Source organism: Budorcas taxicolor, chromosome 12 (assembly GCF_023091745.1).
Source record: "Budorcas taxicolor isolate Tak-1 chromosome 12, Takin1.1, whole genome shotgun sequence".
NCBI classification, from domain to species: domain Eukaryota; kingdom Metazoa; phylum Chordata; class Mammalia; order Artiodactyla; family Bovidae; genus Budorcas; species Budorcas taxicolor.
In genome coordinates this window covers 79,462,907-79,534,995 of record NC_068921.1, presented here as the reverse complement: position 1 = coordinate 79,534,995, position 72,089 = coordinate 79,462,907, and the positions used below count along the sequence as shown (strand labels likewise).

General features: G+C 43.1%; 1 protein-coding gene across 1 annotated transcript; it reads left to right on the top strand.

Annotated features, from left to right (window-relative positions):
• Nucleotides 1-42,347: 42,347 nt before the first annotated feature.
• Nucleotides 42,348-62,443, top strand: SLC10A2 (solute carrier family 10 member 2). Its single transcript, XM_052650312.1, has 6 exons — nucleotides 42,348-42,724; nucleotides 50,540-50,658; nucleotides 55,369-55,457; nucleotides 57,177-57,352; nucleotides 59,708-59,865; nucleotides 62,349-62,443. Exons 1-6 carry the CDS (start codon nucleotides 42,348-42,350, stop codon nucleotides 62,441-62,443), a joined length of 1,014 nt encoding a protein of 337 aa, XP_052506272.1.
• The last annotated feature ends 9,646 nt before the right edge of the window (nucleotides 62,444-72,089 follow it).

Genomic DNA, 72,089 nt, shown 5'->3' with positions numbered 1-72,089 from the left:
GAAAACCCATCTTCAGTTCAGTCACTGTCATGTCCGACTCTGTGACCCCATGGACTGCAGTACTCCAGGCTTCCCTGTCCATCACCAGCTCCCAGAATTTGCTCAAACTCATCTCCATCGAGTTGGTGATGCCATCCAACCATCTCATCCTCTGTCATCCCCTTCTCCTCCTGCCTTTACCTCTTGCTTTGAGAACCCCATGAAAACCCATCTTAGTAAGATTTAAAATTCAACTGAGTCAAAAATATCCTCTTTAAATTCTCTGGCACAGCTATTAAAAATCGTCTCTCTCATTTCTGTGTTTTAACTTCATATATAACCAGAAGAAAGTTTCTGGTTCTTTTTTTTTTTTTTTTTTTTCTGTGTCCAAGAAAGAAAATAAAAGTGAAAGAAATGGAGAAACGAAGGAGGGAGAAAACAAAAATTGGAATATAAGATGAATTAGCCAGCTAGATCAAGATCAAATAAGAAACCACTGCTCTCCAGGAATTCGAGAGTTGGCAGTATCACTTATTCCAATGCTCCCTTTTAACAAGTGAAAATATTAAGTAATTTATTAAAGACCAAACAGCTAAACTCTGGCCTGAGCCAGCCACCATGCATTTTAAAACAAGCAGCAAGATAACTGACCAGGGTGAAAGTGAAAAGAAAGTGGAGTCGCTCAGTCATGTCTGACTCTTTATGACCCCATGGAATGTAGCCCACCAGGCTCCTCCATCCGTGGGATTTTCCAGGCAAGAATACTGGAGTGGGTTGCCATTTCTTTCTCCAGGAGATCTTCCTGACTTAGGGATTGAACCTGAGTCTCCTGCATTGTAGGCAGATGCTTTACCATCTGAGCCACGAGGGAAGTCCAAAGTGAAGACCAGGGTGAGAGGGTCATAAATCGTTACACAAAAACATCACCTGCTGGGTCTCCAACAGATTCCTTCTAGAACATACTTAACTCTGGGTTCTCTTTCAAAGATGTTATGGGGGCAAAAAGTGTATAGCGATAACTGGACTGACATTGGACAAATTCAAGTGAAGATTCTTTTTTTAACTTTTATTTGGTGATATTTGGTTTCATCATTTTTCTTTCTGCCTGTCACTGTGCCCAGGGAATTGAGAGAATTGGATTCAAGAAACATGTTTGCCTTTCCTTAAAGTTGATTCTGTTGTTTCATGCCCCTCTCTGGCACCTGTACGCATATTGCTATTTAAAAATATATTGTTCAATGGACATGTAGACACAGGGAAGGAAAGGGAGGGTGAGACAAACTGGGAAAATAGAACTGACATATATGCACTCACATGTCTAAAATAAACAGCTAGTGGGAAACTGCTGTCTAACACAGGGAACTCAGCTCAGTGCTCTGTGATGACCCAGAGGGGTGGATTGGAGAGGGGTAGGAGGTCTGGGTCTAGGTCTAGGTCTAACTGAAAAGCATTAAAAATAAAATTTTAATTAAAAATTTTTTTAAATAAAACTGTGTATTCAAGAGCACTCAACGACCTGAGCAGAGCATGAGGGGTGTCAGGGCCATGGTTTGAGGCTCTTCAGGTCCTACACCCTACATACTCAATGTCTCCACGTTAGTCTTTGCCAAGGTCACCAGGAATGTCGGCCAGCCAAGTGTCCAAACCCCCTGCCCTCTTCTCCTTCCTGCCTTTGGTCCCTGTCTCCAGGATGCCCTTCCTCCTCTGCCCATCTGGTGAGCATCTGCTTGTGCCCTCTTTCTCCCTGACCCCACCATTGGAAGAATGGCCCCCTCTTTCCCACAACCCCACTCTAAGGCTGTTGAAGGTAAGAGCCACATCTTAACTCATCTCAGAAGGCCCAGCAGTTGGCAGGTCTGGTCTGTAGAAGGAAGTCCCTGACTGTGCAATTGTTGAACTTAAGTTTAATGGATCTAGAATTTATTCATCTGACAAACATATTTTTGTCTTCTACTCTGTACTCTGTCTGAGCTCTGAGGAAGAGATACAAGGCTGAATAAGAAAAGATACATGCACTCCCATGTTCACTGCAACATTGTTTACGATAGCCAAGACATGCTGCTGCTGCTGCTGCTGCGAAGTCGCTTCAGTCGTGTCTGACTCTGTACGACCCCATGGACGGCAGCCCACCAAGCTCCCCCATCCCTGGGATTCTCCAGGCAAGAACACTGGAGTGGGTTGCCATTTCCCTCTCCAATGCATGAAAGTGAAAAGTGAAAGTGAAGTCGCTCAGTTATGTCCAACTCTTAGCGACCCCATGGACTGTAGCCCACCAGGCACCTCCATCCATGGGATTTTTCCAGGCAAGAGTACTGGATGCAACCTAAATGTCCAACAATAGATGACTGGAAAAAGATGTGGTGTATATATATATATATATATATGCAATGGAATATTACTCAACCATAAAAAAGGACAAAATACAGCCATTTGTAGCCACATGGATGGACCTAGAGTTTATCATATTAACTAAAGTCAGAAAAGAAAGACAAATATCACATAATATCGCTAATATGTGAGATCTAATTTTTTAAAGTAATACAAATGAACTTATTTCCAAAACAGAAATAGACTCACAGATTTTGAAAACAAAATTATGGTTACCAAAGGGGAAACACAGCTGGAGGAGTAAATTAGAAGGTTGAGACTAACAAACAACGCTAGAATACATGAGATAGATAGCCAACAAGGACCTACTGCACAGCACAGAGAACTCTACTCAATATTCTGTGACAACCTATTTGGGTAAAGAATCAGAAAAGAATGAATCTATGTATATGTATAACTGAGTCACTTTTCTGTATACCTGAAACTAATGCAGCATTGTAGATCAAATATACTCTAGTACAATTTTTCTAAAGAAGCTGAATAAGCCACTATTTCTGTTACAAAGACCTTTTAGTCTAATGAAAATGAATGCAAATCTGGCAATACTATGGGAGAAAAAAACTTTCTAAGTTTATTCCCTCTGATAATAGTTCTGAGACCTCGTGTTCACGGATGAATATTCTACCATCTACTTCTGAGGAACTCACTTCACTGTATATCACATCCATGCCTAATGAAGGTTTAATAGTTTGATATTTTTAAAGTTAAATTCAAGTTAACAAAGGCCTGGAGGTATTAAGGTGGGGTTGGGGAAATACAAGAGAAAAAGGAAGAAAATTAACCATGAGAACAAGAAAAATAAAAAAGATAATCAAATGTTACAGTCGGAGATTTCATTCAATTTCTTTGTCTCAAACTAAAGGCTTAGGGAGACTGTTCCTTTATTCTTTAGAAAATCTACAGCCAGCCCAGGAGGCCAGGCACGTACTCCGTTCCTACCTCAAGACTTCAGTTATAGCATTCTCCTATTTTAAAAAATGGATTTCTGTGAAATGTTTCATAATGTGGATTGGTTTCTTTCGAGTCTGCTTCTGCACTGTAGCTGCATAAAAAGACATTAATAACTTCTCCGTTAATGGGTTTTTCAGAGTCTCCGAAGACTCACCTTGTACATCATCACTTCCTCCCACTTAGCCCCCCGGCTAAATCTCCATTGCCCTTGTAAGACATCTTCAGGACACATTGCTTAAGTTAAAGATGGTCCTTAGGAGAAATAACTTCTCATACCGCGCACAACACAGGTCCACTCACTGGCAGAGCTGAAGGGCCACTGTTTCGTGTGTTATTTTGCATGTGTCCCGTGAAAGGTTCCTCTCTGAGAGGGCTGACCCTGTCTTGTAAATGAAGAAGGCCAGTGACAGAGGCAGCCAAGGCTCTATCCCAGACCTGAGAGGGGACTTTGAACCGGTCCCTTCACCCTTATGTCCTTTGCCTGGCACTCATGCCAACTCCCAAGGAACAGTTTCGTAATGAGGGCTGTGGAGTTTCAAGGACATTTTTGCAGTTTTGAAACCAACAGAAAAGGTAAAGAAGAGACTCCATAAAACTGAAGTTCCCTAAGTATATATTTGTGTGAGTGTGTATATACATCGGTTCAGTTCAGTTCAGTCACTAAGTCGTGTCCAACTCTTTGTGACCATGTGGACTGTAGCCCAACATGTTCCTCTGCCCATGGGATTTTCCAGGCAAGAATACTGGAGTGGGTTGCCATTTCCTCCTCCAGGAGATCCTCCAAAACCAGGGATTAAACCTGTATCTCCTGTATTAACAGGCAGATTCTTTACCACTGAGCAACCAGGGACACCCATATAATGTCATGGCCTGTACGGAGGAAAATTTGAAATCCATTTCAAGACTTTTACTGTCTTTATAACCTACGTAGCAATATACTGTATACATAAAAATGCCATGTATCGACTTATATATCATATATCTAGTACGTACATATATATTCATATATCATATATCTAGTACATACATATACATATGTACTCATATAAAAGTAGATACATGGCATTTTTATGTATACAGTATATCGCTACATAGGTTATAAAGATAGTAGAAGTCTTGAAATGGATCTCTAATTTTCCTCTGTACAGGCCACGACATCACAGGTTGTAACCCATCCAAGGGTGGGAACCGTGCTGGCTCATGCCTGTCATTGCATCCAGCCTTAAAATGTTAGCTTTTACTGGTCCAGTGGAAATAGAGCCTGCCTCCCCTCTAAATGTTGGTTGTTAGAACGAGTAACGGCTGCCAGCCTGCTCTAGTTTGCAAATAAAACCTGAATTCAGATGTGACGAGCAAAGAATCCATGGCCGTCCTTACTAAAGCAGAAATGTTTTACCTTCCATGAGTTGTAGACAGCTTTAAGAATCAAAGAAAGAAAGGTACATCAGGGTATCCCCACAAAAGCTTGCACGTGATTTTTGGAAGATCTTGGGTCCTAGCTAACTAAAGCGCTAATTCTGCTCTTGAAATATTTTTAGAAGCTCCTTGTCTCACGTCCTCACATCTTTCCCTTTTACCTCCAGATTGGCAGTTCTTTGTTTCATTGCTGAACGCAGAACACTTGTTTCAAACAGGCAACCACTGAAACTAACAGGTAATTACAGGAGCTTCCCTGGTGGCTCAGACAGTAAAGAATCTGCCTGCAAGGCAGCAGACCCAGATTCAATCCCTGGGTCGGGAAGACCCCCTAGAGAAAGGAATGGCAACCCACTCCAATATTCTTGCCTGGAGAATTCCATGGACAAGGAATCTGGCAGGCTACAGTTCATGGGGTCACAAAGAGTCGGACAGAACTGAGCAACTCACACACACACACACACACACACACACACACACACACACACATACACACACACCACACACACGTGTGTGTGTCACCATTCTGCCCTTAAAAAAATGACAGTCTGATTTCCAAAGCAGCACCAGTTTTAGACAGATGACAAAGCGTTTGCGGCTCTGAGACCAGTTTTAAAACAAATGGCTGTCTCACGCTACTCACCGCTCCGTCTCGGGACTGTCAGAGTCTGCCTGTTCGTCATTCGCATCTGAGGAAGCTTGGCCAACTGGCACTCAGAGGAGATGACATATATCAACAGCGTCAGTCTCTGCAGGCCTGCAAGTGCTACACCAAGTGTGCAGACACAAAGCTTGATGCGACGGATATCCGGGGGCGGCAGCTGCAAATTAATAGCAGACAATGAGAAGATGCTACCAAACCTGGGACTTGAGGTTATGACTCAATGCACTGCCAGGGCTCAAGGCACTGACCCTGGGCTCCATCTGACTTCCTCGTGCCATTGGTACTCCACCGGTTACTGAACCACTCTGATCACTAGTGTCTCTCTTATAGAAGATGAGGGTAGGGTGGGGTGGGGAGCTCTCCATTTTCCAGGGTTAAGAGAGAGAAGAGACAGAGAACTCCCTAGTGTCTCCTCTTAGAGGGCACTAACCCTATCAGGTCAGGACCCCATCCTTATGCCCCTTTTAACCTTAATTATCCCCCCAAAGGCCCTATGTCCACATGCAGTCACATTGTGGGTGAGGGGATCCAACATGTGAATTTTAGGGGGCAAAAGACTTTCTGTGTTCTGAGTAATTTGAAATAGTGAGATCAAAATTATGGTGTTATCTCTGATTTACAAACGTCATAAACATGCAACTGAGAAAAATAAAACTTCCAAATTGAGAAAAAAAATTTCCATATAAAATCTCTTTCTCCTTCTCTGAGTGTAGAAGGAGCTGTGTTACACATGGCAATCCTTCAACTCTGACCCACCATGTGAGGTTATTTGTACAAGTAGAAGTTTGAGTAAGAAAGACAAAAATACAACACAACATACACTCAGCAACCACAGCAGGGAGCCGGGCAGAAAGAGGAGGCTGACTGCACTTTCTGCTCCTGCTGTACCAGGCGTCGTAAGGACAGGGGCATGGGAACCACAGCAAATATTGTAAGGTTGACATCACACAGAGAGAGAGGAGGAAGGCAAACTGAGGCAAGGAGGCAAATTCTCATGCACCGAATTGAGAAAAGCTTGTCGTGTCCTCTACTAAAGCATCCTGGCCTTCTAACTAAATAACTCTGGTTTTTCCAGTAGTCGTGTACGGATGTAAGAGTTGGACCATAAAGAAGGCTGAGCACTGAAAAATTGATGCTTTTAAACTGCAGTGTTGGAGAAGACTCTTGAGGGTTCTTTGGACAGAAAGGACTTCAAACCAGTCAATCCTAAAGGAAATCAACACTGAACATTCACTGGAAGGACTGATGTTAAGTTGAAGCTCCAATATTTTAACCACCTGATGGGAAGAGCTGACTCATTGGAAAAGACCCTGATGCCGGGAAAGATTGAGGACAGGAGGAGAAGGGGACGACAGAGGATGAGATGGTTGGATGTCATCATTGACTCAATGGACATGGTTTGAGCAAACTCTGAGAGATAGCGAAGGACGGGGAAGTCTGGCATGCTGCAGTCTGTGGGGTCTCAAAGAATCGGATACAACTTAGCGACTGAACAAAAACAACTTTGGGAAAACTAAAATATGACCCAAAAAAATCCCTCTGCATTTCCACCTGTGCTTATTCCTTCAGTCTGAACAGTATTCCTTTCTTTCCTGGTGGGCAAAATAGTCCCTCAAGACCAAGAGCACTTAAGGGCTTCCCTGGTGGTCCAGGGGTTGAGACTTTTTCCATGCAGGAGGTGCAGGGTAGACCACTGGTTGGGGAATTAAGATCCCACTTGCCTCCCAATTATAAAACAAAATAAACATAAAAGAGAATCAACATTGTAAAAAATTCTATAAAGACTTGTAAGAAATCGTCCACATCAAAAAAAATCTTAAAGACCAAGGGTACTTACCACTTACTTCCTCTCAAATTTCTCCTCTTAAGTATTAATACCTTTAATACACTTGATCATCCTCTGTCCCAATATACTCCCCCCATCACACACACACATGCACACTTTCTACTGTGTGACCTTTTAGCAAGCTCTTCATCTCTCCCTGCCTCAACTTCCTTACCTACAGAATGGGTACAGCGTTGAAATTCATCTCGTAGATCTGCGATCGCTACTGAAATCTGGTCTTCTGTGCTTCAGTTTGAAGACTTCGTGTTGCTGTCTTCAAGCTCGTTGACCTTTATGTCTGCAGTGTCTCATCATCTGGCAAGCCTATCCAGTTACTTTTTTATTTCAGATACTGTATTTTTCAGCTTTGTAACTACCCTTGGTTCTTCTTATATCTTTAATTGTCATCTTCATTATGTTTATGTTTACTTTTTAAATCTTTGAGCATATTTACAACAGCACTCTTAAACTCTTTGTCTGTTAATTTATCTATTGTCATTCAGGGGCCTATTGCTAGTTGACTTATTTCTTCTCTAACCATGGGTCACGTTTTTATCCCCTTTGTTTGTTTGGTTTTTTAAAAGGTCTTTTTGATATGGACCATTTTTAAAGGTTTTATTGAGTTTGCTACAATATTGCTTCTGTTTTAGTTTTGGTTTTTTGGCCCCGAGGCATGTGGGATTTTAGCTCCTCTACCAAGGATCAGACCCCCACATCCTACAATGAAAGGACAAGGCTTAACCTCTGGAACACCAAGGAAGTCCCTCTCCTTCTTTTCAAGTCCAATAATTTTTTCATTGGATGGTGGATTTTGTGCCTATATGCAGGCCAGGAAGCAACAGTTAGAATGGGACATGGAACAACAGACTGGTTCCAAATAGGAAAAGGAGTACGTCAAGGCTGTATATTGTCACCCTGCTTATTTAACTTCTATGCAGAGTACATCATGAGAAACGCTGGGCTGGAAGAAGCACAAGCTGGAATCAAGATTGCCAGGAGAAATATCAGTCACCTCAGATATGCAGATGACACCACCCTTATGGCAGAAAGTGAAGAGGAACTAAAAAGCCTCTTGATGAAAGTGAAAGTGGAGAGTGAAAAAGTTGGCTTAAAGCTCAACATTCAGAAAACGAAGATCATGGCATCTGGTCCCATCACTTCATGGGAAATAGATGGGGAAACAGTGGAAGCAGTGTCAGACTTTATTTTTTTGGGCTCCAAAATCACTGCAGATGGTGACTGCAGCCAGGAAATTAAAAGACGCTTACTCCTTGGAAGAAAATTTATGACCAAGCTAGATAGCATATTCAAAAGCAGAGACTTTACTTTGCCAACAAAGGTCCATCTAGTCAAGGCTATGGTTTTTCCCGTGGTCATATATGGATGTGAGAGTTGGACTGTGAAGAAAGCTGAGGGACAAAGAATTGATGCTTTTGCAGTGTGGTGTTGGAGAAGACTCTTGAGAGTCCCTTGGTCTGCAAGGAGATCCAACCAGTTCATTCTAAAGGAGATCAGCCCTGGGTGTTCTTTGGAAGGAATGATGCTAAAGCTGAAACTCCAGTACTTTGGCCACCTCATGCAAAGAGTTGACTCATTGGAAAAGACTCTGATGCTGGGAGGGATTAGGGGCAGGAGGAGAAGGGGACAACAGCGGATGAGATGGCTGGATGGCATCACGGACTCGATGGACATGAGTCTGAGTGAACTCCGGGAATTGGTGATGGACAGGGAGGCCTGGCGTGCTGCGATTCATGGGGTCGCAAACAGTTGGACACGACTTAGCAATTGAGCATCAACAGTGCCAGCTCTGGGGCTTATTGCTTTACAGTCCCATGGTTATTATCCTTTTCCCAGCCTCACTCCAGCCTCTACCCTGCAAGCTCCAGCTCCCTCCTCCACTGTCTTAGCTCGGTGCAAACATGCTCTGCTTTCATTTCTTCTCCCTGCACCAAGGACCAAAAGGTGCTTTCAGGCGGGCACCTGGGACAACTCTAGGACTGTCAATGTCCCTTGTTCAAACCTCACATGACTGTGCTGTCTACTCTAATATCTGAAAACAGTATTTTCTCTGTATTGATCAGCATTTTAGTTGATTACAGGAGGAGATAAGACCCATTATCAGTTATCCTTTCATGGCTAGAAGTCCCCACAAACTTCAACACACATTTATTGTTCGACTCCTCATTGAATTCTAGCCATTTTAAAAACTGATCATCAGCACCCCCACCTGACAACGCTGAGGTCAAGGACTTTGTCTTTCCTGTTTGTAGAATCTGAATCTTGCAAAATTCTCATCACTCATGTTTGTAGAAACTGAATCTAGCAACATGTCCAGTATGTAATGAACGCTGACATGAGACGTTTGTTGAACTGATATGTGTGATTTCCCCCTCCTTCCTGACTCCAGCCTCCAGTTTTCCAGATGTGACTGGCAGGCCAACTTAATTTTCTTTTTTATCGCCTTGTTTCCTCATTATTGCCTTTGCTCCCTTCAGACAGAACGCTGTGCAGTTTAAAGCCAATCTGGTAAATCTACCCTGATTTCTATGTATTTCTTTACTCAATTTTTAATTTGGGGATTTTGAACTAAACTTTATCCCAAGTCCAACCAATTTAGTTAGAGAGCAGGAGAGATGTGAACTTTCCCCTTGGGTGGTGTGTACAAATCGCATAACATGTAAAAGAACATGAAACAGCCCCTGGCACATGGATGGTAGCAAATAAATATGCTATTTTTTTCTATATTCTCAACTAATCAGCCATCGAAGAGACAGAAATAACGGTAAGAATCTACCATGTTTGCGTCCCCAACTCCAAGTTAAGAGAAACACTCACTGGTTAATTTGCCTTTTAATATGCAAAATTCTCCATCTGACTTTGACCTACATTCAATGTAAGTGTTTTTGTTCACTCACTTTTTAGTTTCAAGGGGTTTTTAAAAATTTTGTTTCTTTATTTTTGACTGTACTGGGTCTTCATTGCCACATGCAGGCTTTCTCTAGTTGCAGCCCTGCAGGGGATTACTCTCTAGTTTTAGGGTTTTGGTGGGCAGGCTTCCCGTTGTGGGGGCTTCTCATTCCAGAGCACAGGCCCTAGGGCACACAGGCTTCAGGAGGTGGGGTGACAGGCTTAGTTGCCCCAAGGCATGTGGGATCTTCCCAGACCAGGGACTGAACCCTTCTTCTCTGGTTTGCCCGGAGCCACGAGGCAAGTCCTGCGTTCATGTTGCATGTTGTCATTTGTCTCTTCTCCATAAGCACAAGCCCCTAGTGGAAGTCACACTAGCTCAGAGCTCATGTTTATCCAGCACTTACTCTGTGTCAGACTGTCACAAGTATTGTGTATCTATGAACTCAAACTCCTACTACTTTATCTCTATTGTAAAGAAGAGAAAACGGAGACCCATAAGGGTTATACCACATGCCTAGGGTCACATACTGGGATTCCAACTCCAGAGCCTGAACTTCTGCTTGCTATCAGTTCAGTTCAGTTCAGTAGCTCAGTCACGTCCAATTCTTTGAGACCCCAAGGACCACAGCACACCAGGCCTCCCTGACCATCACCAACTCCCAGAGTTTAAACAAACTCATGTCCAATGAGTCGGTGATGCCATCCAACCATCTCATCCTCTGTTGTCCCCTTCTCCTCCTGCCTTCAATCTTTCCCATCATCAGGGTCTTTTCAAATGATTTGGCTCTTCGCATCAGGTGGCCAAAGTATTGAAGTTTCAGCTTCAACATCAGTCTTCCCAATGAATATTCAGGACTGATTTCCTTTGGGATGGACTAGTTGGATCTCCTTGCAGCCCAAGGGACTCTCAAGCGTCTTCTCCAACACCACAGTTCAAAAGCATCAATTCTTCAGTGCTCAGCTGTCTTTATAGTCCAACTCTCACATCTATACATAACTACTGGAAAAACCATAGCCTTGACTAGATGGACACTTTGTTGGCAAAGTAATGTCTCTGCTTTTTAATATGATATCTAGGTTAGTCTAAGTTTCCTTCCAAGGAGTAAGCATCTTTTAATTTCATGGCTGCTCACTCTAAGATGCTATTTTTGCAAGGATGAGCTTATGTTCCTTCACAGTGTACTAGTCTTCATACGCAAATACGATGTGCCTTGAACTGGATACCAGGGCAGTTTATGCATCATCCCAGATATTCTCAGCCCTGTCTGCCCCCAGGGTCTCAGCCACTTGCTCTGCGTCCTCTCCTGGCCAGAATGGCTCCACTAAAGACACACTTTTCTGCAGCCATTGCTTCTCATCTCCTGACACTATCAATTTTCTTCACCTCTCTAGAGGGTAAGAGTCAGGCTTCATGACTGCAAGAACTATAACAGTCCCAGGACCCAGATTCAACATGAGGAGACCCATGCAAGGGCTTTTGACTGGTTGTCCAGGGTGACAAAACATCCTGCCAAGGAGTGCGGAAAGTTCATGCTTCACGGCAAGCACTTTGACCTAAGACAGACAGGAAGAAACCGCCGAGTAAATTCCTTTCCCTTCCTCCCCACTTGACTCCTCCAAGACAGAGTGCTTCTATACCACCTCTCTAAAGACATCTCCTGCAATTGAGTAGTCAACTGCATTGTCCTAAGAAACTATAGCCAGCTTTGTTGGGCTCTGCTTTGAATTTTCCCCTGTCACCCTTGCTTCAATTTCCTTCCCCCCGCCCTCGTTTCCCTCAGATTGTATTCTCCAACAAACGTGTGCAATTTTGACTTTAGACTCTGTCTTCTTGAGCAAAAACAACTTGTTTTCTTCTGGTAACACAGATTAATTTGTACTGACACATATATCTTCTCTCTTTGCATATTAATTAGTTACTGTTGTTTGTGTAACAAATTATCCAATGCTCACTGGCTTAAAGCAATAAGCTTTTTTGGTTTTTTTAATCTCGTGTTTCTATGGGGAGGAAATTCAGAAGCGGTTTAGGTGGGTGGTCTGTTTCATGGTCTCTAAGGAGGTTACAGTCAGGAGATGAGCCAACATTGCAGAAGGGCCCCTTTTTCTTCACCCTCTCCAGCATTTATTATTTGTAGATTTTTTTTGATGGTGACCATTCTGTGATAATACTTCACTGTAGTTTTGATACGCATTCCTCTAAAAATTAGCCGTGTTGATGCTCTACCTTTTGAAGGGAAGAATCAAGGAATTTGTGGGCAGGAATTAAAGTCATCAGGCGGCTTCTCTGGTGGCTGAAAATACTTATTTACAAGACAGATCACTAGGAAGAGAGTCTATAACTGAAACAGAGCAATGCTAATTACACTATAAGAGAATTAAACTAATGACCATCAACAAATAGCTGTTTTACTGTATTGCACTATCAAAAACAATTCACACATGTTTTTAGATTTAAATCTGATGTCAAGGAATGTATCCTGAAGTCATTCCAGTCCATCCTTTTTTTCGTTCTTTGTTTCCTTAGATCTATATCTGCATATTATAATCAATAACCAACATTTGATCAATATTGACTACATCTACCATCAATATTGACCAGATTTACTAACGAATGTTTCAAAAAATGTTCTCATTTGTCAGTAATCACAAGGTTATTAGAAGAATGAAATAACTTGGTAGGTGAAAAATCATCATTGTGTAGTGCCTGGCACAGTAGATGTTCACAAATGGTCCCCTCTAAATCAAAATGAACAAAGAATCTAAACTAACCACTAATGAACCGATATATTTTGGCTTATTGCTTCTTATGTCACTGCAGCTATAATCTTGTAGGCACGAGATGTAATCGCATAACCTGATTTTTTCCCTCTGGTCCTAAATGGTGAAAAGTTACTTGTCTCTTTTGCTTGATATTTTATTGGTACAAAACATATAAAAAATAATCACATGTCAAGTTGAGCATTCTGCTTAACTGCCTTCTTTCTATACTTTGTCTATCCCTTTGCCTTTGACCTTGGGGAAACATGAACAGAATTTCCTCTACACTAATTCAGATGAGGTGTGTACCCTGCATCAGAGAAGGCAATGGCACCCCCACTCCAGTATTCTTGCCTGGAAAATCCCATGGATGGAGGAGCCTGGTGGCCTACAGTCCATGGGGTCACTAAGAGTCAGACACGACTGAGCGACTTCACTTTCACTTTTCACTCTCATGCATTGGAGAAGGAAATGGCAACCCACCCCAGTGTTCTTGCCTTGAGAATCCCAGGGACGGGGGAGCCTAGTGGGCGGCCGTCTATGGGGTTGCACAGAGTTGGACACGACTGAAGTGACTTAGCAGTACCCTGCATATCCAGTGAGATAGTGGCTTATGTCATAAATTTCCTACTTCAAAATACATCTCTTTCACTGTCTTTAGCTGTTGAAAGAATTAACCTTTTAACTGATAATAAACTTTAATTGCTGATCACAACTAGACCTTTAGATCTATCGTTACATAAAAAGAATCCTTTGCATATAAGCAAGGTAAGACTTGTGTGTAGCCACTCACTAAAGATGTTTATGCCTCTTGGTAAGTTCCTCTGTCAGCCAACTATTAACTGTTTGAGCTAATAGGTAACAACATAATTGAAATTAATGATCCAATAACTCTGTTCTATTTTCCAAAAACCTTTTATTTTGTCTTTGTCACAACGTCTACCACACTTAAATAACTGAAGTTTGGTCTCCTTCTATTTCTACTACCCATGTGTATAGATGAAATGCCAATTAGCAGACAAAAGTCAAATAGATCATGTAGAGAATAAAAGAAAAGAGATAAGTATAGCCAAAAAAAAAAAAAAGAAGAAGAATATTTAGCCCCCAAATTTAAAAACTCAACTGCGCTTCCTTATTATAAGAATAGAGTAGGGGAAAGACTTTACATCCTGGTAGTTATAAATGATCAGCTTCCCTGGTAGCCCAGATGGTAAAGAATCTGCCTGCAATACAGCAGACCCAGGTTAAATCCCTAGATTGGGAAAATCCCCTGGAGAAGGGAAAGGCTATCCACTCCAGTATTCTGGCCTGGAGAATTCCATGGAATGTATAGTCCATGGAGTCACAAAGAGTCAGACACAACGTTCATAATTAATTGCTTGAACTATTTCATAATAGTTCATGCATGTGTGCTAAGCCACTTGAGTCATGTCCAACTCTTGCGACCCTTATGGGCTGTAGCCCATCAGTCTGCTCTGTCCATGGGGTTCTCCAGGCAAGAATACTAGAGTGGGTAGCTATACCCTCCCACAGAGGATCTTCCCGACCCAGGGATCGAACCAGTGTCTGTTACGTCTTCTCATTGGCAGGTGGGTTCTTTATCACTAGGGCCGCCTGAGAAGCCCTTCATATCCATCATGCTCATTTAATTCATATAAAGGTCACATTTGAGCCAACTGCACCTTCCATTTCTGGGCTATAGGTTCCCACTGACCATCCGTGTCCTCCTGCCGGTCTCCACTAATCCAGGCGCCCCTGTGGCTTCCCAGGAAATGGCGCTCACTCCTGAAGGATGACAGCTGTCACGAGAGAAGCTGTGTGGAAAGCATCTGCCCCTGCTTACGGAACTAGAACCCACAAGCTTCAGCTCAGCGCTCAAATGCTGCACCTTATGATCCTGCACGCCGCAACAAAGATGGATGACCCCCACGTACACAACTGAGACGGTGCAGCCAAATACATAAATAAATGGATATTTTCAAAATAAATTAAGTAAAGGTCAGTGCCAGACAAATATGCATTCAGCAAACATGTTTGCTGAGTGCCTCGCTTATGAAAGAGCACTTTATATATATTGCTATTACTAGCATCATCGTCACCATCTCTACCAGATCACACTTTGGCACAGACCTCTGCCTTGACACTTCGCCCGACCCTCCGGGGATTAGCTCAGAGTCTCAGTCTGGCTTATTAGAGAGGGACCCCAACACGTCTCTCAAAGAAGCCAGAAAACTGTCCGCAATTACTTCTCTCTGAGCCACAAGGGTCACTTCGTATTCCCGAAGCGCAGTCTCCCCTCTGTGGCCCAGCACACAGCTCCCCAGCTGTGTTTATTCACAGGGTCCCCTGAGCATCCATTTCCTTAATGAGTGTGTTGCCCTCACCGCGCTGACTCAAACGGATGCCAAAGGGCCTTGTGCCGATGTGCCTGAGATCTCAAATGTCCTTCCAAACCAGCGCCCAGGACCCGAAAGCCCATTTATTGTCGAGACAGATGCATTTATTCCCATTGCTGAGCTGCAAGCGAAGTCCAGCAGTTCAGAACCAGGGAAAGGAAAAACATCTCTTTACATCGCTCTGTCCTATATATGATCTCCATCAAAGTGCCAAGACCAACCAAGTAACGAAGCCGGACAAATGTGCACCAAAGACCTCCTTCCCCAATTTTAATATATTTGTGCAGATAGTTTGTGAGAAACTAACTCTTTGTGTTGTGAATTCCCAATCTCAGTAACCATCTATTTATGTTATCAATAAATCCTTGACAATATCCATGTGTGATTTTTACCTGCTTTTCTAGGATGTGAATCTCGGAACACTGCCTTTATTACGTATTCACGTTCCTAGGCTCTTTACCTGCACCATCGCCTTTTTTTTTCTGTTTTCCTTTGTAAGCTAAATTCCAATGTCACCACTCCTACACTGTGTAGGCTTGAGCAAGTCGCTCCCCTCCTTCTACTTCAAGTTCTTTATCTATGAAGTGAAAATATAATAGCCCCAAACCCACAGGATTAATGAAAGGATAGAACATCTTGATACATTGAGAAGCGCAAAGAACTGAGGTGGGCAGAGACCAGGGACATTTTCAGTTTGAATATCCATTCAGAAAGAGATCAAAACGTCAAGTGACAATATCTGAAACTTCAATAAATCAAAGAGAATATTAAAGAAGTATTAGCCCTCATTATTTATTATGCAAGGGCCCTGCACCCAATAGGGCCATGTTCCAGGCATCTCAGTCCTAGACAGCCTTTTTCTTTTTAATTTATTTATTTTAATTGAAGGATAATTATGGTATAATCAGGCTTGCCTGATGGCTCAGGCGGTAAAGCGTCTGCCTGGAATGCAGGAGACCTGGGTTCGATCCCTGGGTTGGGAACATCCCCTGGAGAAGGAAATGGCAACCCACTCCAGTACTCTTGCCTGGAAAAGCCCATGGATGGAGGAGTCTGGTGGGCTACAGTCTGTGGGGTTGTAAAGAGTCGGACATGACTGAGAGACTTCGTTTTCTTTTCTTTTACGGTACAATATGTATGCACCTCTGTCCTACATGAACATGAATCTGCCACAGGCATATGTGTGTCCCCTCCCTCCTGAACCCCCCTCCCACCTCCCTCCCCAACCCTCCCCTCCAGGCTGTCACAGAGCACCAGCTTTGGGTTCCCTGAGGCATGCATTCAACTCCCACTGCCTATCCATTTTATATATGGTAATGTGTATGTTTGGGCTTTCCCAGTAGCTCAGCAGTAAAGAATCTGCTGCAATTCAAGAGTCTCAGAAGCCTCAGGTTCAATCTTTGGGTCAGGAACACCCCCTGGAGGAGAGCAAGGAAACCCACTCCAGGATTCATTCCTGGAGAATCCCATGGAGTCTGGTGGGTTACAGTCCTTCAGATCTCAAAGAACTGGACGTGACTGAAGCAACTCGGCAGGCATGCACACGATGTATATGTTTCAGTGCTGTTCTCTCAAATCATCCCTCCCTCTGCTTCTCCTGCTGTGTCCGAAAAGTCCGTTCTTAATATCAGTGTCTCCTTTGCTGCCTTGCATGAAGGATCGTCAGTACCATCTTTCTAGATTCCATATATATGCATTAATATACAATATTTGACATTCTAATTTCAATAAATCATTTTCCATCCACGATCTTCCCATCATTCGTTGACTCCTGACTCTTTAGACTTTCCTCCCTTCTGGTACTTGGACCTGATGACAATTCATCTTCTGTGTTTCCACTTTTCGTATTCCCAGCAAGGACGTTTTTGTGCTTGTCCTCTGGCCTCCATCTCTTCTAACTGTCTTAAGTTCTGGATACCTGTCCTCTAGTACCTCTCTCAGGACACTCTCACCAAAGGTAACCAGCCAATGAGAAATAAGAACTTGGGTGATGGAGGGACTGGCTCAAGTGCATGCTGGGAGGATGGAAGGGTGTCCTGAGCAGGACCAGAAAAATCAGCAGAGGTGCGCCTTTGGAGCTGGTTGGAACTCAGTCTTTCCTCCAGTACTTTTGTGGTTGAAAGAGTGATCCATAGCATTTTTAAATGTTGCTTTCATTACACAGAAGCAGAAAGAAAACTAACCATCAGGTAGAAGCAACCTTGGCACATTCCCTAGTTCTGTTCTGACTCCTGGCTTCCTAGGAAGGAGGAAGTGTTTGGAAGAAAAGTGTGAACGTGTTAGTCACTCAGTCCTATTCAACTCTTTGTGATCCCATGGACTGTAGCCCGCCAGGCTCCTCTGTCCACCAAATTCTCCAGGCCAGAATACTGGAGTAGGTAGCAATTCCCTTCTCTAGGGGATCTTCCCAACCCAGGGATCGAACCTGGGTCTCGCATATTGCAGGCAGATTCTCAACTGTCTGAGCCACACAGGGGAGCCCTGGAAGAGAAGTGAGGCACATGTAAATGTCAAGCAGCGATGAGCTGACTGCCTCAGACCAGCCAGTCCCCTGTGAAAGCCGGCAGGAGGCCCCCTAACCTGGGTTCTCAGCCCTCCACCCCTAGGACCACCAACTTCCTTCCGGCTTCTTCAAAGCCCTCCCAAGTTAGCCCCCACCCACCTTCCCAGCTCCGTCTACTCCAACTGCCTCCATACAGGATACCCTGAAGCAAGGCTGGAATATTTGATGTTCCCTGTGATCTCTCTCAATGATACATAATAATGTTTCCATCAGAAATCTCTTCCCTCCTTTCTCCCCCCATCTCCCTCATTTTCCATATCAAATTTTACTTCCCTGCTAACCACAACCGCTATGTCCTCCCACTCTCAGCACAAGATATAATCTCTCCATCAAACCGCTTTTAAAACTGTGGGTCTACCTCTCCTTGGGCCCTTATTTCTTCTGCCCTATGCTATAATCATTCACATATTGAATTTTTTTTCTCTTGCCACCATCAAACCATATTCACCTTCAAAGTAAAGACTGACTGTATCATTGTATTCCCTGCCATGCCTAAAACAGCTTGGCATGCGGAAAGCCTAGAGTAAATATTTTCCAAGTCAAATCAAAGATTGTATTTTGGATAAATATCCTTTGATTTCCTTTATATTTGTTTATATCTATTTTATTTTATTCTGCAAACATTGCTGACTCTATCAACTTCTTATTTATTTTCCCCTTTTGTTCCTTTTACTGGCAATGAAGAATACTCTCTGTAGAGTGTATATATGAAAGTCAAAAGAGAAAAAAGAGTGAAAAAAATTACAGAAGGAAAGAAAATGGTGAACCAAGCCTTGTGACATGCTCAGATAACTTGCATAATACACCAGCTATGGCTCCACTAAAATAAAATAATATTTATAAGCAAGGTTATTATTCTTTGAGACCATGCTTCTCGATTATCCTTTAGTTTTTCTCTAAATCATCTTTCATCCCTGTGAAGCTTAGTGTTCTGTCCTTTTTTCCTTTGTAAACAATTCGCTTCACAAATGCTGAATAATGAAATTAGGTTTAATAAGAGAAGGTTATGAATGTTGATAGAAGATAATTCATCTCTCTTTATCCTCCCTATGCTTTGCTTCTCAGTTTCTATGGTTTCTTCTTCCTGGATCTGTGTCTCTTCGATGCCTTAAGTTCTGAAAGTTGAAAAGTAGAAAGGATGAGAAGAATTTCTGCTAATGAGGACAATTGGGTACTGTGACTTTGTAGTAAATATTCTCAGCACAAAGCAAAAGAATGCTAATTTCAGAGCTAGCTTAAATGTTTCATCTTGTTTTTCAACAGGAGCACCTGGAAGAATATATTGGCTTTGTTTCAACTGATTTTTTATAAGGCCCATCCTAGCCCAGCATATTATGATGGAAAAATAGAGCATATGCTGAAAAAACAGTATATTATTATGGTATTGAACAGAAATAGTGTGATTGATTAAAAAAAAACTGTCAATATTTTTGTTTCCAAATTATTTAAAAGATATTGACTCACTGAACCAGTAAAGAGAGAAGAAGGAAGGAAGGAAGGAAAGGGAAAGAAGAGAAAAGATGCTGACGTGGGAGAAATAACACAGCTCTTTTTATAATACGTGCATTGAAAGAGCAAAGACTTTCAACTAAATTACACAGCACCTGTCAAAGTTCAGGGTTGAATCTATCTGAAGGAAACAATACGGTCAGTTTTTTATAGTAAAGAGCTCCAATAAAGCCATCTGAAATGTCTAAATGTCTGTTTCTTGTGACTCACATTTTTCACGAACACCCAGTCATGTAACTATCTGTTATATAGTCAGCAACACACAGGTATTAGTGTCCTTCCAGGTTCAATGACCAAAAGGCTGCGTGTCGAAAACCCTTTGTCCTCCACTTTCAATAGCACTTGTGCTGATGTAAAGAGAATAAAGTGGGTGGAGGGTATTCAGAAACTGGAATATACATTTTTTTAAAGAAAATCAGTGTGGAAAAGGAGGGCCTTTTTCGAGCACTGCCGGGCATCACAATTCTCCACTCAGATGTTCCTACTCTTAAAAGCAAAAATGCTCCCTAGTTTTCTCTTGCCATTTCCTTAGCTTAATATTCCATCTATTCTGTATTCCTCTCTTTAGTATTGCCAGATTTTGCAAATGTATATACAGGGTGTCCAGTTAGGCTTGAATTTCAGACAAACAACATTTTTTTTTTTTTTTTTTTTTTAGTATAAGTACATTCCATGCAAACTGGGAAATCTTATACTTACAAAAAAAGAGTCACTGAATCATTTGTTGAGTATAAGTATGTTCCAAATACTTCATGGGACACACCTACACTGAAAAGTCATTTGTTGTTTATCTGAAGCTCAAACTGAACTGCACCTCCTGCATTTGATCTGTCAGCCTGGCTCTTAGGTCAAATCTGCCATTATCCAAGTCCAGATCAAATCCCAAGCCTTCAGGGAAATGTCTTCCTATCTATCTTATTTCGAAGGGATTCATGCATTTATTCATCACCCCCTGCCAATCAGCAAATATATATTGAACACCTATTTTCCTCCAGGAACTAACTGTGTTAGGATCTGTAGCTAAAAGGCAGAGAGTGGCTAGAAGGCAGGCAATAATGACACAAGAGAACAAGGGCCATGGAAAGAGATGCACAGGGTACCATGGGGATTCCCCTGTGAGACTCAGTAGAAAAGCTGACTGCCCATCCCTTTTTACATATCTCTTATCCAACTGTATCTTGTCCAAGGCCAAACATTATTTACATTCCTGGTTACTACCAGACAACAGCAGATCTGCTTGGTCTGAGAAACTAGAGTCATGAAAGCTTTTTAAGTAACTGTTTATCTTAAGGTTAATTATCATGCAATTAAAATATAAAAATATCCTTATACACTTGTTAAAAAAAAATTTTAGAGAAAACCAAACATGGTACAACATGGAAAACTGCAAGACCATTCAGGTATGACCTAAATCAAATACCTTATGAGTATACAGTGGAAGTGAGAAATAGATTTAAGGGACTAGATCTGATAGATAGAGTGCCTGATGAGCTATGGAATGAGGTTTGTGACATTGTACAAGAGACAGGGATCAAGACCATCCCCATGGAAAAGAAATGTAAAAAAGCAAAATGGCTGTCTGGGGAGGCCTTACAAATAGCTGTGAAAAGAAGAGAAGCGAAAAGTAAAGGAGAAAAGGAAAGATTTAAGCATCTGAATGCAGAGTTCCAAAGAATAGCAAGAAGAGGTAAGAAAGCCTTCTTCAGCAATCAATGCAAAGAAATAGAGGAAAAGAACAGAATGGGAAAGACTAGAGATCTCTTGAAGAAAATTTGAGATACCAAGGGAACATTTCATGAAAAGATGGGCTCGATAAAGGAACAGAAATGGTAGGGACCTAACAGAAGAAGAAGATATCAAGAAGAGGTGGCAAGAACACAGAAGAACTGTACAAAAAAGATCTTCACTATCCGGATAAGCACGATGGTGTGATCACTCATCTAGAGCCAGACATCCTGGAATGTGAAGTCAAGTGGGCCTTAGAAAGCATCACTACGAACAAAGCTAGTGGAGGTGATGGAACTCCAGTTGAGCTATTTCAGATCCTGAAAGATGATGCTGTGAAAGTGCTGCACTCAATATGCCAACAAATTTGGAAAACTCAGCAGTGGCCACAGGACTGGAAATGGTCAGTTTTTCATTCCAATCCCAAAGAAAGGCAATGCCAAAGAATGTTCAAACTACCGCACAATTGCACTCATCTCACACACTAGTAAAGTAATGCTCAAAATTCTCCAAGCCAGGCTTCAGCAATACGTGAACCGTGAACTTCCTGATGTTCAATCTGGTTTTAGAAAAGGCAGAGGAACCAGAGATCAAATTGCCAACATCCCCTGGATCATGGAAAAAGCAAGAGACTTCCAGAAAAACATCTATTTCTGCTTTATTGACTATGTCAAAGCCTTTGACTGTGTGGATCACAATAAGCTGTGGAAAATTCTGAAAGAGATGGGAATACCAGACCACCTGACCTGCCTCTTGAGAAATCTGTATGCAGGTCAGGAAGCAACGGTTAGAACTGGACATGGAACAACAGACTGGTTGCAGATAGGAAAAGGAGTACGTCAAGGCTGTATATTGTCACTCTGCTTATTTAACTTCTATGCAGAGTACATCATGAGAAACACTGGGCTGGAAGAAGCACAAGCTGGAATCAAGATTGCCAGGAGAAATATCAGTCACCTCAGATATGCAGATGACACCACCCTTATGGCAGAAAGTGAAGAGGAACTAAAAAGCCTTTGATGAAAGTGAAAGAGGAGAGTGAAAAAGTTGGCTTTAAGCTCAACATTCAGAAAATGAAGATCATGGCATCCGGTCCCATCACTCCATGGGAAATACATGGGGAGACAGTGGAAGCAGTGTCAGACTTTATTTTTTGGGGCTCCAAAATCACTGCAGATGGTGACTGCAGCCATGAAATTAAAAGATGCTTACTCCTTGGAAGAAAAGTTATGACCAACCTAGATAATATATTCAAAAGCAGAGACATTACTTTGCCAACTAAGGTCCGTCTAGTCAAGGCTGTGGTTTTTTCCAGTAGTCATGTATGGATGTGAGAGTTGGACTGTGAAGAAGGCTGAGTGCTGAAGAATTGATGCTTTTGAACTGTGGTGTTGGAGAAGACTCTTTAGAGTCCCCTGGACTGCAAGGAGATCCAACCAGTCCATTCTGAAGGAGATCAGCCCTGGGATTTCTTTGGAAGGAATGATGCTAAAGCTGAAACTCCAGTACTTTGGCCACCTCATGTGAAGAGTTGACTCATTGGAAAAGACTTTGATGCTGGGAGGGATTGGGGGCAGGAGGAGAAGGGGATGACCGAGGATGAGATGACTGGATGGCATCACTGACTCGATGGACGCAAGTCTGAGTGAACTCCGGGAGCTGGTGATGGACAGGGAGGCCTGGCGTGCTGGGATTCATGGGGTCACAAAGAGTCGGACACGACTGAGAGACTGAACTGAACTGAACTGAAACATGGTAAAGAGAGATATACTTGGGATGGAGTATTGTAACTTTATAGGAAATGGCAACCCACTCCAATGTTCTTGCCTGGAGAGTCCCAGGGACAGGGGAGCCTGGTGGGCTGCCGTCTATGGGGTCGCACAGAGTCAGACATGACTGAAGTGACTTAGCAGCAGCAACAGCAAGTAGGCTGAAGTCTTCATGACTTCCAAAATGTGACCTTATAAGGCTACGTAATGAATGTCAAAAATATCCATTTTTCCATTTGCCTAGAAAGAGGATACTTAAAACATAAGTGATTAATTTGGATTCACTCCAAAGCTCCATTCTCTAAAGAAGGGCCAGCATGTTCCCACTTTTTGATGCCCAAGGCTTCGACGAAATGCATCATGATTTAAATTTAAGCTACTTGGACACTGACAAGAACCAAAGAAGAAACATTTTTTCCCATGGAAAGAGACAGCCAAACTGACAATCCTCAGAGAGAGTTTCCGCTTCAGGAAATCACCTTTGTCTGTGAAAAACAAAAGGATGTTGTGGTCTGGTCTCAGTGTTCATGTTTCACTTAGTTTAATGCAGTAAAACAGAGAGGAACATTAGCCCTGTATAATCTTTGCTAATAAATTGAGGGTTTTCCTGGTGGCTCAGACGATAAAGAATCCACCTGCAATGCAGGAGATGTGGGTTTGATCCGTGGGTCCAGAAGATCCCCTGCAGAAGGGAATGGCTACCCACTCCAATATTCTTGCCTGGGAAATCCCATGGACAGAGGAGCCTGGCAGGCTAGAGTTCACGGGATCATAGAGTCGAACATGACTGAGCGACTAACATTTTCTTTCACTTTAAGGTATTAAAATAAGCAAAGTTGGTATGGTTGAGTCCCTTTGCTGTTCACGTGAAACTATCACAACATTGTTAATCAGCTATGTTAATAAAAATAATATTGTATTTTATTAATGTTTAAAAAGTTAGAAGTAAATAAATAAAATAAGCAAAAAATCATTGGGAAGAGCTATTTGTCTCCAGATGGCATACTGATACCAAAGCTAAGACTTCCATTAATTGTGAAATATAGTCTATGATCTCTCATTTCAGAGTCAGAGATGGAAAGTTATCATAGCAAATTTTAATACTCATACAAATAACATTTCAAAAATATCAAAAATACACAAAATCTTCTTATTTGGGGTAAATTTTCCAACATACACATTGGTATGAACTTCATATATAATTAATAATACAGAGTATGACCTTTAGAAAAATGTAAAATGTCAACAGAGACATTCAGAGTGAACATATCACAAAAGCCCGTGTTTATCACAATAAAAGATAGATAGGTTTGGGGGAATAATAGAATCTTAGAGACTGAAAGAACTTTAAAGGTTATCAAGTTTACTCACTGGAGATTTAAAATACTCTCCAATATCTTTTCCCAAATCTAGGCAGTTCTAGCTTAAGTATGAGTGACTATGGTGTCACCCAGGAGTTTGCAGCATTTGTATACTCAAAACCACCCCAGAGATTGACTTACTGAGAAAGAGAAAGAAAATGGGACTAAGATTGGGAAAGGGCTTTGAAAGCATCTGTTTTCTACCAATTCCACAACAAGTATTTCTGTCTGTCTTTCAACTTCCACTCTGTCTCCCAACTCTTCAAAAGAGAACTTGGGCCCTTGGAGGAGGACTGAGTGAGTTGGGAGTCATGGTTTCTAGGGAATATGCTATGCACAGGCCTGTACGGTAATTAACAGGGCTTCTTTGATAACTAAGAATGACTTTCTCATCACCCCCAGGGGAAGGGCTGGGAGCAGTAAAAAGTACATCATGGGTAAAACATCTTGAAAACAAGATGTTTTTGTGACTTTTTACTGCTCCCAGCCCTTTGCCTGGGGGTGATGAGAAAGTCATTCTTAGTTATCAAAGAAGCCCTGTTAATTACAGTACAGGCCTGTGCATAGCATATTCCCTACAATGGCTATAAGGAGAGTGAGGATCAGAATGAGTGTGAGGTCAGTGGAGACAGTGCAGAGTCCTGAAGTGTCTCCACCTCAGTCTGGAGGTGGGGAGAGGCCACGTGATCAGAGACGTTTCTTTTTTAAAAACTGTGGGAAAACACAGATAATGTTTTCCATCATAACCGCTGTCCCTCAATAACAGTTCATCATCATGGTTCTCCTGTGTATTCTTGCCACCTCTTCTCAATATCTGCTGCTTCTGTGAGGTCCATATCGTTTCTGTCCTTTATTGTGCCCACCTTTGCACGGCATGTTCCCTCGGTATCTCTGATTTTCTTGAAGAGATCTCTAGCCATTCCCAGTTCTAGTTTTTACCAGTTCTGAACTGAACTGAACCGAACATCACAGTTCAGGCATTACTCTCTTGTGAGTTGTTTTACGGTGTCAGTGGTTGGAAAGTTGATGAACTCCAACCTCTCTGAGCCAGCAAACCAAAAGATAAGACTGTCACAGGAGGATATCCCCAAAATTCTGCCACTTAAGGCACATTCCATGAGCAGCTGAACTCTGTCCCAGGCTCATCTTTGGTGTCTAAATTTCATGTTGGGGTAAGGATATCTAGCTATCTACCTAGCAACAGTGAGGAACGAATCTCAGTGGGCAGACCTACCACAGGTTGTGACGATCAAATCTGTTTCAACCTGAGATAAAGGATAGAACCTGGGACAGTACCTCATAAAAGCTCATGTTTGGAAATGGACACAATCATGAAAACTAAGACATCCAATAAAAATGAAGAAATAAGCTGGACAGTCCCAAGCTATGACAGGCAGGGCAGAAAGAAGCAAAAGCAAGAATCAGAACCGATGTGCCTTTGACAACCTTCAGTCCTCTCCAATCGGCAAAAGTATCCCTCCGTCATCTTCATCTCATTATCCTTGATGTGAACCTCTCCTCCACCTCCTTTTAGGTGAAATTCTCAGAAATAAATATAAAATCAATCATTTACAACTTAACATGAAATATATTCTACTCAGTGGGCCCTGAGGATTGATTACTTGGATATTAAGCCTCACCTTCTATGATTAGGCTCCACAGCAAACTGAGTCCCTGGAAAAAACCATTTTGTGGTTGTTATTCAGTTGCTAAGTGGTGTCCAACTCTTTGCAACACCATGGACTGTAGCCCAGCAGGCTCCTCTGCCCATGGGATTTCCCAGGCAAGAATACTGGAGTGGGTTGTCATTTCATCTCCAGGGGATCTTCCCGACCCAGGGATCTAACCCACATCTCCTACTTGACAGGTTGATTCTTTACCACTGAGCCACCAGGAAATAACCATAAAGGTATTTAAATGGTCAGCTGACAGAGGAACCAAATAAGGTAATTAGTAGGTGTCCCAGGCCCAGGTAGGCCAAATAGGTCCAGAATCAGAAAGTCAGAAGCTCAGATTAGAAACAGTTCTGACCCGTCTGTCTGGATTTTGCAAGACATCAGTCACTGACAGCAGCTTTTATTTTGTTTCCTGGGTGTTTGCTTGTTTGTTTTCTTTTCTGTTTGTGCTTTTGGTGTGTCTGACATCCTGATGGTTGCTGGTGGGGATGGAATGAGGAAGAGAGTGGACTATTCACTCTCTAAGATAAATAGACAGGGATGACCAGGATTCTGAATCCTAGTTTTCACCAGTTGTTAGAGTATCTATGCTGCTGCTGCTGCTGCTAAGTCGCTTCAGTCGTGTCCGACTCTGTGCAACCCCATAGACGGTAGCCACCTCCAAAAAGGCCTGGGGTAGTCATACACACAAAGGACAAGGATGCACAAAATTATATTGTATGACTTTAATACTCGGCTTCACAACCCTTAATCTAAAGTAACTCAGTACACCACTTCTGCCCTGTTCCTATATGCACCTATTTTAATGTCTGTTCTCTCTTACTTTAAACATCCGCATAAAGAAGTTGGTACATATACACAATGGACTATTACCCAGCTATAAAAAAGAAACACATTTGAGTCAGTTCCAATGAGGTGGGTGAACCCAGCGCCTATTATACAGAGTGAAGCAAGTCAAGAAGAGAAAGATAAATATCATGTATTAACACATAAATATGGAATCAAGAAAGATGGAACCAATGATGGTATGTACAGGGCGGCAAAGGAGACAGACATGAAGACAGATTTTTGGACTCAGTGGGAGAAGGAGAGGGTGGGGTGGCTTGAGAGAACAGCCCTGAAACATATAGATTACCATATGCAAAGCTGATCGCCAGTGGGAGTTTGATGTATGGTGCAGGGCACCCCAAGCCAGTGCTCTGTGATGACCTGGAGGGTTGGGGTGGCCAGAGAGGTTGGAGGGGTGGGTTCCCCAGGGACGGGGCACATGTATGCCTATGGCCAATTCATGTTGATGTATGGCAAAAACTATCACACTATTAAAAAACAATTATCCTCCAGTGAAAATAAATCAATTGTTTTTAAAAAACACACGAAAGGACAAACCCAAGGTGAAAGCATGCCAAAAGAAGGAAGGAATGTGGTCCTAAGACCACCTTTGAGAAAACAATGTGAAAAGCAAGAGCCGTAAACAGAAATCAGCCCAGGCCGTCTATTCCACCCTTCTCTCTTGATGGCCATCACCCTGGTTCCTCCTTGAGAGTACAATTCTTCTACCACTTCCTGAGTTATAGAAACCCCAGAAGTGGCCAGCTGCTAGGAATAAAGATGGAACTCTTACGGTAGGAACAAACAAAACATCATACCTCAGAAATCATTTTGCCACACATGCAACAAAAATTCAAAATGCTCTCCTCAATAATTATCAAATGTTAAGATAATCTTCAGTGAAACAGATGGAATAAATCACTGTGAAATATTTACACATTTATTGGGGCTGCAGCAACTTCCCAGACAGTCTGAAATCCCAGAGTGATATTCCTCACCATGCAGCAGAGATTCTGGGGGAGTCATTACCACATCTGAGAAGCTCTGCTATTTCTATTTGGTCCTCAGGAACAGAGAAGGGCATTCTGATGGATGACTTCCAAATCAATGAGATCTTCTGTTTGTGGAAACAAGATATGCCGCAGGAAAATCAAGCTCATATGTGAGTAAATTGTGGTGCCTCACATCGCTTTATGGGAATTGACATCCATTGATTTTTTGAAAGTACACGCTTTACCAGAACTCAAGAATGTTTTTAAACAAGGTTTTCTCATACAGTATCATCAGCTTCCATCACTCTAAAATGAGATTCAATTAACATGTCCCAAATGCCGGAGGGGTTGGCAGTAGTGACTACATTTAGTGCAGTCAATGCATAGAAATTAAAATGTTTGCTCTCCATAGCACTGAGTTACATATGATATGCCTCTTAACTTCTCTAATTTTGCATCTTAGGAACCTTGAGAATTATGGTTTCTTATGGTCGGTCATACATATCAACATATTTTAAAGACAGGTTTCCTGGTAGATCACATAATATGAAGACAGAACAATCAACTCATAACAAAAGTGAGCAGGTTCCACATCCAACCCTTCTTTCTTGTCAACTGCCTCATTGAAATTAAGCTTCCTGGAAGAGATCATCTTTGAGGAGGAGAGAAGTGTAGTTTGAAAAGATGAAATGAAATATTCTTCAAGCTATGTAACAGCAACCTCCAGTTCTGTCAGCTAAGAAGTATAAGATAAAATAAGATCTAAGCATTGTGCAACCTTGCCTATAATATTTAGTGGCTTCATGAGCATAAGCAAAATACCATGATATGAGGGAAAACAGAAAGTAAATAGCAATGAACTGCAGTGTGAAGTGTGAGGTCAGTATAGCTAACGGCCACATTATTGCACATGAATTTGAGCAAACTCTGGAAGAAAGTGGAGGACGGAGGAGCCTGGCAAGCTACAGTCCATGCGATCTCAAAGAGTCAGCACGACTCAGTGACTGAAAAACACGTTATTTTCAGAATAAAGCTTAACATGTGAATTGCTAATTTCAAATAACCTAATTCATTGACAGAGATAAATTCACATACAGATATTAATCAACTGTTTTCATTGTATAGTCGCTCAGTCATGTCCAGCTCTTTTGTGACCCCGTGGACGATAGCCCACTAGGCTCCTCTGTCCATGGGATTTCTCAGGCAAGAAGACTGGAGTGAGTTACCATTTCCTTCTCCAGGGAATCTTTCTGACCCAGAGACTGAACCTGTGTCTCCTGTATTGGCAGGAGGATCCTTTACCACTGAGCCACGAGGAATGCCCCAAAAAAGATAATTAGGAGAATCTATATATTTGGCAAATATTAATATATACTCCTAAGTAAACCTTGGATCAGAGAAGAAATTTAAATGAAAATTAGAAAAAAATTACACCCTAAAACGTGCCTCCCTAAAGGCCATAGTATGGCTTTGTTTCTTACTTGCACATTAAATAAATGAAATCACAGACTACAGTTTCTGGTATTGCCAGAATGTTTCACAGTGATTGATGTTTTGTGGTGATATCCTACAGATATCAATAATAAATTTTGGCAAAAATATTAAAAAGAACTATTTGAAAGTAATAAGTAGTCACCAAAGACAGGAAGAAACCCAAAAGATATTTGATTTTTGATACAAAAATGAACCACCTGGATGAGATCTGTGATGACAAAGCTTTTCTCTGAAGGCAGCCGTCAGTCCATACAGTGCTGTGTGGGAGAATTAGAGCAGAAAGCCACACAAGCTTGAGATGTCTGAGAAAAAGAATTTGGAATTGCCAGAGGATCTAAAAACTAAGGGAAAATCCCAAGGAAGACATAGGCAGATCTCCCCCAGTCTGCACATGTTCTTCCCTAAATCCTTGGCTGACTTCTGAACAGCTGAGGTACAGGGGAGATTTTAAGGAGCAAACAACAAAGCCAGAGCTGAGAGGCTGAAAGAACTGGGTGTAGGTTTCAACTTTTTGTCCACCACTGAAGAAACAACTTTCGATTTGCGTTCCAACAAATTCGAGGCGATTTGTAAACACTTTGGGCTTCCCATAAAAATCAAAGAAGGGCCATGCCTCAAAAATAAAATATATGTGTCAAGACTAAGCTGTCTAGCCATCAGACTAGGCTAAGTACAAAATCAACAGTCTCACTCATAAAATGAAAAGCCGATACAAGTTCAGTGTAGTAAGCCAGTAATTTACCTGTCCACCGGATCAATAAGCAACACTCCTCAGAGGAAGGTTCTATAATTAAGTTCTCTGCAACAAATAATGCACAATACCCAATACACACTTGAGAGGATAAAACCTAGGCACGTGAAGAAACAGGAAAATGTGACCCATACTCCAATGAAAAAAATAATGTCTAGAGAAGACTTCAAAATGTGACATTCTGTCTCAAAAAAATAGTGAAGTCCACCACGCTTCCTCAAAAAGAAAAAGAAACAAGAAATCTGGAAATAAATAGGTTGGATATGTAACCCAAAGCTAAGAATGTCAACATATAATATCCATGTATTACCCCTTCAGTGGATGAATAGATAAAGAAGTCATCTGTTCATATATATGAAATCCGTGAAACATAGTTATAAGCAAGATGTAAACATTATAATGAGTGAAATGAGAAAAAGAATATTATGACTCATCCTGGTTCCCAACTGATGCACAATCTAACGTCTTCACTATGGCTTGCAAAGCTCTGCTTGGTCAGCCTTTCCATTTTGTAAACGTCTGTCCTCTTCCGTTCCTCTTCTCTTTCCTCACTCCAGTCCAGCCCCGCTGGCCTCCTCTCTGGTCCTATAACTGCCAGGCAGCGCTGAGGGATTTCACCTAGGATCTTGCCTTCAAAATGAATTGTGAGTATAACCTTCTCTCAACACCATATCTGGCACTCCTTCTCCTTACCGTTTGTTTTTCTATTTATATTTATTAAATTATCATCATGTTTACTTTTGTTATTTATCTTCCATCTCCCTCTGACCACACTACAAGCTCCACAAAGACAAGAATCTGCCCATTTTATCCCCCGGGTGTATCCCAAACACCTAGAACAGTTTCTGGCTCATAGTAGGTACTCAAATATATATTAATTAATACAGTTGGAAGTTGGAAGGCAGAGATGCAATGTGAAAATGCTAATTTTTGCCATCTTTTATGCTAGGGAGTCAAAATTGCATAAAATTCATTATACATTTTTAAATGCAGTCGACAACATCTTATGATTTCCATAATGTGTGTGTGCGTGCATGTGTGTGTGTGTGTGTGTGTGTGTGTTAACTCACTTCAGTCATATCTGACTCTTTGCGACCCTATGGACTGTTGCCTGCCAGGCTCCTCTGTCCATGGGGATTCTCCAGGCAAAAATACCAGAGTGAGTTGCCATGCCCTCCTTCCCGGGGACCTTCCCCACCCAGGGGTTGAACCTAGGTCTCCTGTGGCTCCTGCCTTGCAGGCGGAGTCTTTATCTCTGAGCCACTGGGAAAGCCCATGCTTTCCATAAGATTATCTCAGTACTTATCTGAAATCCTTCATTTTCTATTTTTCTGATAAACTCATATGAAATATTTTTAATTCATATTATTTTTACAAGGATGTGCGTACATGATCTCATTTTTATAAGCTTATCTCTCTCTATGCCAGCAGAAAGACATCATCCTTCCCTCAGCGTATCTGCATAGGGACATATCTGACCTGACACTCACTTAATATTAACAAAGGTTATTTCTGGAGGCTAGTATTTGAACATTTTTCGTACTTTCTTCTTTGAACCTGTTTGCATTAATTGCATTAATTTATAATAAATATTTATCAGTGGTAAAAATTACAAAGTTAAATTTAAAAGATAAATTACTGCCTAATGAAGTATCTCTACCCAAATGTCCCCAAAGCAGCTCATATTCAACATGTACTCAAAACAGAAATTGACTACCCTCATCCTATTTACCCCAAGCTTGTTTTCTTGTGCTTCATTGAGGATGAGGCCTGCTTATCAAATTGCAACTTGAAATTTAAATCTCTCTTTGACTCTTTCTGACTTAACAAGGCACCTAGTTACCAAGCGTTCCTTGTTTATAACTTTAATTAGTGTCAGAGCCATCTCGGCTCCTCAATCCCATCGCTGTGATCAAAAACCCTGTGCAGGAAGTAGTCCACATTCCTTCATTCATCACTCAAATATCTGACCGTTTGTCCTTAACCTCAGTCACTGCCTCTCCCCAGCCTAGACACCCTTCTTGAAGTCGTAAAAGTCTGGGCAATTGGCCTACATCTAGGCTTTCCTGTATTTTGTTAATTTTGTTTTCTCCTCTCTTTGTATTTAGTCAAGTATCCAAAATTTCTAACATGTCTCCAAGGACAAAAGAAAACAAGGAAAGATTTCTGTCTGTCCGGGTTTTTTGTCTTTTTCCCCCTCGATATAGAAGTTTGACAGGAGCTAGAGTACATGAAGACGGTCAAGAGAGGAGGTAGGTAGACCGCTCGGAAGGGAAACCAAGGGCGAACCTCTGAGAAACAAGACGCAATCAAAGTGTGTGTTCCAGTGCGCTTGGTCGCTCACTCATGTCCAACTCTTTTGCGACCCCATGGTCTGTAGCAGGCTCCTCTGTCCACAGGATTCTCCAGGCAAGAATACTGGAGTGGGTTGCCATTTCCTCCTCCAGGGGATCTTCCCGACCCAGGGACTGAACCCAGGTTTCCTGCCTGGCAGGCGGATTCTTTACCACTGAGTCACCCGGGAACCCCTTCTAGGGTTACATCATCTGCTTAATTGGCTGACCCTGCCACTTGGTCTGTTGCCAGGATGTCACTGTTCCAGTTTTGGAAGGTGTATGTTTTATTAGAAAGGTTGGTACCTTGAACTTTGTTTCTCAAAGTACCATTGCACATGAAGTTCCTGACCTGATTGACATATAATTGGCATGTAACGACCAGGCGCTTGACCCCCTCTGTGGCTGGTCCCGCCAGCCACAAAGCCACATCTAGGGCATCCCTCATGGATGAGGGGTCTGGCTGTGGTGGACAGGACCAGTTACCCTCTGAACCACCAGGGAAGCCCCTCTTCAAGACCAGGACAGACGATGGGAATCCAGGCAGTTGCAGGGAGCTATTAGAAGTCAAAGTGAAACCATGCTCAAGGACACACGAGGCTGGGACTGGTGATAAATCTGGGATCAAGAAGGGAGGTGGGGGAGATTTGCTGAGCAAGAACAGTAAATGCCACTCATGTAGCAACACTGATAGGCGAGGCAGGGAGGAAAGGTGAGGATGGATGATTTATATGATCAAGACGGAGGAATCTTGCCTATGGACATCGATCACGGAAACCCCCATGACTGGGGTTTTCACAGCCTGATACAGAGCACGAAGCAAAGGTCCAGTTGAACGTCTGCAAGAAGAGAACGTTCTTAGCCACTTGGTTAGCAAGGACTTCTCTCCTGACTCAACTCTGACGCAAAATATAGAGTAATGAGTAAGAGAAAGCCATGCTCCAGAAGGAATTCATAGGAGTTGGAGCTATGGATTAAATTGTGTCCCTCCAAAAATTTATATATTGAAGTCCTAATCCCCAGTACCTCAGGATGTGCCTTTATTTGGACATACAGATTTTACAGATGATCAATTTAAGATGAGGTCATTCGAGTGGACCCTAGTCTAATAAAAAAAAGTTTCAGGTCTCATTCCAAGGGTTTTTAGTTAATTTGTATCAGAGTGTAGCTGATCTACAATGTCCTGTTAGTTTCAGGTGCTCAGCAAAGTGAATCTGTTACACGTATATTCGCGCTTTTTTAGATTCTATTCCCATATAGGTCATTACAGAGTGCTGAGTTGAGTTACCTGTGCTATACAGTAGTAGGTCCTTATTAGTTACCTATTTTATATGTATAGTAGTGTGTATATACCCTCTCCAGTGTTCTTGCCTGGAGAATCCCAGGGACGGGGGAGCCTGGTGGGCTGCCGTCTATGAGGTCGCACAGAGTCGGACACGACTGAAGCGACTTAGCAGCAGCAGCAGCAGCAGCAGCAGCAGTGTGTATATGTCAACCCCAATCTTCCAATTTACCCCCTGCTTAACCTCTGTTTGTAACCATGTTTGTTTTCTACATCTGTGACTCTATTTCTGCTTTGTCAATAGCTTCATTTGTACCATGTTTTTAGACTCCACATATACATAATATCGTACAATATTTGTCTTTCTCTGTCTGACTTATCTACTTAGTTTGGTAAACTTTAGTTCCATCCATGTGACTGCAAATAGCATTATTCCAACCTTTTCTATCACTGATACTCCATTGTGTATAAGTACCGTATCTTCTTTATCCATTCTTGTGGACATTTAGGTTGCTTCCATGTCTTGGCTATCATACACAGTGCTGCAGTGAACACTGGGACGCATGTATCTTTTCAAATTATGGTTTTTCTCCAGACACAGGCCCAAGAGGGGGATTGCTGGATCATATGGTAGCTCTATTTTAGTTTTTTTAAGGAATAGTCTAATATAATTGTGTGCTCCTACAAAGAGGAAATTTGGACATAGAGATAAACTTGCACAAGAGATAACACCTTATGAAGATAAAGGAAGATACTGAGGTGATGCTGCTATAAGCCAACGACCACCAAAGACCACCATCTAGCCCCCGGAAGTCAGGATAAGCCATGGAACAATCTCCCTCAGGAGGAACCAGTCCTGCCAAACAGCTTGACCTTGGACTTCTACCCTCTAGAACTCTGAGTACCAGTTTGTGGTACTTTGCTATGGCAGCAGGAACAAACTAAGATGGGTGGAAACTGGCAATTAAAAAAGTGACCAAGTAAACAAGCAGTGGATTTCCACCAGCAGTAAGGGCTTTAAAGAACAAGCAGGGAACTTCCCTGGCAGTCCAGTGGCTAAGAACCCGCCTTCCAATACAGGGAAGTTAAACCCTGTTCATGGAGCTGTGAGCTAAGATCCCACGTGCTATGGAGCAGCTGGGCCCATGTGCTGTAGCTACTGAGCCTACACACGCTGGAGCTCACACTCCACAACTAGAGAGACACAGCAAAGACCCATTGCAGCCAGAAACAAAGAAGTAGGTAAATAAATAGAGTTTCAATACCTAAAAAAAAAAAAAAAAAAGGACAAGCAGAGTATTGGGATTAAATGTGGACAGAGTATTTTTTAAACAAGGTCATCAGAAGAGGCTTCTCTAAAGAATGCCATGTGAAGAAGACTTAAATGAAGTGAGGGAATGAACAGTCCTGAAAGCAAATGGAAACTGTTCTGGGCAAAGCAACAGTGAGCCCAAAATCCCGAGGGAGACATGAGGCCCTCATGTCTTCAGGAACATCAAGAAGACCAGAGTGGCTGAAGCAAGACCAGAGCAGAGGTTCAGATTGAAAAGACGGGACCCGGCTCTGCAGAACCCTTTGGAACACAATAGTTCAGGTTTTATTCTGTGTGTAACGGGAACCTTTATGGAGAAGTTGAGCAGAGACTGGCATAATCCGATGAGTTTAGTTTTAGCTGTTCGGTCGTAAAGATTGCTTTGTGGGGACCAAACGATGGCAGGGAAAGGACGGATAGCTGGAGGTAGGCAGTAGCTCAGGTGATATTACGCTGCCGATGGGAGAGGGGCGGTGGTGAGGCAAGAAGATGCCGCAGGAGGTATGGCCATCCTAGGCGAAGGGACGAAGCCTCTTGAAGGGGCTTGAGAAGCCGTCAGGACGAGGGAAGAGTTGGTATTAACACGTGGGTGATCTGGCTGAGATTCTGGCTCTAGGAATAAAACTTCAGATGTAAGGTGGGAGGAGCTGAGTTTCTGAGACACTTCCTGGTTAAGTGAGCCAGGTCAGGGTCAATAGCAGAGGTGTTATTGAGCTTAAAGCACAGTGCACCTTGAGTCCGATGGGAGTAGGTTTTCTGGCATAGAGCTATCAAAGTCGCAGGTATTTCCTTGGCCACCAAGCCTGGAGATCTTGCCAGGAAAGTGGTCTGTGTGTGTACAGGCTTGGGGGGCAGGGGGCAGAGGTCTACACCCTGAATAAGCATAAAGGTGTACACAGCCTGGCTTCTCACTGCCAGTGGGAAGCTGGAGATACAGTGTGAAATGAGTCCCTTGGTGTCTGTCTGATCCAACAGACCTGATGCCCACACCTACCTGAGGCTCCGAGGGAACCTTGTTTTTTTTAAAAAGGAGCTGGTATCCCAGGGCTTGCACACCTGCGTATGTGAAACGGTTTAATTCCTCCGAGCCTCAGTCACTGCATCTGTAAATTGGAGGTGATAATACCTTCCTCACAAGGAGATAGACTGTCTCTCTCTGTTAACAATGTCACAGTCTTACTCTTCCAAACTTGACATACGACACAAATAATTTAAGTCCCTGGTGACCCTCTCTAAGAAGCCAAACTGTAATCTATTGAGGGTGTAAAAATTTATAGAGAATAAATGATTGAGGAGCTGAGATGATGCATCTGTGTCTCAGCCAGCTCTTGATGATACGAGTACACGCTTGAAGATCCAAAGAGAATCTGGCTCACTCACGTTAGAACACAAATTCGATTTTTTTTTAAAGAGAGTGCCCATTTTCAAATTTAGTCCCACTTTGAAATCAGTGAGTTGCAACTGATTTGTGATTAGTTGTGTTTGTATACAAATGGTCTTGAACCACAAAACTAAAGGGCATACCCAAGAAATAGTGATGGTCATCATCCTAATAAGCGACAACATGACCCGGAAAACAAACTCATGGTTCCCAAAGGGGAAAAAGGGTGGGGAGGGATAAATTAGGAGTTTGGGATTAGCAGATACACACCACCATGTATAAACTAGATAACCAACAAGGCCTTGCTCTATAGCACAGTGAACTATACTCAATATCTTGTAAAAACTTATAAGGGAAAAGAACATGAGAAAAGAATATATGATTCACAGGAAGTGTATATTGTATATCTGAAGCTAACACAACATTGTAAATCAACTCTACTTCAATAAAATTAAATTCAAAAAATATTATGAGTCACTGAGGAAGCAAAAAGGACCCAAGCATTGCCTCTCTGTAGAAAAGGGTTTGCTCGGAGGTTTATCTAGAGTTGATTAACCCAAGAGTATTTTATTAAAGACTCACAGAGATCAATGTTTTTAGACATATAGAGAATGTTTAACTGATTGCCACAAAATGACTAAGCTGTAGTTAGTTAGCAACCATAGGATGGTAAACCAAACCAACCCTTGTTAAAAGGTGAAGGTGAAATATCCATCTCCCTACCTCCCTACATCCCGATGCTCCTCAAATACCCTATTTCTACCCCCTACTTTATTCTCCCACGAAATCATCTCAGGTCTGGCCTTATGTTCAGGACATATATCCCCCCTCCCCCCACCCCCGCAGTCTCTTCCTGCAATCACATAAGTGTTCTTATTTTTAATCAACTTTTATTGGAGTACAGTTGCTTTACAATGTCATGTTAGTTTCTGCTGTACAGCAAGATGAATCAGCTATACGTGTACATATATCCCCTCTTCTTGGATTTCCCTTCCATTTAGGTCACCACAGGGCACTGAGTGTAGTTCCCAGGGTTCTACACTAGGTTCTCACTAGTTACCTATTTTATCCAGAGAATCAGGAGTGTATACGTGTCCATCCCAGTCTCACAGTTCATTCCATCCCTCCCCTGCTTTCCCCCTTGGTATTCATATATTTGTTCTCTACATCTGTCTGTGTCTCTATTTCTGCTTCGTGAATAAGTTCATCTAGAAGTCTTGCTACTTCTAACTTTATGCTAAAGAATAGCAAGCCTCTCATGCCTTCAGTCTCCTTTCTCCCACATCCAAGGGTAATACTGTCTCGACCTCTAACCCCATAGATCCGTGTTGCTTGTTTTTGTATGTGCTGTTTCGTGTCTGGCCTCTTTTACTCAACATTAACCTTGTTGTGGCAGATCATTCATCCTAATTAATGCACACAGTTACATTGTGTGGCTAGACCACGATTAATGTACCCATTCCACCCCCTGGTGGACCTTTGGATAGTGTCCAGGTTGGATCTATTATGAATGGTGCTACCAAGGACTTTCTAGTTCAAATCTTTCAAGGAACTCAGTTGATGGATTTGTTAGGTCTTTACCCCGGACTTGAATGACTGGGTCATAGGCCACATGTATGTTTAGCTTGAATCATTCTTGTAAGTGGTTACACCATCCTTCAGACTTTTAATATGGCTTCACATTCAAAAGCCTGAACAGTTGGCCCGGTGTCTTCAACAGAAGAAGACGCAGAATTCAGATCTTCCGAGTCCAAGTCCAGTGCCTTTCACATTCACTAAGTTCTAAACCCTTCATACTAAATACCTTCCTCTTACCAATACTTGGCTCTTTTTCCTTTACTGCCTCTCAGATGCATGGACAGCTTAGTTGTTCCTGGGGCTATTCTCCCCAGGGTATTTTTGTCTCAAAGAGGGTCCTTGGAGACTCCATAGAATAATTCTAATTGTGGGATTTTCAGGTTCCATAAAAGCTCAATCCACAAGAAAGGACGGGAGAAAGGAGAGAGGGAAGATGTTTCAGAGAGAACTGTGCAGACTCTCTCAAGTCCCTAAGACTGTTGCTCTGAAAAGAGCCATTCCTGATGGAGCACAACCAGAAACAGAAAGCTCACTTCTCATCATGTGAACTTCAGAGCAAACACCTTGCAATGTGTGTACGTGTGTGTGTGCACTAAGTTACTTCAGTCGTGTCTCAGTGACCGTTTGGACTGTAGTCTGCCAGGCTCTTCTGTCCATGGGATTCTCCAGGCAAGAATACTGGAGTGGGTTGCCATGCCCTCCTCCAGGGGATCTTCCCAACCCAGGGACCTGCAGTGGCCGGCAGGTTCTTTGCCACTAGCGCCACCTGGGAAGCCTGCAAACCCCTTGGAAAGCTATTAAACTCTCACTTCTCCAAAACCATGTATCTCTACCGGAACCAGAGGAAAGAAAGGCTGAGCCATTCAACACATGAGCCTCCATTTCTCCATCAGGAGGCCAGGAACAGAAACCGGCTGCTGTCTTCTTGAAGGAGGCCTCGTTATCTGAGCCCCGGGCATGAAGAAGCTGAGCAGGAAAGACTGAGGAAGATGACGTCAGAAATCGAGCCCCAGCCTCCCGACGGCTCACTCAGGTGTGCGTCTCTTCCCCGATTCTGTTTCGTGATTAAAGCAGATGATTTTTTTTTTTTTCATATTTAGATCTTTCTTCTTCATCCTGGTCTGCTGCCTGAATTTGAATGCAGCTGAGTTAAGGGTATTAATTAATTGTGAATCACTCCCAAACTTGAATAGCAGGCCTCCAGAGCCTAATGTGCAAATTTATGTAAAAACAATGTGAAAATTAGAAATGCGTTGGCACATTTTTTTTTTAAACCAGAACAGTAGCGCTCCAGTCTAGTCAAACAGACTGCTCATTTGCAAGCTGTCTATATGCAAAGCATTCAGCCCCTGGGAGCCTCAAACCTCCTTAGCAAGTCGTCTGAAATTTGAGAAGAGCTTTGCTCCTCAGCCTGGTTTTCTCTCCCTTCACGGGTCTCTCCTGTGGACCAAGGGCTGGGAGGCTTGCACCTGGCAACTCCAGGCACGGCCAGAACACATAGCCCATCCTGGGAAAAGTCCTAGTACTTCCACACAAGCCACAAGACCCTGATTCCCCTTCCCAGACCAGACTCGGAGGAGTAGATGCTATGTGCCCGCGGGTCCTGGGCTAGCTCTCAGACTCTCCCGGGCGATGCTGGAGGTCAGAGCTGGGCAGCTGCTTGGAAAGCCGATCATCGACCTTAGGTAGGAGTGTGTCAAGTTCACGATTTTACAGCTCTGCACCGGGCATCCCTCCCCTCCCCTGGCTTGGCTTAAGGGAGTGGGAGGGTGGGGAAGAGCCCTCAGGGCAGTGCCAAGGTGTAGCAGCAGGGGGCACATTCCTGTTGTCAGCGCTTGGCTGGCTGGCAGTGAGCCAGAAGGGGTCAGAGGTCAGAAGATGCTCAGAGCCAGCCGGCAAGGCAGGGCATGTCATTCCACTCCCAGGAGCTGGAGTGGGGAGCCCGGATGGGAATGAGCTAGCTCTAATCTTTTAGATAGTCTAGTCAAGACTATGGTTTTTCCAGTGGTCATGTATGGATGTGAGAGTTGGGCTATAAAGAAAGCTGAGCGCAGAAGAACTGATGTTTGTGAACTGTGGTGTTGGAGAAGACTCTTGAGAGTCCCTTGGACTGCAAGGAGATCCAACCAGTCCATCCTAAAGGAGATCAGTCCTGGGTGTTCATTGGAAGGACTGATGTTGCAGCTGAAACTCCAATATTTTGGCCACCTGATGAGAAGAGCTGACTCATTTGAAAAGACCCTGATGTTAGGAAAGATTGAGGGCAGGAGGAGAAGGGGACGACAGAGGACGAGATGGTTGGATGGCATCACCGACTCAATGGACATAGGTTTGGGTGGACTCCGGTAGTTGGTGATGGACTGGGAGGCCTGGCGTGCTGCGGTTCATGGTGCCGCAGAGTCAGACACGACTGAGCAACTGAACTGAACTGAACTGAATCTTTTAGCTTCGGGAAGGGGAACGGTGACGGCAGAGAAGGAGGCCTCCCAGGACTGGCAGGCAGAGCCCATAAGCCCACACACATGGGGAAGGCAGGAATGGAACAATCCAAGAGGGGTAGGCAGTCATGGACCCAGCCGCCCAGGGAAGGCTACCCAGGAGCAGGCTCTTGGGACCAGCAGGGACCGTGAGTCCCTGTCACCCTTTGAGGACATGGCTCAGGGTTTTCCCAGCAGCTCAACCCCAGAGGGGTCGTGGTCAGGGACCCCAGCAGCTGGGACTTCTGACTCAGTTGACTCTGTTGCTGGCTTAGTGGCTGGCACCCCCATCTCTCACCGCCCCCACCCCTACTGCCCACAGCTCCCATTCACTCAAGTTATGACAAAGTTAGATTTCCCACATCGAGTTGCTCTATAAACGCTGTTTGCAGTAAGTTCTTCAGTACGAAAGTAACTGGTAAATTGATTTTCACCAGCTTGGGTGCAGTTGGCGACACCCTAATGTGGGTATTGAGACCAGTGTGATGCCTAGATCAGCAACCTCACCTTGAACTGGGAGCTCGTCAGATATGCAGACGCCTGGGGCCCGCCCCAGCCTTCCAGACTCAGAATCTGCATTTTAACAAGACCCTCTGTGATTCCTGAGTCCTCAGAGTTCAGAGAAACCCTTTTTTAAGGTATTTCTCTTAGTCTCCACCAGGCTAAACTGAGTTTCAGCTTTCCAGTTAATATCTGCTGGGCTCAGACAGTAAAGAAGCTACCCGCAACTCAGGAGACCTGGATTCAGTCCCTGGGTTGGGAAAATACCCTGGTGAAGGGAATGGCAACCCACTCCAGTCTTCTTGCCTGGAGAATCCCATGAACAGAGGAGCCTGGCAGGCTACAGTCCATGGGGTCACAAAGAGTCAGACGTGACTGAGCGACTAACACTTTCATCTTACACTTCCACCCTTGAATAAAGCACCTCATTTCCTAGACCCTTAGTCCTCATCTGTAAAATGGGGATGCTAATGCTATTTAAGGTGTTAAATTGAATACTAAACTAGAGTTTGTCTTATAAATTACAAATCACAATCAAAACATTCAATTTTATTCTTGGGCTGCACCCTGACCCAACAATTGGGTTGTAAAGCTTTGAGAACAGGAAGAATTTCTGCTCTCCTTTTTTATCTTCTTTGAACCCTAAGGACAGCATTCTGCTTCAGAACCTCAGATCCCTATCCCCGCCCCCAAAATTTTTAATTCCAGTTCCTGACACCCATCACTTTGACCTACTCCTCTGAGGTTCATCTCTCCAGAAAATTGTATTATCTCTCTGGCCACGAAGCCCTTTGTTACCATGGTGATGCATAGATAATTATAACTGATGGGGCTTTCCTGGCCAGCCTTCCCACCAGACAACACAGAAAACATCCTACCCTTCTGTGTGTTACTCTCCCACAGGTGTGCAACAAGACCCTACAAGTTTCTCAAACTTAAATATTCCTTCCACGATCACTATAGACCAACACACACAGACAAGATCAATGTGGAAGGAAAACTATTTGGGGAGGAACTTGGTGGTCTGGGTTCTAGCACAAAGTCTGATACTGATCAGTCATTTGTCTCAAGGCAGTGGACTCCTCAGGACCCAGTCCCCGCCTATTGCACAGAGATGAGACAGGCCCCTTCTGTAACAGTCCGAGTTGATTTTAAGTGTCACTTAGCTGAGATTATTTAACAAAGCTTTCCAGCATTAAACATTAACACAGCTCTTTTTATAATGCACAGTTCGTTATCATGCTAATAAATGATTAATTAGAATTCTCTGTCTGGACCAATAATTTGGCAGGGCTTTTATGATTCATAATTTGTGCTGTGTTGTAAGGTTACCTCTCGAAACTGACATTCTAGCATTTATTGTTTTTTATTGCCTCTCTGAGGAGGCTTTGGAAGGAGACACCAGGTGACACATGTTTGAAAAGGGTTTAAAAGTTGGATGCAGCTGGAGTGGACGGTATTTATCCAGTAGGAGCAGTGGGCTGGAACTGCTGTGGACCTCAGTGAGCGTTTGAGCAGAACAGCCAGCAATGGATAACTCAATGGTCTGTTTGGCCAATGCAACAGTCTGCAATGGCACGTCCTGTCTGGTACCAGAAAGCAACTTCAACGCCGTTCTAGGTGCTGTCCTGAGCGCCGTCCTGACCACCCTGTTGGCTCTGGTGATGTTCTCCATGGGGTGCAACGTGGAACTCAAGAAATTCCTCGGGCACATAAAGCGGCCATGGGGCATCTGCATTGGCTTCCTCTGCCAGTTCGGGATCATGCCCCTCACGGGATTCATCCTCTCCGTGGCGTTTGACGTCATCCCCATCCAAGCTGTAGTGGTCCTCATCATGGGATGCTGTCCGGGAGGGACTGCCTCCAACATCTTGGCCTATTGGGTGGATGGCGACATGGACCTGAGGTAAGATTTGTAAACCTCCCAGTATCACATTAATGGCATTGAATTAACCTTCTCAGTAGCCTGTGGCGTCGTGAATGCCCGTCTGCTCTGCCATGGATATGGGGTCCAGCTGAGACAAGAGACAAAATGCCTTTAACTCGCCTTCCTGCCCGGCTGCTGAGCTGTGTGAATTTATGGGTTCTATTCTGTGTTCATGTTTTTGAATCTAACTCAGTTAATTGCTGTTTCTCTTTGGGAAAAGAGTCCAAGTTTTTCCAAAAAAGAAATTCTTTCCGACCCAGAAGCTACACCTGAAAAACTTTTCCTTGGTATCAGGAAAAACAAAAACAAAAACTTTCTTTGTGGTGTTGAGTCCTGAATGCAATCATGAAGTCAAACTGTCCAGTAAACATCAGACCCTAGGATGAGACCATGACCAAACACAGCCAGTGTTTTTGGACCAGCTTTCTCTTGGTATAAACTCTAAAATAACATTTTTTTAATGTACATTTGCTTCACTTCTACTGGTATTAAATTAAAAAAAAAAGACTATAGCAGTTTTTTAAAAAATTAGGCTTAACTTCCTATAAAACAAACAGAGGATGGTTTCTCTGCTTCCCACAGAGTAATCTTAATTGCAATGTTTGTCCATTTCATCCTACGCTAATCTGAACTAGCATTGAGGGGGAAAAAAACTAATTGGAATAAGGTGAAGCATTAATGGGAGGGGACCAAGAATTTTAAGGCTACAAGTTGAGTAGACAAATACATTTTTCCTTCCCTCACCATTCCTCATTTCCCGTGAAAGGTGTGCATTTCTGCAAACCAGCTGGGTATCAGGGTAATGTGTGCTTATTAAACCCTGAGCAGTAGGCAACAGGCTCTGTTCACCCCCTCAGCAGCAACACTCAGAGAGACACTCACGGTGGAGAAATGTAATCACTGCAAACTGTCAAACTGGATTCCGGATTGACCCAGCACCAAGTGGGCACGTGGGAGCCTGCCACCTCAAGCTCTGCTGGTGCCCATTTCTCCAGAAGCTTTAGAAAAATCCCACCAACCGTATATCTTCACGTTACATCTCTCTCACATAAGGAAGTACCATCTCTTCCCTGTAACAGATTTTTTTTTTTTTTTCCTAATGAAAGTCCTGTGAAGAGCAAAATGGCAAGTGCTATTCAGGTTTAGTTAATCTGTGAACCGCCATATAGCAATAAGGCCTCCTTACATTTCAGCTTAGTGTGACCCGGATGGAGGCACAGGGGTGGGAATCTACAAGCAAGTCGAGGGGGGTGAAGTGAGTTGAAGGCAGGACTTTGCCACCAAACAGCTTTTATGTAATATTACGTAATGCAATTTTTCAACAAAATGAAAGAGCCTGTATCTCCACGTAAGGCTACACGTGTGATCGTCTGTAAGACAGAAAAGTGTGTTTGGTGCTGAGTTGATCAGCTTTGGGGGTAGATTCCTTTCTGGGGGCTGAGACAGTAAAACCTTACCTAAAGGTTCTCACTCACACTTAAAGGAAATTCTATTTCTCTGGAAACAGGAGATGGTTATGTAATCTTGCTTCCCTTGCATAACAATTCCTGTAAGAAATAAAAATATTAAGAAAGAAGAGAGCCAGAAGTAGAGTTTGAAATTGCAGGGGAAAACCCCCCAGCTGAATCAGGGTAGATGAATCCTTCAGCAAGTCAGAAGAAGTCCTCTTATAGGACTGCGGTATTGAAAATTAATCTTCATCCTGGAAAGTGTGCACTCCACTGATCCCCTTGTCTTACGAACAACACCAGTACCCGCCCAGGGCAGTCATCATACCTCTAGCAATTTCACCTCTCTGGAGCTCAAACAAGACCCAGTGAAAGACGTGGCACAACCAAAGTAAATCCTGCTTGATCTCATGAACGTTCTTCACACAGGACCTACTTGCTTGCCCAATTCTCAAGATTTGCTGTGCTTTTACCCAGCACAGAAACAGGAAGTTGGGGGTGGGGGGGCAAGCTATTAGAGGGGCAGGATTGTGTCTCATGGCAGTAAGCTTCCGCCAAATCCTGACCTCAATTTAAAGATTCAAATGCCTCCAAAGAGAAGAAGACAACTCACAAAACATAGCAGCTCTTCTTTTTTGTGACCCCATGGACTGCAGCCCCGAGGCTCCTCTGTCCATGGCATTCTCCAAGCAAGAATACTGGAGTGGGTATCCCCTTCTCCAGAGGATCCCAACCCAGGGATCAAACCCAGGTCTCCTGCATTGAAGGCAGATTCTTTACTGTCTGAGCCACCAGGAAAGCCCTCAGTTCTTTTAGGGACAGTCAGCTCTATGAACCCATCACCCAGAAGACACCACTGCATTTTAGTGGAAGAAGTAATACTGTATCAGGAATAATAATCCTTGAAAAGAGGTTAATTTATACCACGATGAAGGCAATGAATTGCATTATGCCTTGCATCTGTTAGAGGAAAAACTGTTGAAATATTTTTCTTTAGAAAATATATTTTAGAAAAGTATACTTCTAAATATATTTTCTAACTTCAGAAAAATAGATTTTCTTTAGAGCAAATTAAGAAAGTGACATCTCAGCTATTGGGAAACAATTTGCCAACATTTTTTATTCTTTCCTCGTGAGCAGTGGATAACTAAAGGCTCATGATCATGTGTGTGGATACAGTTCTATCTAACCTTTGTATTTCCAGTTCTGTCCTCTGGGGACTTAAATTCTAGCAATGGCAGCTGAGATGTGATTGATTATACCAACAGGTACCTGCGCTAGTTGACCAGATACCACGGAACAGGAGCAAATCAATGTCATTTGGCTTTCACTTCCCTGGGTGTGGTTTCAGGGGGAAATCAAATTCTCTCTCCCTCACCCCATCATCTCTTCCAAAACCTGGGAAAGTGAAAGTGAAATCACTCGGTCGTGTCCAACTCTTTGCAATACCATGGACTGCAGCCTACCACGCGTCTCTGTCCATGGGATTTTCCAGGCAAGAATACTGGAGTGGGTTGCCCTTTCCTTCTCCAGGGGATCTTCCCGACCCGGGGATCGAACCCGGGTCTCCCACATTGCAGGCAGAAGCTTTACTGTCTGAGACGCCAGGGAAGTCATTGATTTGCAGTCTCTGGTGACTACACACACACACACACACACACACACACACACACACACATTACAAAACAGAGACCTTGCTAATAGAATCCTTGCCCACTGACGTAGTAGTTCAGCTCCTTCACTCCAGTCTAGAAAGTTGTCGTGGGGATCTGCTCAGGAAACAGGTGTTTTCACCTGTTCTAGCCCTGTCACGGGTGCATTAGGCACAGAATGTCTCGGGGAGAAACAGAGGTGTTTTCAGGTGAATTAGCCAGAGGCCTAGGCTCATGGTTCTGGGGGTGAACACAGGGAGCCCAACCCCCTGTGTCTGCTCTATACGCAAAGTCGCCCTGTTTTTGAATCTCCCTTTCTTTAACACTGGCTTGGGCACACTGCGCAGGCTTCCCTGGTGGCTCAGGCCTTAAAGAATCCACCTGCAAAGCAGGAAACTGCCTGAAGTGCAGCAGATGGAATTTCAGTCCCTGGGTGGCGAAGATCCCCTGGAGAAGGAGTGGCCACCCACTCGTATTCCTGCCTGGAGAATCCCATGGACAGAGGAGACTGGCGGACTACAGTCCATGGGGTCCCAAGAGCCAGGCAAGACTTAGCAAGTAAACCACTGCCATACCACCCAAGGACTTATACTTCCCGTTTTCTTTTTTCTCACTTCTTTGGGGAATTGCTGCCTGTGCACCCGTTCTCCTGTTCCCCCCTAATTCCTTTATTGCTATGCACAGTCAACACTCCCTTCCATCATTTTCTAGGAAAGTAGGAAATTTTCTAGAAAAGTAGGGAAAGTTTCTAGATTTTCCTACCACCTCCTTTATTCTTTATCCAGGTGCCATTATATTTTTTTATCTTCCAGCTTTGTGTTCACTGTTATTTTAGTTGTTCTAGACTGACCCTCGGGCTTATCACAAATTCAAAGCAGTTCCTCCCATTTCAACCACATGTATGTCCAGCTCTCATTTAAGAATTAATTCAACACTATATGAATTTCACTCTATTTTTCACCTCAAAAGAACCAAGCCTTGCCTCTCTCTGCAGCATTTCTTTTTATTTACTGGTAAACACTTAGTAGACACTGTTAGGAGCCACTCACAGTATAAGCTCAGTTTAGTTCAGTTCAGTCGCTCAGTCATGTCTGACTCATTGTGACCCCATGGACTGCAGCACACCAGGCCTCCCTGTCCATCACCAACACCCGGAGTTTACTCAAACTCATGTCCACTGAGTCGGTGATGCCATCCAACCAGTGTATTTTAATCCTCAAACTAATCCTCTGATAGGTTAGTATTAATGCTATTACTTTCTGCATTTGATAAATGATGAAATTAAGGCTCCAAACCTTGACAGAGGTAATAGTCAGTGTATGTGAGAGTCCAAATCAGAATCCAGATCTATCCATTTATCCCTGTCCAGACTCCGAGCCTCCGTTCCATGCTGATTCTATGTCATCGCTTCCACTGTCCAGCCTCACCTATATTCACTTCTTTTGCTGTTTCAAATTTGGTGTTTCATTTCTAATATGATTACAGTCTTTTGCAATTTTTATCACTGACTTCACCAAGTTCCTCAACATTCACTGAATTCTCACTTATTGCTTTCTTTCAATTCCAAAAGCAAAACAAGAAGGAAAAAACATTTTCCCTGGTAGTGAACAGGGCTAAGACAGGAATTTAAACCAAGTTTCTTTTTTCTCTTATCTTATGTTTTCTCTTATTCCAAGGTAAACACAAACACACGGTATAGTATTTCCAATGCTGACCTCTTTGCTGTTTATTGTTGTTGCTCTTGTTCAGTCACTCAGTCGAGTCTGACTCTTTGCAACCCCATGGACTGCAAAACGCCAGGCTTCCCTGTCCTTCACCACCCCCCGGAGCTTACTCAAACTCATGTCCATTGAGTTGGTGATACCATCCAACCACCTCGTCCTCTGTCGTCCGCTTCTCCTCCTTGCTCTTTGCAGAACGTCTGATTTTTTATATAAAATGACCTTTTCCTTTTGTTAATTTATCCTCCTACGTTGCTCCTTAAAATCACTTATCTGAGTTGGTTTTCATCTCATTTCGAGTAGTTCAACCCTTCCATTCTCGTGCCCTCTGCAGTGATTTACCACTCCCGGTGGCCACTAAATCTAAACCGTCCCCTTCTCCAGCTCCTGCCTTGGCCCTCCTCCTGGCCTCTGTGAAACTGCTCTTGCCAAACTCAAAACCAGGATACAACTTCACAAATTGTCTTGGCAATGAGTCAGAATTGAAGCTCTTACAAAGAAATTTGAAAGAAAAATAAGGAGAGAAACAGACTTCCTCTCAAAAGGTGTTCTCTTGGTTGAAAACAAAAAGGACTCACCTTTCTCTTCGCTGTGATCTGGGTAGTGAACACTGTCCCCTTCTCCACCCCGCTCTTGTCATCTCCACTCTGGACACCATATTGGATGTGCTGGAATTAAAGTAATTTGATTATGGGGATAACTTTAAATCCATCCCAATTTATTTTTTAAAATAAAAGATAAAAAAGAGAATGACAAAGGAGGGGGGGGGGGGGGAATTGTCTCTGAACTCCAGGATTTTACTTACAAGTAGGGTCAAGCACTGTTTATGACAAATTACCTTCTTATTCTGGCATAGACCTCTGCCTTTAGCATCCTCTCGTGTATCCAAGTTAAGGTAACCTGTCACCATAATAGACTGAACCTCTTGGAAATACTTTACGTATATCCTCAGCATTGTTTACTGTTACACTATTTTAGCTCTATTCAGACAAATTTTTTTTTCTAAATCCTTTAAACGTATTTTAAATGAGTTCATTCTGTTTTTTTTTTTTTTTTTAAAGATTATCAGGCAAGTTAAGCCCCCTGATAAACATTGCCCTATTCTTTATTTTGCAAAAACTGGGGTTTTTTAAGGGGGCAGGGGGAGGGGGGAGCTGGTGGTATAAGTAATTTAATATTTTCCTTGAAGTCCATGTATAATCCCTTTAAGAAATTACTACTCTGATAGTCTCAGTGCTACAACTATCAGAGGGCTTTTCAGAAAAATGTCTCTGTACTGAAAGACAGCACACACACACACACATACACACATTCCCAGGGGCCAGACAGGGTTAGGGCTAACTGGCTTTTATGAGTTCCTTGAATCATTCTAAGCGCTGGACACACTGGGTCCCTCAGCCTGTGAGGTGGTAACGATTATGATCTTCATTTCACAGAGAAGGAAACTGGCCAAGAGAAGTCACGTAAGCTAAGAATCACGTAGCTGGCCAGCTGGGCAGGGTCGGGCCCAGCCGTCTAAGGGCCCCATTTCCTGGGAAGAGTCTATGCACCCACCACCACCACCACCACGCCCCGAGTACCTTGCAGAGACTGGACGACCCCCCTAACCCGAAAGCCCTCCATCCACGCAGTGGTGCTGAAAAAGCATCATTCCATACCCTCCACCTCCAGAGCCGATGTCCTCCTACTCAGCCAGGTCCACTCATTCACACGCAGATGCTCTTGGGAGGAGACTCCCAGACCTTGGTTCTCTTTGAAGTTTTTTATATATAATTTTACTTATTTATTCTGTATTTTTGGCTGCCCGGGTCTCTGCAGCCTTGTGCAGGCTTTTCTCTAGTTGCGGCGAGCAGGGTTTACTCTTGGTTACAGTGGTCGGGCTTCTTGTTGCGGGGGCCTCTCTCTTTGCAGAACTCAGGCTGTAGGTGCTTGGGCCTCAGTCGCTGTGCTCCACGGGCTCAGTAGCTGTGGCTCCTGGGCTTAGTTGCCCCGTGGCATACGGGGTCTTCCCGGACCAGGGAATGAACACATTTCCCCCGTGCTGGCAGATGAATTCTTATTCACTGCACCACCAGGGAAGTCCCAGACCCTGGTTCTGCTGAACTCCATTTGCTAAATCTCTTAGCAGAAGTAGAAATGAGGTCCACCCTGCCTGCTCTCCTGGTCTCTTTGGTTTTTGAAGTCAGTTTCCTCTCCTTTTCTCAAGCTGTGGGGGGGGGGGGGGGGGGCGGAATGGGTCGAGGAATAATTTGACTGCTTTAAGGAAAGACACTGAGACTTCATCCCTCGAATGTGGGAGGGATATTCCCTCGAATGTGGGAGGACATTCGTTCTCCTTCAGGGGCTGTGGAGACCCATCTTGTCTCAAGCTGCACAGACACGCCAAAGCCCATGAAGTCTTGGCAGGTGTAAATATGTTTGCTATTCTCTGATTGGAGGTTCTCAGGGCGGCATGCCCAAGCACCTTGTACCTCGTTTAACAATGAGTTTAAGTTGTCACAAAATATCTTCTCTGATGCTTGAGAAGCAATGGAAAGTGAAAGTGTCAGTTGCTCTCCTGTCTGACTCTTTGTGAACCCCATGGACCGGAGCCCGCCAGGTTCGTCTGTCCATGGGATTCTCCAGGCAAGAATACTGGAGTGGGTTGCCATTTCCTTCTCCAGGGGATCTTCCCGACCCAGGAATTGAACCTGAGTCTCCCGCATTGCAGGCAGATCCTTTAATGTCTGAACCACCAACGGAGGCCCGAGAAGCAATGGGGAGGGAGACAGAATAGAAAGGGACTCAATACAGATCTCACCATCTCATTCCTGGTGTGGCCTGCACAGGACATGTATATTTCCATCCATCAGACCGGATGGTACGGTTTGGAGAGAGTCTTTGGCAGGACTTTCTGAGCATGGGTTGAGAAAGGAAACCACCTCTCCCCTGGAAAGCCCAGGTGACCATGTCAACTGGCCCATTTCCTTCCAGCGTCAGCATGACCACCTGCTCCACGCTGCTCGCCCTGGGGATGATGCCACTGTGCCTGTTAATCTACACCAAAATGTGGGTCGACGCGGGGATGATCGTGATTCCCTATGATAACATAGGTAAGTCACTTGGCAGGCCAGACCCTGAGCCTGGCCAGGCTCCCCTCTGCTTGCCCCTGGCTAGCTTCAGGCCAGGCTCAGCCTCAGCTAGACCTCACCTCTCACACCTTCTATAGTCTGTGCATGCTTGCTCTTTGGAAGAAAAGTTAGGACAAACCTAGGAACTGTATTAAAAAGCAGAGGCATCACTTTGCCAAAAAAGTTCCATATAGTCAAAGATACGGTTTTTCCAGTAATCATGTATGGATGTGAGAGTTGGACCCATAAAGAAAGCTGAGCGCTGAAGAATTGATGCTTTTGAACTGTGGTGTTGGAGAAGATTATTGAGAGTCCCTGGGACTGCAAGGAGATCCAATCAGTCCATCCTAAAGGAGATCAGTCCTGAATATTCACTGGAAGGACTGATGCTGAAGGTGAAGCTCCAGTACTCTGGCCACCTGATGTGAAGAACTGACTCATTTGAAAAGACCCTGATGCTGGGAAAGATTGAAGACAGGGGGGAAAGGGGGTGACAGAGGATGAGATGGTTGGATGGTGTCACTGACTCAGCGGACATGAGTTTGAGCAAACTCCTTGAGATACTGAAGGACAGGGAAGCCTGGTTGCTGCAATCCGTGGGGTCTGCAAAGAACCAGACATGACTTAGTGACTGAACAACAGCAAAGGACGTTAGGACAAGTCTCGCCTGCGTTTGAATGAGGGTTAGCAGAATCTGAATTCCAAACCTTGAGCCCATGGGAGAATCAGTTTTTTCCTCCACTGAAATCACCAGGGAGAGGGGCTGATGGGAGGGACCCCTGGGCACAGCCGTCTGGACCTAAGGAGACTGGAGCCTGGTGCTCAGGAGGCTCTGTCCTTCCCATAACCCAGAGCACAACTAATCCAGGGGGAATGAGTTTGCTCCCAAATACTCAAATTAAAGAAATCCGGAAAAACATTCCACTAATGATTTCGAAAGAGGGCACCCAGGAAGCAACAGCCATGAGAAGCCTTCAGGTGAAACACACTGTTTATAACTGTCCCCTGGGGACCATGTCTTAATTCAGAAGATGAACTACCGACCCAGCTTGTATATCCCGTCCCAGGAGTCCAGTGTGTGAGCTGTAACTCTGTGTCCACCCGTCTCAGCTCCCAGATGGTCACCTCGACACCCAAAGGGCTTTTTTCTATTTCTAGGGGAACAAATAATGGTGGGAGATTAGGTCCCTGGTGGAACGTGGGGTGAAGGGCAGGACAGGATAGTTCCTAGTCTACAAAAAGCAGGTATCGGCCAGAACCAGGACCATCGCAGCTGAGATGTGGGTGAGTTAGTACATCAGGACTCATCGCTGGTATGCTAAGAGTCTCTTCTCTGCTGCCCTTGGAGACACGCGTCTCCCTAGTGGGCTGCCACAAAGAGGTGTGGAGGTCCCATGGAAGGGCTCACGTGAGCAAAGATTGAATGGTGCCTCAGAAAGATTCTTGGTTGTAAAAAGGATTCCTGTTGGCATGGGAAGCTGTCCTGGGTGGCTTCCATGTCTAAGAAAGATTGGTTCTGTGATTTAAAAAAAAAAAAAATGATTCAGGTCTACACAACTGAATCAGAACAAACTTTGGCACACCCCCTGGGGACAATCTGTATTGTAGTATCTTAAGATGGTCTCTACTTTCTCTCTATTCCTACCACGGCCGTTAGACAACCCCTTCCCCATCCCTCCCCAAAAAACGGTTCTTTTTGGCACACATGTTCAGTATGGGATTTCCCCTCCAGTGGTCCTTCTACTAACCCCAGGGAACTCCTTCCTGCCAGGTGTCATCCAAGCAGGCCTTAGCTGACCCTGCACAACCACCTGCCTGAGCCTCACGCTGCTCAGCCCCCAGTCTGCTGCCTGGGAAGGTTGCAATTTGTTTGAGTGGTATACACTTCTCACAGAACCTGTCTGCTGAATGAGAATTTTTAATTCTAAATCACTTGTTGTTGAAGAAAAAAGTGAAGTCTTAAAGTATCCTCCTCTTAATATTCATTCCCTTCTGGGAAATGTCCCATGGCAATATTGGGAAATTCTAACTACAGTGTGAATGATTGATAGCAAGGAAAAGAAAGTGAGAAAGATTCATTAGTACCCCAAAGGAGAAAGACGTCATCATGCAAAACATGAAGGGCAAAAAAGAAAAGAAAATTGAAGAGAAACAGAGAGGAAAAGATTTTAAAAATCTTCAATGAGAGCCTGCCAAACAAAGATATTAACTCTGCTTATTCACCATTTTGTCCGGGCCTGTTTTCCAACCTAATTTTCTTGCTATCCTTTAATGTGTAAAACACACAACCTGATTAATGAGCAAGATGTTATCACGACTTTTTCAACGAGGCAGTTTAGGCTCAGGGCATATGTTTAATTTGTCCAAGATGACGGGGAAGCTGGGAGTAGCCCTCCCGTCTGCTCTCACCCTGCTCCGTGGGCAGGGCCATTGTGCCCAGCTCCCATACGGTGCTTCTGACGTTCTGATAACTCAGCAAACACGCCCTGAGTCCCTTCAGAGGATGAGAGCTAGGTAGAGACCAAGGCCACTTGCGCAGCCGGTAACGCCGCAAACACTGCAGCAAGCTGCTGTTTCTCCTCCTCCCTCAAAGCATTTGAAGAAGTCTAGGACCAGGAACCATGCATCCACTTCACCATCAGATTCTCACATCAGCACCGTGAGACAGAATGCCACCCATTCCACAGATGGGGAAACCAAGGCTCAGGGCCATAAAGGACTCACAGTTCTCACAGCTTGTAAATAAGGTCCCGCTCTGGGTCTGTCTGGCTCCAGGTTCCACCACGTGACTCTGTTCCCCATTCTCTTTCCTTCTCTTTTTTTCTTTCTCCCTTCTTCCCTCCGGTACCTGCCATGTAAACTTGATTAAAGACCCAGTTACAGTTCAAATGGCACGACTGTAAGCAGATGCTTTCACATCGAAATAGACGGGTATTTGCCACAGAGAGCTCAGGCACACGGAGGATAAGGTGCACAAGATCCATCCTGCTGGGGAGTAAAGGATGGCAACAACCCACCTTTCCAGGCGGGAGTCCTACACTCTGAACGAGACGAAGGGCAAAGTGTGTCTTTTCCAGCCAACTCTGAGTCAACTTTCAAACTTTATGCGGTCCCGTACGGATCAAGAGAGGAAATGCAATTCTGCCATCAACTTGAGCAGCTGGTCCTGCTTGCGTGTGTATCCTGTAGCCTCAGGCTGCCCCCAGAAGACAAAGACTCAGCAAGGAGGGGCCGAACATGGAGCTGGGCTGCCTTTGCACAGAACCAGCATGTGACAAATATATCACCGAAGCCCAATCACACTCACATTCCAATCGCAGTATCGGTCCCCAGATGGAAGACGCTACAGGACGGTTGACGTGCATCAGCATGGTTTTCCTTTAAGGCGGACAAACATCCCGTTAGGGAACAGTCTGGAGACCCAGAGGAAGACTGTTCCTCCCAAGAGTGGGATGCAAGGGCCTCCAAAGGGGATTTTTCTAGGAGCTCTTACCAGTATGTCCATCAGTGACCCTTTTTCATTTCCTTTATTCCACCATATTCTCCTTCTTCTTTCATTCCTATTTTTCTTTTTTCTTTTCCTGCTCTTGGTACGCTTAGCTATTACTTAATCCCATCGTGTAATTTCTAGGAAAAAGTCATTGCAGACCCTTATACTGCCAGGAGGGCCAGAAGGCTGCAAAGACATTATGTTTTTATCACTATTATATTCGTTTTAAATTGACATTTACAGCCCTGGAATCTAGAATCCATTTCCCAGTCCTAGTTCAATCTACTCCCGTACCAAGCAACACCCACTCTCAGAATTGCATTATTCGACTCCACTTTCTCCTGGTGCTTTAAAAGGATGTCTGAAAAAGAAACAGCCTGTGAGAAGTTACAAGTTGTATGGTGGTATATTACATAAAAGCAGCCATTGGACAAATGTTAAGTAATAAGTGTTAAGTAATAAGGAGAAACAAACCACATGTCACAAGAACAGCAGTAAATTTAACATGGAGAAATTGAAGTATGACTCTTTTATCTGGCTGGGTGAGCACGTTCCTGCAAAGAAGTATAATTACTTGAGAGGTCGCCAAATATATTATCTCATGGAAAATTTAAAGCATGCTTTTTCAACCTATTGTCTCACCTCTCTGCTGCAGGTTTGAATCATCCTAGTCAATCTTAACTCAAAGTCATTAGCCACAGAATGCCTGCAGAACCCTGAACTTTTTTCTTTTATTTCTGCTACTGTGAAGTAACAGACAGATGTTAACTATCATCCTTGTACACCTCAAGAACACACACACACACACACACACACACACACACACACTTTGAAAAGTCATTTTTCATAGGATATAAAACTCCAAAGCCAAATAAGCCGACAACTTGAAACTGTCGATGCTGACAAGCTGAAACTAAAAGATATCAATTGATAGTATAAGGAAGTCCAAAAAAAATAAATCTAGGATTTAAGAAAAGGATTTATATCATCAATACAATCGATTTTTCCACCAGAAATATTGAATTATTTACTGGAGTAGGTGAAGAAGTAGAGTTTGGGGGAGGTTGTTTGTTTTTCAGTCATTTAGTGTATTCAAGAAAGGAGTCTGATCTATACCCTAACCCTTTTGGAGGCCGCTTATTCTTGTTTGCATCTTGCCTGTGCTGGGCACTGTCAGTCACACTGCTCTCCGTCACCTCCAGGTATATCTCTGGTGGCTCTTGTTGTTCCCGTCTCCGTGGGAATGTATGTTAACCACAAGTGGCCCCGTAAAGCCAAGATCATCCTTAAGGTAAGCGTCCCATGTCACTCGTGGCACAGGCATCACACTCAGTGCCCCAACGTGTGCGCTGCAATGACACGTCTCTCCATCAGCTGAACTGGTGTTCTCACTGGATCAGAAAGCCCCTTCTAAGGGGCCTTTGTTAGTAGACATGCGGCCCACTCCTCTGGAATGCCCTTCCCTGTCCACATAGCAAGTTTCTATCCACCCTTTGGGATTCCCAGTTCACCCGTTCAAATGTCACCTCTTGGCTTTTTTCTACTCTGTACACCCACAGCACTTTATTTTACTTCTGCTATGTGGGTTTGTTGGAGAAGGCGATGACACCCCACTCCAGCACTCTTGCCTGGAAAATCCCACGGATGCAGGAGCCTGGTGGGCTGCAGTCCATGGGGTCGCCAAGAGTCGGACACGACTAAGCATCTTCCCTTTCACTTTTCACTTTCATGCATTGGAGAAGGAAATGGCAACCCACTCCAGTGTTCTTGCCTGGAGAATCCCAGGGACGGGGGAGCCTGGTGGGCTGCTATCTATGGGGTCACACAGAATCGGACACGACTTAAGTGACTTAGCAACAGCAGCAGCAGCAGCAGCAGCATGTTGGTTTGTATTATAAAATATATCTAGACAGCTGTCTTAGAAAATAGGTCATGTCTTTCCCTCCCCTGTATCTGTATGGCCAATCCAGTGCCTGGCAATTGATAGGTTTTATGTTTATATACATATATATGTGTGTGTGTATGTGGGTAAGTGTATACATATAGATATAAAAATATATTAAATATATAATGTGTGTATATTACACACATATATAGATAGAAAATTTTATATATATATATATATATATATATATATATATATATATATACAAATGATGATATATATAATGAGTAACCATTCATTCCCTCTTACCAACTATATTCTAACCAGATGAGATGGACATAGATGATACAGATATATAGACATGGGCCGTATGTATGGCTGAATCCCTTCTCTGTTCGCCTGAAACTATCACAACACTGTTAATCGGCCATACCCCAATACAAAATAAAAAGTTCAAAAGGAAAAAAAAAAGATGTATATATATGGACAGATTCCACTTCCCAGTGGGTAAAATAAGCCATTTAGTGTTCTTTTTTTCCTCTCACAAATATATATATATTTATATATAGATTATATATATATATATAATCTCCATTTTTTTCTTTTTCTAATGTGAAAAGGAGAAAGCAATAACACTGGTTTGGCTCGCCCATGCCTTTTTAACTTTCATAGAGTTTCATCTCCATTTTCTCATTACCAAGACAATCACAAAAGGTGACTAGGGCAGGATTTCATCTTCAATCCTAGATGAAAAAGCTGTGACTCGGAGAGGTTTCATGACTGACCTAAGAAAGGCGGGCAGAGGGAGGTGAATTTGGAAGCCAGGTCTTCTGATTCTTCCTAGAGTGGATTCTCCCCGCCGTGACAAGGATGATTGCAAGTAGAACATCTTCATCGGGCTAACTGAGATTAACAGCAGGTCCTATAAATCTTCCTATAACTGGAAGCGTGGAGCAAGCACCAGCATTTCCCTGGGTCTACCACGACCATCGAGCAAGAGACACCCAGAGGGGTCACTGTTCTCATTTTCCCAGAAGGACAGAGAGCCTTAGGCTTCTTCTCCCAAAAGAGTACTTGAGTTTGCTTTGACTCACAATTGTTGCTACTGTTGTGTCTTTCTTCCAGATTGGATCCATCACAGGCGCCGTGCTCATAGTGCTCATAGCCGTGGTTGGAGGTGTGCTCTACCAGAGCGCCTGGATCATAGAGCCCAAACTCTGGATCATAGGAACCATATTTCCCATAGCCGGCTACTCCTTAGGGTTTGTTCTGGCCAGAATCGCCGGTCAGTCCTGGCACAGGTAAGGTGTTTTTAGTAAATCAGACTAGGAATTTTCTTCTGTAATAGCCGCTGTATTCTTCTGCTCCGTGTGGGTGTGTGCACACGCGCTCAGCCGTGTCCACCTCTTTGCAACCTCAGGGACTGTAGCCCGCCAGGCTCCTCTCTCCCTGAAATTTCTCAGGCAAGAATACTGGAGTGGGTTGCCTTTTCCTACTCCAAGAGATCTTCCTGATCCAGGGATCAAACCTGCATCTCCTGCATCAGCAGGCAGATTCTTTACCACTGAGCCAGCCCCCTGGGAAGCCCAGCTCATTTGCTAGGGCTGCTCAAACAAAGCACCAAAACCTGAGAGGCTGCAACAGCAGAAATTTGTCTCCCAGCTCTAGAGGATAGATGTCCAGAATCTGGGCGCCAGCAGGATTGGTCCTTTATGAGGAATGAAGGGGAGTCTGTTCAGGTCCCTCCCCTTGGCTGATGGATGCGTCTTCCTGCTTCTCCTCACATTGCCTTCTTTCTAAGGATGTCTCTATGTTCATATTCCCCCTTTTTATAAGGACACTGGTCGTATTGAACTAGGGTACATCCAGATCATGTCTTCACTATTAATAATTGTATCTTTAGTGACCTTATCTCCAAATAGTGTCAAAATCTGAGGTCCTGAGGGTTAGGACCTTAGCATATATATCTAGGAAAATACAATTCAACCTAGAACAGGTGCAAATACAAGGTAAATTCAAAATTTCTCACCTATCATAACATTCACCCTATTTCTGAATACATCACTCTGAGTAGATGCATTCATTCCTAAATTATGCACATTCCCCAGAAAGACAACACTGACTGCCTCTTGTTGTTCAAATCCTCCTGGACCCCTCTCCATACAGTGCCTGTTGAGCTCTTCTGCAGTCACATACTCTTATTCTCCAAACAAAATGACTTCAGCAGAAGCATCCACATCGGCCTTGTGACCTACAAGGCTCCTCTAGATGAACTCATGGCCTACACAGGTTTTAGCACATGTGGGCCTGCTACAAGGAAGGATATTTCATCTCCAACCAGCACATCGGAATGTAGTTTTATTTTATAATTTTTATTTATATAAAATTTATTCAGTATTATGTTAAATAAGTATATATTACTTATAAATGAATATTATCCAATATATTAAATATAACATAAGTAAATTATACATATGTGCACTATAGAAATTGATGACAAGATGTTGTCTACTGCTCAGAGAGTAAAATAAGCTAACTGGTGTTCCTTGTTCCTCTGGACCAGAAATATTATAAACCTCAATTTTTTTAATATTATAAACCTCAAATTTTTTTAAAGAGGAGAAAACAGTAACAGCAGCTTTTGTTTACACAAGACTTTTTAACGTTTATTTTTTAATTTGATTTTATTTTTATTTGGAGGATAATTACTTTACAATTAGTGATGGTTTGTGCCATCCATCACCATGAATCAGCCACAGGCTGATGTCCCCTCCCTCTTATACACCCCCTACCTCCCTCCCTATCTCACTCCTCTAGGTTGTCATAGAGGTTTCATAGAGGCTTATATCCATTTTCTCATTATTACAGCAATCATTAGGGTGACTAGAGTAAGATTTCATCATGTATATGTAGAGAAAAGATAAAATATCTATATTATCTAATTATATATTAATAAGTTACATGTTTGTTTAATATAAATAAAACTATATGAATAAATGCATTAAAACAGATATATTTATACATACATATATATGTACTTGTTCTCATATTTGCTTTTTTTTCTGGAGTAATTTTTTTTTTTAGAATAATTTAGTGTTGTGTTAGCTTCCAGTGTACAGCGAAGTGATTGTTATACATATGTGCATATTATTTTTCAAATTCTTTTCCATTATAGATTGTTAGAAGATATCGAGGGTTTCCCAGGTGGCTCTGTGGATATGAATCCACCTGCAGTGCAGGAGATGCAGGAGACATAGGTTCAATCCCTGGGTCTGGGAGATCCCCTGGATGAGGGAAAGGCAACCCACTCCAGTATTCTTGCCTGGAAAATCCCATGGACAGACGAGCCTGATGGGCTACAGGCTATGGGGTCGCAGAGTCAGACACGACTGAAGTGGCTGAGCAGACATGAATGTACAAGATATTGACTATAGTTCCCCGCGTAGCGGGTCCCCTTGTTGATTATTTCGTTTATATCTAGTGGCGTGTATCTGCTAATCCCAAACTCCTGGTTTACCCCTCCCCGCCCTCCGCCATCCCCTTTGGTAACCGTAAGTTTTCTACGCTCGTATCTGCTTCTAATGCTACACAATAACAAAGCAACAACACCCAGAACAAACCGGTGAAAACTCTGGTTCTCTGGACCTCTCCTTCAGGTGCCGAACCATCGCTTTGGAAACAGGGATGCAGAACACACAGCTGTGCTCCACCATCGTGCAGCTCTCCTTCAGCCCCGAGGAGCTCAACCTCATATTCACCTTCCCCCTCATCTACAGCATCTTCCAGATCGTCGCGGCAGCACTGTTCCTGGCAGGTGAGGAGCACTCACACTCACGCTCCACGGTGATGCGCTTCTCTGAGGAATCCTGCAGTTGCCAGGATGGCAGTTTTTAATTCCCTGTTCCTGGCAGTGAGATAAGTGGGTGGTAAACATCGCCCATATTATTATGACTTGATATTAAGGATATCAAGATGATGTACTGAGAAAAGTGATTCCCTGGAGTAGGAAATGGCAACCCATTCCAGTGTTCTGGCCTGACAGATTTCATGGACTGGAGGGTTACAGTCCACGGGGTCCCAAAGTCAGATACAGTGAGTGACTGAGCATGCACACACACACTCACACACACACATATAGCTTATTTATCAGAAAATTGGTGTAACAACAGACATTTATGAGGCTAAGTTATATTGGAAGACATATACGTGTGCACATATTATTTTTATATGTATATATGTATTTATATATATTTTTAGTAGCCATGCAGTTGAAACAGTTGAAGCACACTCATTCTCTATTTCAAGTACGAGGAATAGCAAGTCTGATTTTCTTTTTTTTATTCTAACGTAGCATATAGCTTTGATAAATCCATTAGCCCCTGCCACTTGCCAGCCTTCACCCGCCTGAAACTTTTCTCAACATTTTCTAATGACTGGTGATATTTGACCTTTGTTTTCAAACTCTGGTTTTGTTTATTTTTAATAAAGAAACTTCATCTTTAAGCTTCATGGCACTTTAACAGGGACAGCATAGTGAAGGCGGATGAAAAATTAACATGACCCTTAAGTGATCCAATGACCAGAGGTACAGTTTTGCTTTCTCACTTAGCTCCAATAGGTAGTCAACTGGCCCATGGGAGCTAATCGTTCTCCGCGCTGCAGTCTTAAATGTCATTCTCGAAGCACAGTTTTCCTTCCTAGAATAGGACCCTCTGGATCCATTAGAAACGTTCCACTGAGTTATCACCAATCCAGGACAGAGGGCTCCGTGGCCTAATTACCTTGTTTTCTCTTTGCTGGCGATGCACCCAATTTGGTGCACTGTGGGATTTTTCCAAATAACTACTAGCAGCATCTACCAGACAAACCAGAGAAAGTAGACTGGTGATAGGACAGTCACATAGATTTACTAGTTAGATAACTAATTCAACAGGGATTAAGAGATAAACTGAAGGAACTATGGAAAAGTGGGTAATAGCATTGGTCTTATATTTTGCCACAGTTTTAGCAGCAAGAATATAAACAAGGAGGCGCTTCTCCTAAGGACATGCAGTGCTGAGAAACATATTTTGGTGAAAAGATTATAAGTCTAAATGTTTTTTGGACCAATGAAAGGAAAGAGGGACAGGAAGAGGGAAGGAAAAAAGGAAGGAGGAAATAGTTTGGTTAAATAAAATCAGTGCTAAGGTGAGGATTCCTGGCTCAAAACAGTTCATAATAAAAGTAGAATATTTTAATTAACCACAAGTTCAATTCAATAGAGTCAATAGCTCAGTGGCTTCGAAACTTATAGATTAGAAATGTGGGGACCAACCATGGAGATATTGATTTTAACATATTAAGACCTTGGAAGCAGGCTGTTGTCTTTCTCAGCTGGGTGTCATCACAAGAGTTGGCGTTTACTGATCTCTTGGTCATCTCCCAAGGTTGTACTACACACTTGAGCATTTTATCTCACAATTACCCTATGAGATAGATAGCACTATTATATCAATTTTAAGTGTGAGGTACTGGAATCTGAGGGTGCCAATAAATAATACCATCTCTTCCCCTATTGACTTTAGAACCAAATGAGAAGTAGAAGGGAAAAAAATCAGATACTTAGAAAACAAAATAGCACGTTTATTGTATTCAATCGATAAAGCTTAATTAGAAAATACAGCTGGCAACAATGACCAGATTGGGCTTGTTAATACCACCCCTTTTCATTGCTTCCCACGGGTGCATTTAGCACACAGATACATCAACCACAGGCTAGTCTGTCCAGGTGCGAGCTGATCTCAAAAATATGCTGACAAATGGCTGCAATGAGAAACAAGCAGCTTCATGGAAGAGAGGAAGGCTGATCACCCATCAGCCAAGGCCCCACTATCATGGGAAGAAGTGAGTGAAGGCTGGGAGAGACAGTTATTCCAGCTCAACTCCTCCAACACAGACCAGCAGACAAGGTCTTGACAATGTACCTTAGCTTATCTGTTGAGGACCTGTGGAGATGGTAGGCACAGAAGACGTGCTTGCTGTGGTTGTTACTGGTTAGTACCAGCAACCTAACTGATGCCTGCCAAAATCAGGTGAGCACACAGCCCCTAGTTGTGTGCTAGGGCCTTCTGAAGTGCAATCGCCCCTCTTAACATGAGTGATCCATGGAACTCAGAGTGGGGGGCGTGCTCACTAGTTGCCTCCCGCCCACAGAAAATGCCAACAGTTTTTAGAGTCACCAATTATAACGCCTGTCCAACGTAAGTTGGCAGCTGATTACTATGAAATTTGCTTCATCTGCTGTGTATTTTCTTCTAGTGTACGTGGTATACAAGAAATATTTTAGGAAAAACAGTGTGGAATTTCCGGAGAGCAGAGAAAACGAACCAGTACCTCAGTCATCGCTCCAATAGGTCAATAAAGGATTTCAACCAGACGAAAAGCAAACACCAGTGGACCAAAAAGCACCCTAAAGAGTATGCTTCAGCTCTAACAATACTTAATTATTTGTTTGGATAGGATATTTGGCAGAAAAAAAGTTACAGTGAAAATTTAAATTCGAATTGAATTCACGTATTGTTTTTTGTACGAAGCGACTGGTGATCAAAATATGTAATGTAACAAATATTTGTACACATGTATGTGATTATATATATATATATATATACACACACATATGTATACACTGGTTTTGGATATGGCCCCAAAATATCCTTGAACATCAGACTAAACCCAACATAGGACATACTGGAATTTAATATCCAAATTAGAATCCAGCCCATAACTCGATAGGGATTTTGTACCTGTGTCACTCGGCCTTGGGAGTCCAATGATGCTCACTTGATTTTTTGTAGGAAAAACAGAATTCTTCAAATTCAATGGCTTGCATTTGGCAGAGCTCTTTGAGCCCTGGAGACTTGCCTGTATGACTCTGGTTGCTATGACAGCTAGCTGGTTCATAGGAAGCCCCCATAGTAGACATTCCAGAGCAGAGAGGGGGGAGTAGGCACAGAAAGCAGGAGATTTGGAAGAAACAAGACTGCTCTGGTGGGTGAACTCCATTCAATGGGAGATCATGGAAAATACAAGGAAAAGCAAAAAAAAAAAAAAAAAAAACCAGAAACTTGCTTGAAATGTGAGACCAGAGTCAATGAGATACACAGGAGTAAGTAGCAGTAAGAATGAAGCCCGGGCAGGGGGGAAACGAGTAAGGTATCACACAGTGTTTGAGGAAGAGGAGGACAGAGGGCCCAGAAGTGGGAAGGGCATCGCCAGCTGAGTCCCTGGGCTGCTGTAAACAGGTCTAACAAGAGGAAGTGAAGAGGATTTGGACAATGGCAGCGAGGTTTCAAGGCACATGTGAAACAGCTGGCCGACAGTCGGGTCTCCATCACCAGGCTAATTTAATCTCCTTTCCTTCACTCTGCAGCCATTCATTCTCAATTCAGTTCAGAGTGAGCTAGTTCCATTTTCTATTGGGTTGACCAAATAAATTCATTTGGGTTTTTCCATAAGACGGTACAGAGAAAACCCAAACGAGATTTTTGGCCAACCCAATATTCGGCCATTTTTCACCGCCTCATCCATTCCCTTTCGGACGTGTTGGTTTCCAAGGGCCTTTTGCATTTGGTTGGTGTGAGTTCGGGTCAAGCTGGTGCCTCAGCATTACAGGATCATGAATTATAGGATCAGCTCTTAGCTCTTCCAGTATCAATGGGGAGGGACTCTGCTTTTAAATGCGTCCCATTTATGCCTTGTTATACTAGGTTCACACAATTGAATGAGTCCTCTGTATGCTTCCATCATTAGGCAAACACAGTAAAAGGAACTAGGGATTTATTTAAAGGCTAGTAGGGAAGAGGTTTTATCAATCTTCCTATTAGGGAGGGTCAAAGACTATTGTTCCAAATGGTGCAAAAGGAAGATTTTTCAGTCTGTCAAATTCTTCCTACACTTACTTGTCTCATCAAATGGGAAGCAGGCAGGTACATTAAAGACACACCATGAATTCATATCATAATTTCAAGATGCCCAAAGTCAAGGGCCTGGATGCCAGCAGCTGCAGCAAGCAGATTTTTTCCTCCCTGTTCATCAAGATATGTAAGTCAAACAGAATTTGGCTCTCTTATACAACGTATTATCTTGTGAGTTGCAGTTTTTTTTTTTCTAATGTGCTAGAGGGAAGAAAAATAGCTGAGCTTTCTCAAATGAAAGCTCTCTATTTTTAAATGAGTTTGAAAGCCTGATTAAATTATGTATTTTATTGCTCTGTGGGTATCCTATTAAATGAATATTTTATTTTAAAGGCTTGAATAAATGAAAATAATTTTTGTAATGACTGGGCTGGTCTATTTGGATCTTTGCAACCACTGTCTTCAGTGTTCAGTTCCAGAGTCATTAGAAAGGTGAGATTTTTCAAATGTTCAATTGTTCCTCAAAAAGTGCCTGAAAGAAACTCTTAATTAAATACTCTAATAATTAGTTCTCCCACTGATACAGATTGAGGTGGTCCCCAAGAAAATCATACTGGAGGAATATTAACCAAAGATTCTTAAAAACAGGGTGGCAATGCCTGATCCTAAATAATAGTAAAAGTCCGGTGGCTCAGTGTCCAAGAATCCACCTACCAGTGCAGGAGTGCGGGAGACACAGGTCCCATCCCTGGGTCAGGCAGATCCCCTGGAGGAGGAAATGGCAACTCACTCCAGTGTTCTTGCTTGAGACATCCCATGGACAGAGGAGCTGGCAAGCTACAGTCCATGGGGTCACAAAGAGTCAGACACAACTAACCACACACATAAAGAAGACGACCACCACCACCACTTTCTGTGAAACATGTACAGAGAGAGAGGGAGACAGAGAGATGCAGAGGCATGGAGAGAGACAGAGATACTTCATTTATGGTCGCGGTGCATTAAAATCTCTCTTGTCAACAAGATCTGAAGAAATGCAGGTTATGACCTTCACTTGGCCCCTCACAGACACCACTGTGCTCTCCATTGGGAAACTCACTCTCTTCCAGAAGGGAGCAATTTACCTTTCCAGGAATATCTGGCATCCCACTGCCTCTTAAACTTTTACTTCTCAAGAACCACATTAGCTTAGAACAAAGGTCTTCAGGCTGTGGTATGGATGTTCCCAGTACATGAAATTGTCCCAAGAGTATGCAGTCATGGATGGGGAAACAGGTCCAATTTCTCCAGCCTGCACGCGTACACCTTCCCAAAGCTCCCCTGCTTAAATACCCCAAAGCTTGAGACGCCCTGGGTTCTCCCTTCTCACCCTCTCCTGGCAAGATCCTCTCCCTTGAAAAAGGAAAGCCTTGCTCTCACCAGCCCTCACCTTTCTATAGCGCATCAGTCCAGGATAAAAGACTTCTGAACACCAAATAAAGGAACAATTCAGAATAGTAGTGTCTAAGTAAGGCTTCTCATCTTTCTCAATCATATGCCTATTTATTTAAGATTTTAGAAATGGAGTGTTCTGACCTGTGTTGGGATATTTTGAATCTAGAAATACTGTACAATGGAATAGGAATGAAGATAATTTTCCGTTAATGGCCAGCATTTCCATCCTCAACTATTTACACACACAAAAAAATAAATAAATAAATCATCACTGTGAGAGCAATCAAGGGAACATTAGTTAGAAACACTGAGAGAAGACACTTTTTTTTTTATCCAAGGATGAAAAACTTCTGGCAAATATCCAAATTTTATCTATCCTGAAGTCGGAATTCTGATGTGAAGGGATTGGTACAGGAATCCATGTTGATGTGTCTGTTAGAACTGAAAGATGGAATTTGATATTTTTTTCTGGCAAAAAGTGTGAGTTAGCTGATTGGCTGGACAATTAAGAAACATGAAGGGCATTTTCCATAAAGTAGATGAGCAAAATCTGCAGCATCAATGTTTTCTAAAATATATTTTATAACATGTCATAATATAAAATTATCCTCCAGTTAAAAACAAATAAAACCTTGGAAGAAAAAATAAAGCTCATTATAAAAACAAAATAATTAGACTATATAAAGACTCTTGGGCATCCCAGGTGGCACAAGTGGTAAAGAATCCCCCTGCCAATGCAGGAGACACAAGAGAGGTGGGTTCGATCCCTGGGTCAGGAAGATCCCCTGAAGAGGATATGGCAACTCACTCCAGTATCCTTTACTGGAAAATCCCATGGACAGAGGAACCTGGAAGGACCATGGGGTTGCAAAAAGTCACACATGACTGAGCGACTGAGTACACACACATATAAAGACTCTTACAAACCAATAAGAAGGAAAGCGACAAAAATGAGCAAAAATTTTGAACAGACTTTTTAGCAAAGAAAGACAATAAAGCCAATAAGCGCATGACCATCGCAAACAATGAATGGAAAGATGCTCAACACCGTGAAGAGTTAAGATAACTTCAAATCAAAACCACGAGGTATCACTGCATCCCAATAAAATAGCTAAAAGGAAAAAAAATCACTGATGACAGGGGCTTACCTGGTGGTCTGGTGGCTGAGACTTCGAGCTCTCAAAGCAAGGGACGCAGGTTCGATCCGTGGTGAGGGTACCAAATCCCACATGCTGCAATTAAAAGATTCCCCATGCTGCAAGGAATATCGACGATTCTGCATGCCGCTACTAAGACTCAGTACAGGTGAATAAATAAATTACTGATGACAGCGAGTATTGATGGGGATATGAACAGCAGCTCTCAGAGACTGCTGGCAGTAGGGTCACTTCAAAACCAGTCTGCAGTTTCTAATAACGTTAAACACACACTAATTGTATAACCTGCAATCTCACTCCTAGGTGTTGACTCAGATTCTAGAAAAACATAGTAACAGAAAGATCAGGGCCAGACACCTGCAGGAGGTGTGGACTGCAGCAGGCTGAGGTACCATTGTGGGGTGACGGAAATGTTCCTTACCACGATGGTAGTGGGGGTCACAAAATCTTAAACATTTGTCGAAATGCACAGAACTGTACATGTAAAACTGGTGAGTTCTACTCTGTGTAAATTACACCATGTATAAAACTGATTAAGAATTGATGCAAAGAGTCGACTCACTGGGAAAGATCCTGATGCTGGGAAAGATTGAAGGCAAAAAGAGAAGAGGGAGGCAGATGACTCAATGAACATGAACTTGAGCAAATTCCAGGAGATAGTGAAGGACAGGGGAGCCTAGCAAGCTGCAGTCCAAGGGGTTGCAAATAGTTGGACATGACTTATCAACAGAACAACAGCAAATTTATTCCATTCCCAATCATCTCTGAGAATATTGAGATAAATTTGGAGCCCCTAAGTCAAAGACTAACAGACTCTAAGAGCTATTTGATAAGGCTTAGCCTTATCAAGGTTTCTCAGTCTATTACATAGACATTGAAACAGTGAACAGTGCAAGTTCTAGAAATCTTTTGAAAACCAGGTATCTCCAATTCTTTTTTTTTTTTTTTTTTACTTTACAATACTGTATTGGTTTTGCCATACATTGACATGAATCTACCACAGGTGTACATGAGTTCCCAACTCTGAACCCCGCTCCCACCACCCTCCCTATACCATCTCTCTGGGTCATCCCAGTGCACCAGCCCCAAGCATCCTGTATCCTGTATCAAACCTAGACTAGCAATTCGTTTCTTACATGATAGTATACATGTTTCAATGCCATTCTCCCAAATCATCCCACCCTCTCCCTCTCCCACAGAGTCCAAAAGTCTGTTCTTTACATCTGTGTCTCTTTTGCTGTCTCGCATACAGGGTCATCGTTACCATCTTTCTAAATTCCATATATATGTGTTAGTATACTGTATTGGTGTTTTTCTTTCTGGCTTACTTCACTCTGTATAATCGGCTCCAGTTTCATCCATCTCATCAGAACTGATTCAAATGTATTCTTTTTAATGGCTAAGTAATACTCCATAGTGTATAAGTACCACAGCTTTCTTATCCATTCGTCTGCTGATGGACATCTAGGCTGCTTCTTTGCTTTCCACAAAACTGAGAGATTCTTGTCAGGTTGTCAACCTTGCATTAGTTTCCTTTATCAACAGCTGTGGTTTCTTTGGCATGTAACTTGGAAGAAGTTCAAACCTGAAGGACAATAATAGATACCAAAGTCCTTTCATTGTCATCTCTCTTTATGTGAGACAAGGTTGATCAGCACTTCAATCTATAAAAGTTAACAAGAGGAGCAAAGTAGATGCTGAACCCTATCTCAACTGAAGAAGACTCCTGAGAGTCCCTTGGACTGTAAGGAGATCAAACCAGCCCATCCTAAAGGAAATCAGTCCTGAATATTCATTGGAAGGACTGATGCTGAAGCCGAAGCTCCAATACTTGCGCCACGTGATGGGAAGAACTGACTCATTAGAAAAGACCCTGATGCTGGGAAAGATTGAGGGGAGGAGGTGAAGGAGATGACAGAGGATGAGATGGTTGGATGGCATCGTCGACTCAATCATGAGTTTGAGCAAACTCCACGAGTTGGTGAAGGACAGGGAAGCCTGGTGCACTGTGGTCCACGGGGTCGCAAAGAGTGGGACACAGTTTAGTGACTGAACAGCAACAATCTCCGTCTAACAACAACAGCAAAAGTTTACCAGGTGCCTCTGTATTCCAGGCTTTCTTTAACTTCAGTCCTGTGTGAACTGTTTCCAGTCTCACAACAATTCTATGGCATAAGTAATGTTTTCTTCCTTTTACGGATGAGGACATTTAGACACAGAGAGCACAGTAACTTTCTCAATATCACATAGCCAGCAGGTAGCAAAACTTGATTGGAACTCAAGAAACCTGGCTCCACATTCTGCACTGCTAACCGCAGTGTTAACTATATCATACCTGTCCACAGACACACGGGATTTCACATCGCTCACGAATGTGTTACATTAAAATAAGACTCCTCAGTGGAAATGAAATTAAAATATAAATCCAAGCAGAAAAACGATGTGAAATCCCCAAATATGAAGGCAGAACTTGTCCATAGTTTTTTCTTTCCTTTTTAAACAGCTTTATTGAGATAGTTATTTACCATGCAATTTATCCATTTATAGTATTGTTTTATGATTTTTAGTATATTTACATATAAGTGCAATTATCTCTACAGTCAATTTTGAAATACTTTCACCACTTCAAAAATAAACATTATGCATTTCATCTGTAGCCCACCTATTCCTTCATACCTCCCTACTGCTGCTGCTGCTAAGTCGCTTCAGTCATGTCCAACTCTGTGTGATTTCATAGACAGCAGCCCACCAAGCTCCTCTGTCCATGGGATTCTCGAGACAAGAATACTGGAGTGGGTTGCCATTTCCTTCTCCATCATACTTCCCAGTTCAGTTCGGTTCAGTTCAGTCGCTCAGTCGTGTCCGACTCTTTGCGACCCCATGAATTGCAGCACACCAGGCCTCCCTGTCCATCACCAACTCCCGGAGTTCACTCAAACTCATGTCCATCGAGTCGGTGATGCCATCCAGCCATCTCATCCTCTGTCGTCCCCTTCTCCTCCTGCCCCCAATCCCTCCCAGCATCAGAGTCTTTTCCAGTGAGTCAACCTTTCGAATGAGGTGGTCAAAGTATTTGAGTTTCAGCTTTAGCATCAGTCCTTCTAATGAACACCCAGGACTGATCTCCTTTAGAATGGACTGGTTGGATCTCCTTGCAGTCCAAGGGACTCTCAAGAGTCTTCCACCACAGTTCAAAAGCATCAATTCTTTGACACTCAGCTTTCTTCACAGTCCAACTCTCAGATCCATACATGACCACTGGAAAAACCATAGCCTTGACTAGACGGACCTTTGTTGGCTAACTAATATCTCTGATTTTTAATATGCCATCTGCTGCTGCTAAGTCACTTCAGTCGTGTCCGACTCTGTGCAACCCCATAGACAGCAGCCCACCAGGCTCCCCCGTCCGCCGGACTCTCCAGGCAAGAACACTGGAGTGGGTTGCCATTGCCTTCTCCAATGCAGGAAGGTGAAAAGTAAAAGTGAAGTCGCTCAGTCGTGTCCTACTCTTAGCGACCCCATGGACTGCAGCCTACCAGGTTCCTCTGTCCATGGGATTTTCCAGGCAAGAGTACTGGAGTGGGTTGCCATTGCCATCTAGGTTGGTCATAACTTTCCTTCCAAGGAGTAAGCATCTTTTAATTTCATGGCTGCAGTCACCATCTGCAGTGATTTTGGAGCCCCCCAAAATAAAGTCTGATACTATTTCCACTGTTTCCCCATCTATTTGTCATGAAGTGATGGAACTGGATGCCATGATCTTAGTTTTCTGAGTGTTGAGTTTTAAGCCAACTTTTCCACTCTCCTCTTTCACTTTCATCAAGAGGCTCTTTAGTCCTTCTTCACTTTCTGCCATAAGGGTGGTGTCATCTGCATGTCTGAGGTTATTGATATTTCTCCTGGCAATCTTGATTCCAGCTTGGGCTTCTTCCAGCCCAGCATTTCTCATGATGTACTCTGCATAGAAGTTAAATAAGCAGGGTGACAATATACAGCCTTAACCTACTCCTTTTGCTATTTGGAACCAGTCTGTTGTTCCATGTCCAGTTCTAACTGCTGCTTCCTGATCTGCATATAGGTTTCTCAAGAGGCAGGTCAGGTGGCCTGGTATTCCCATCTCTTTCAGAATTTTCCACAGCTTATTGTGATCCACACAGCCAAAGGCTTTGGCATAGTCAATAAAGCAGAAATAGATGTTTTTCTGGAACTCTCTTGCTTTTTCCATGATCCAGGGGATGTTGGCAATTTGATCTCTGGTTCCTCTGCCTTTTCTAAAGCCAGCTTGAACATCTGGAAGTTCAGTGTTCATGTATCGCTGAAGCCTGGTTTGGAGAATTTTGAGCATTACTTTACTAGCGTGTGAGATGAGTGCAATTGTGCAGCAGTTGGAGCATTCTTTGGCATTGCCTTTCTTTGGGATTGGAATGAAAACTGACCTTTTCCAGTCCTGTGGCCACTGCTGAGTTTTCCAAATGTGCTGGCATATTGAGTGCAGCACTTTTGCAGCATCATTTTTCAGGATTTGAAATAGCTCAACTGGAATTCCATCACCTCCACTATCCTTGTTCGTAGTGATTCATACCTCCCAGCCATAAACAAATACTGATCTGCTTTTTGTCTTCATAGGTTTCCCTATTCTAGATTTTCATATGAATTAAGTCAGGTAATATTTAGATTTTTTGTGATGGTTTACTTTCACTCGGCATAATGTTTTCAAGGTTTATCCAACCTGCCACATTACCAGTACATTGCTTCTTTGTAAGACCAGATAATATTCTATCACTTGAATCCACTCAGGTGTCCTCAGTCATGTCCAGCTCTTTGCAACCCCATGGACTGTAGCCCCACAAGGCTCTCTGTCCATGGGACTCTCCAGGCAAGAATACTGGAGCAGGTTGACATGCCTTCCTCCAGGGGATCTTCCTGACCCAGGAACTGAACCTGAGTCCCTTGTGTCTTCTGCATTGCAGTCAAGATCTTCACTTATTTATCCAGTCATTGGTTGAAGGCAGAACTTAATCAATTAATTATACATCAATTATTTTTTATTAACAATGGTTATCATGCCTAGGATGTATGCAGATTTCATTGGATACATCTAAAAGTGATGTAACAATTGGGCCTCCCTGGTAGCTCGTATGGTAAAGAGTCTGCCTGCAATGCAGGAGACCCAGGTTCAATCCCTGGGTGGGGAAGATCCCCTGGAGAAGGAAATGGCAACCCACTCCAGGATTCTTGCCTGGAAAATCCTGTGGACAGAGGAAGAGTCTGGTGGGCTATAATCCATGGGGTCACAAAGCGTCAGATATGACTGAGCGACTAACAACAACACAGTGTATTTACAAACTTGTATTTGCAACTGTAGTTAGAAATTGAATTTGTAATTATTTAATCTTATGATGACAATGGCAAAAATCATCTAAATATGTTTAAAGATATTCACAGCTTTTAAAAGTTATTGGATTAAATGGGCTTCCCTGGTGGCTCAGAGGTTAAAGCGTCTGCCTGCAATGCAGAAGTCCAGGTTCGATTCCTGTGTTGGGAAGATGCCCTGG

Bases quoted from the DNA above. Each gene is read 5' to 3' on its own strand.
- SLC10A2 (XM_052650312.1), top strand. From the start codon at position 42,348: ATGGATAACTCAATGGTCTGTTTGGCCAATGCAACAGTCTGCAATGGC. The intron at 57,353-59,707 runs GTAAGGTGTTTT...CCTCTCCTTCAG, and splicing joins GCCGGTCAGTCCTGGCACAG to GTGCCGAACCATCGCTTTGG. The intron at 59,866-62,348 runs GTGAGGAGCACT...ATTTTCTTCTAG, and splicing joins GGCAGCACTGTTCCTGGCAG to TGTACGTGGTATACAAGAAA.